Source organism: Grampus griseus (assembly GCF_964374135.1).
Source record: "Grampus griseus genome assembly, chromosome: 14".
NCBI classification, from domain to species: Eukaryota; Metazoa; Chordata; class Mammalia; order Artiodactyla; family Delphinidae; genus Grampus; species Grampus griseus.
The window spans coordinates 179,796-247,875 of NC_139008.1; the positions used below are offsets into that span (position 1 = coordinate 179,796).

General features: G+C 61.5%; 1 protein-coding gene across 5 annotated transcripts; it reads right to left on the bottom strand.

Moving 5' to 3' along the window:
* Positions 1 to 24,475: 24,475 nt before the first annotated feature.
* On the bottom strand, positions 24,476 to 44,806 carry PDGFA (platelet derived growth factor subunit A). 5 transcript variants are annotated; one of them, XM_082669545.1, is made up of 8 exons: positions 44,759 to 44,806; positions 43,531 to 43,660; positions 42,004 to 42,100; positions 37,243 to 37,347; positions 34,518 to 34,705; positions 28,869 to 28,995; positions 28,291 to 28,359; positions 24,476 to 26,462 (listed from the first exon to the last, which is right to left on the bottom strand). In XM_082669545.1, exons 2-7 carry the CDS (start codon positions 43,591 to 43,593, stop codon positions 28,304 to 28,306), a joined length of 636 nt encoding a protein of 211 aa, XP_082525671.1. In that variant the 5' UTR covers positions 43,594 to 43,660; positions 44,759 to 44,806; the 3' UTR covers positions 24,476 to 26,462; positions 28,291 to 28,303. The 5 variants fall into 5 exon arrangements, with proteins under 5 accessions (XP_082525671.1, XP_082525669.1, XP_082525673.1 ...); XM_082669543.1 differs by lacking the exon at positions 44,759 to 44,806 and having other exon boundaries at positions 43,531 to 44,080; XM_082669544.1 differs by lacking the exons at positions 24,476 to 26,462; positions 44,759 to 44,806 and adding an exon at positions 27,535 to 27,712 and having other exon boundaries at positions 43,531 to 44,080.
* Between the last annotated feature and the right edge of the window lie 23,274 nt (positions 44,807 to 68,080).

Genomic DNA, 68,080 nt, shown 5'->3' on the forward strand with positions numbered 1-68,080 from the left:
ACCGAAAACAGAGAGGTCAGCATTGTTCCCAGGTCACGTGACTGGTGAGGAAATGCCAGGATCAGGACTCTGAATCCCCACGTCAGGCCCCACTTATTTAAGTCACACTTTTATTTCAGTGTCAGTGTTGTTTCTCTTGTGAGTTGGTTGTGGAGGCCAGGACCCAGGCCCACATGGGGTCTCCGCATGGTGTCTTGGTTTCCACCATCACGGCAGGTGTTTCTGGGAGGCCTGACAGACACAACTAGAGTAAGACGATGCTTGCCCTGCACCTTCAGCCCCAGAGGCGAGCCGTCCTCAGGCTCTTGGGTGAAGAAGAAAGGTGGGGGGTCGACGTGCCCCCTCCCAATATCCACCCCCAAACCCCGGCACCCTCGGACAGTGGCCCTGACGTCGCGCTCCGCCCCATCTCCTGAGCCCCTGGTGGCAGATCTTGGGTTCCCAGTGGCCCCGCCACCAACTGGCGAGCGGGATTCTGAGGCAGGTCGGGGAGCCTAGCTGCAACTCATCCCCAGACCCCCAGATCTGAGCTAATCGCTGGGCCACACAGACGCTCAGTGGTGCAGAAGGACGCCTTGGACCTCGGGGACTCAGACCAGGAGCCACTGCGGCTTCCTTCCACCCAAGCCACGGCCAGCCTCTCCTCGCAGCTTCCGGGCCGCAGGGTCCAGGAGAAGCCGCTGCCCTGGGCCGAGCCTCAGAGCCGCACCGGAGGGGCTCGTGGGGCATCGAGGCGCCTGGCATCCCGCCAGCTGGGGCTGCAGGAGGAGGCCATGGGCCGTGCCCTCCACCTGGGGCCCCTGGCCAGAGGCTCTGTCGGTCTCAGATTCAGCTCTGGGGCCCTCAGCACCCGCTGAAATGGGAATTCAGAGGTGGAGCCTCCGGGCGGTGTTGGCCCTGCCTTGAGCTCTGGACATGCCTCCTCCTGCCCTGAGCGGGTCCTGAGCCCTGGCCCACCACTGCCCACGATCAACTACCTCTGACGCTGGTTTCCATACCAATAAAGTAGGAATACTATGCATGCTAACTCAGAGCAAAGCTGGCATGAAGTGTCCCGAACGCGCCCTTCCTGAGGTCAGCCGCTCCCTCTTGGACGCGCTGTGCTGGGCTCCAGGGGTCAGAGGCGAGGGCAGCCCCTCTCTGAGCCTCAGTTTCCCTGTCTCTAGGGGGATTTGCATGAGGAAGTGCCAACCCTCCTTCTGGCATTCCTGGCCCCGGTCTCCACCCCCAGGCCGGCACAGTGGACGTACGGATGGACGGACAGGGCTGGCTTCCTGCTCCAGGGTCTGGGCCGGGCTCCCAGGAAGGGGCCTGTTCCATGGGCTTCCCCCCACACACCCACAGGGCTGCTGGCGGGACACCCCTGGCCGCCCGCCAGCTCCCCGGCATGCCTGTGGGTGACTCCTGGAGCCCGGCCAGACGCTGTCACACGTCCCAGGGGCCCCTCAGCATTCTCCGCCTTTGTTTCCGACGACGGGGTAGTGCAGGGGGGCGGTGCGGAGTCGCTCAGAATCCTGCACAGGATGTCAGGCATCCGGGGGTGGGAGCTGGCAGTGGGCGGGGCATGCTGACACCCCACTTCCAGGAAGGTGAGGCCATGCGGCGGGGTCCCACCGGAGATGCACAAGACGGCGGGACGTTCTCAGGCTCAGGCTCACGTGTGGCGCAGAGGCCGGGGTCAAGGACCGGGGTGAGGGGGGGAACAGGACAGTGCCAGCCCTCGGGGGCACATGGGGGGTCCAGGGGCCTCTGCCTGCCCGAGGGGCTGCAGGAGGCTCCCTCCCACTGGCGAGATGAGGTGGGAGAGGCACTCACCAGCGTGGGGTCGGACCCTGCAGCAGGCCATCCGGGCCGCAGGCCTGGCCCCACCAGTCTCCCTGCACACAGCCCTCGGCAGCACCCCCCCCCCCCCGCCGCCGGGTTAAGAGCGACAGCAACTGTGCCCTATTTATATCGTCGGCCCCACGATCCACAGGCTGCAGTCAGCGGGCCCGGCCAGGGCTTCCACCACGATCAGCTTACATTTAAAATAAATGTTTCCTTAGCTCGTATCCGATCTCCAGTGGCAAATTTCGGGAAGCGGTGAGACAGGTCCAAACTCTGAGCAAGGCCTCCCGGCCAGGCACCAGGGACAGGGGCCTGGCCAGGGCCGTCCCCAGAGGGTGGCCACCTGATGCTGCGTGGCCACTTGGCGTCCTGCAGGTCTGCGAGCCTCAGCTCCCCACCTGCCCTCAAGTGGGGGTCTTCATGGAGCTCTGCCTGCCCTGCAACGGCTCTGGAGGGCCCGGAAGAAACACACGTGTACACACGGGGCTGTGTTCAGGGGTCAAGGGGGTTACACTTAACATCACAAGTCGCAGCTCTTTCCAAAGACGCCCCCCACCTCCTTGCTCTGAGGCGGGGGCTCTGAATGGGAGGGATTTTCAGAATCCGGGGAGCACGAAGTGCAGCCCCCTTGTCCATGGTGGCCGCAGCCAGCACTCCTGTCCCTCTGGGACCCAGGCCTCTCCCTCCAGGTGCCACCACATTGCCCTGGAAGGTGGATGAGAGAGGGGACGGGGGAGGTCGGGGGCAGCTGAGATGTGTGGCTCCCTCCCTGGGCCACTCGGACCTGCCCCTTTGGGCAAAGATCCTGGAGGTGGGCCAGGAAGACTCAGCCCTGGCCTGGACTCCCAGCAAAGCCCCCAGAAGCCCACAGCCCCCAACGATAAAAGCCTCCTAAGAAGGTTGCTTCTCTCGGTCACCCCCCACCCCCATGAGAAATTCTTCTTTGAAGCCAACTGAGAGCCCCTGGGCTGCTTGGGAGGAAGGGGTGGGAACCTGGTACGCAGCGCAGGGCCGGAGTGGGCATGAAGAGAAGAGCCCTAGCGTGAGAGACGGGGGGCGTCCCGGGGACGAGGGGTCCAAGCTGACGACCCCGGAGGGGCCAGGGCGAGTCCAGCCCAGGAACGTCGGGGCCTGGGAGAGAGAGGAGGGGACCTACCCGCACCCCACCCTTGCTTCCCACACGCCTGACCCACGAGACCCGAGCTGCTTCCACAGCTGCCTCATAACCACTGGCCTCACCAGCCTCCAAGGGCAAGCCAAGCCCCCAGCCACACGCAGCCCCTATGCCCACAACACCCTCAGGAGGGGCAGCAGCTCCCCCAGGAGATGAGGGTCTGGCGGGAGGAGGCTGCTCTGTCCTCCTTTGCGGGGTGCCTGTCTCAGGGCGGGAATGCTAGGCAAAGGAATTGGGGAGGGGGGCCCTCCCAGCCTGGATCACAGTCGCTGGGCCCTTCTCTCCTGTCCTCCTTCTGGGGGGTGTAAGCGCCCATCCGGTGCTGGGCATAGCCTTCCATCACTGGGACCCCCACGTCCCTCCCGGGTGGGTGTGCCATTCTGCCCACTTGACGGAGGAGAAAACTGAGGCTCCGGGAGCTGAAGTAGAGCCCGTGGGTGGTGGAGCAGACCCAGGCCTGCTGACTTCGGAGGCCGTGTCTGACCACGCCGGGCTGCAGAGAGGACGGTGATTGATGGCGAGAACAGCGGCCACGTTGGTTGAAGGCTGAGTCCACGCAGCCCCCGCAGCCCAAGAAAGGGAAAACTCGCTCCTGATCCCAAGGCCGTCTCTCAGGCAACTGAAACCACAAGGGCTACGTTTCCAAGCCCAGCAAACACTGGGTGCCAACTGTGTGCTCCACCTAGTGCTGCGGCGTGGTGGAGCCACCGTCCCGTGTGGGAGACAGAGAAGTGCGCGGGGCCGCCCCCGGTACAGGGGGCTGGACTGTGAGGCCGTAGGAGAGCGGGGGGGGCGCGGCATCTGTGGGCTGGGGGCTGTCGGCACAGCTTGATCTCGGAGCTGCCGCCAAAGCTGGGTCCTGAAGACTGGATAGAAGCTCTCCACTGGGGAGAAGCCTTCCAGGTGGAGAAGAGTGTGTGCGAAAGTGTGACTCGTGCCAGAGCGTGCTAAGTGCCAAGTGCACTGGGGCCAAAGAGGTTGGTGGGGCCGACGCCCCAGGTGGAGGGAGCTGAGAGGGAGCCCCAGCGAGCGGCAGAGGCAGGACCTGGTTCAGCTCCCGGCCCCTCCGCCACCCTGCGGCCCCTCCGCCATCCTGCGACCCCTCCACCACCCTGAGGCCCCTCCGTCTATTCCCAACCCTCCTCCTAGATGGCCTCTGGCTAGGAACCGGAGGGGGCACGGGGAGGGCACCCACCCCAGGGGGCAAGAGCTCCTCTGGCCAAGACACCAGTCACTTCCTGCCTCTGGGCCCAGATCTCCGGCGGGAGGGGCGGGGGGGGGGGGGTGCGGCACCAAGGGGGCGGCATTCCAGCTGGCATTCCAACTCCTCCTCCACAATTAGTCCATTTCCTGCCCTGGCTGCAAATTTCAGCCATTTCCTTCTTGGGCCACCTCCGGCCTCTGCCGCTGCCTGGCCCTGCGCTGACCCTGGCAGGGGACAGGACGGTCCTTGTCCTGCCAGCTCCAACTTTGGAACCAGCCTTGCCCTCAATCAAGCATCCTGCCAATAGGCCCCTGGAAGCTTGGAGGGCAGCCGACCCAGAGTGGTGGGGAGACTGGGGTCCAATCCTGGCTGTGCAACCCCCAGCCATGTGCCGAAGCTCAGTGGCACACACGCGGCGCCTACTGCATGCCCAAAGAGGGCTGGCGCTGGAGACCCTGTAAGGCAGGAGGCAGAGCCAGAGGCAGGGTGTGGGCACCGCTACCTGCCAAGGATGAGCTTCTACCTGGGAACCTTGAAAGCACAGCCTCTCTGCTCAAGGAGGGGGCTCAGCAGAAAGGGGCCCCCAGGGTGCAGATGGCCCAGGGTCCAGTGCTTGGATACCCAGCACCCCGCACCTCAGCAGACAGACCCGAGCGGCTCCCGGGAGAGGCTGGCAGGGCTTGTTCCAGAAAGTCAGCAGAGCGCACAGAAAGTTGTTTGTTCATAGACACCCTCCCCAAGTTTGCAGAATGTCGCCCTATGAGAGCAGGGTCCCTGACACGAGGCAGGGGCTTCCTAGCCCCCCATGCTTCCCCGGGGAAGCAGGCGCAGGAAAGCAGGTTCTGGTGAAGAGGCCGGAATGTACGCCTCCGAGGTGACTGTAAGAGCCCCAGTCTGTAGCCCACAGCACCCTAGGGTGTCTAGGGCTTGTTCAGGAGTCTGGGGGCCTCCCTCAATAAGCGATCCTTGCCGGATGTCTCTTCGGCCTAAACTGGCTGGGATCCAGGCTGGCACTGGACGGGAAGCCAGGCGCCTGGGGAAGAGGCTCCACAGCTCTGGGGCTCACGGCCACTCCGTCAACGGTGGTAGCTGCACGTGGTGCCCACCCCACCTGGAGACCCCCTCCTGCCAGCTCCCAGCCCCCAGCCCCCAGCCCCCGGGCTGTGTCTGCCCAGAAGGAACCTTCCCTAATAGGTTCATATCTCTTTGTCCCCAGAAGCAGGCACCCAGCTGTACCCCTGGGGTGGGGGTGAAAGACCCCCACTTCCCACTCTCAGCACGACAAGGCCTGGGAGCTGCCCAGAGGCTGGAGAGCTCGGTGCCCATGAGAAACCCCAGCAGGGGCCTCCTCCCCCGATTAAGGCCCAAGTCCTGGGCTGGAACTCTACCAGCCAACTGCAGTTTCCAAAGTGTGTTCTCCCAGGACTCTGGGGAAAGCCCAGCCAGGCCCCTGTCCGGGAACCATCCCATCTGGGCCAGCACAGGGGGACCCACGCATCTCCTGGGGTTGGCCTCACGCTGGAGTTTGAATGACGCGCCCAGAAAAGGCACGGCTGCATCTTTAACACAGAGAAGCTACTGCTCTTCCCTGGGTGTCTATGGGATTTGAAACCCCTGACCACCAAAGAGCGACCTCGTCCAGTGGTTTGACCTTGCCCGAGCTTGTCCTCATGGTGTGAGGAAGATTCGACAAGATGCCCAGAGCGGACGGGAGAGCCCAGGTCACCCAGCGGTTCTGGCCCAGCAGCGCCCGAGCCAGGCCCGAGCCAGGCCCACGGGGGCTTCAGGAAGGGCAGAGAGCACCCTGCAGCCCCGGCCCCTGGGGGTGGACCCGGCCCTTGGGGACAGACCCCGCCCCCAGGGCAGCCCCGCTGCAGGGACCTGGGAGAACACTGGGGACAACGTGGGGCCCAGTGCACAGCAAGGGCGTGTGCATCTGGCCGCAGGGCTGGGCTCCCTCCAGCACAAGCTGCAAACCCAGACAAGCGGGAAGATTTTCCATGCTGGGGCCCAGGGGCCGGCCAGCCTGCCGTTAATAAAAGTCACAGGCGCAGCCAGGACGGCCTGGAGACTGGACGGCCCTGCAACACGTGCTAAGTTCGTGATATAACGGCGGAGGATCCTGCAATATTTTTCAATAAGTCTTTCCATTTGGAGGTTTTAATATGTCATGGGAGGCTCCTCCCCAGCCCCACCCCAAACCCCCCAACCCAGAATCCTGAGAAAATCGCCTTCCACGGTTTCCCATAAAGCAGGTGCAGAGCAGCCGGGGCCGGGGCGGGGGAGGGGGCGGGGCGACCAGGGATAGAGGCCCTTGTGGGTGCAGCGCCAGCGGGCGGGCAGGTGGCGCCCGCTCCCCCAGGACCCCAGCTCCAGGAGAGGGCATCCCCCCCACCCCCCAGGCAGAGGCCAAACCCAAACCAAATCCAGCTCGATGAGCGCCGTCCACTCCCGCGAGATGTGGCCATTAAGGCAGATGCTTCAGGCAAACTTTTAAAAGCCCACTTCTGAGTTAAATACTGGCCAAATTCGGCCCCAAGGTCAGAGCAAACCATGCTAATTTGTTGGAGCCCCTCCCAGCCGAGACAGCCCACCTTGCAGCCCATCTGCCCTGGGAAACCTCAGCGTGGGGTTGCTCGTGGGCCGGTGCAGGGGGACCAGGAAACATCCTCTTCAGAAACCCACACCAGCCACCAAGCCCCACGGCGCGACCATCCAAGGTCAGGCCCTCGGGGAGGGGCGTCCCCCGTGGCTGCCCAGACCTTGGCAGGCGGGACTGGCCGTTTGCCTCCGTCCCTGTGATGGGCCTCCCCCGCCCCCCGACTGGCGGCTGTGACCAGCAGCTGGTTTAACTCGAGGCGGAAAGGACACAAGTGCGTATGGAATGCATACAAGGTGGCAGGCTGGTCACACCCCAGGCCCTTTACATGCACCCTGAGGGCAGCAGCGGCTGGCCCTGTGACAGGTGAGGGCGCGGCAGCCTGGGGTCATTACGGGATTTGCCGAGGCCCCGCAGGGGTGCTCAGAACAGAACTCCCCTGTGGGCGGCTGTCTGGGCCCTGCCTGCTCTGCTACTCCTGCGGAGCTGATGGGGGTCACTGGCCTGGGGCTGGTCCACCTCGAAGCCCAGCTGTGCGGGGGAGGCCAGCAGATGGAGCTCCACCAAGGACTGGCCAGTGCACACCTGCCGGCGGGCCTCCAAGGCGAGGCCAGGCAGGCCTGCTCTCTCCAGAGCCCTGAGCCCACCGACCATGCTGGGCCCCAGGCCCGGCGCCCCCCTCCCCAGTGCGTGCACAGCAGGAACAGGCCAGGGGGAAGGCTGGGGGGCCAGGGTCAGTGCTGGGCGCCGGCCTCCCCAGGGCCGCCGGGGCTGTGGGTCGGTAGCAAACACAACTCGCCTCTAATAAAACAAATCATCGGAGGCTGGGAAGCCACAAGAGGAAACAGCTGTGCGCTGCTGGCTGTGAACACGTGTCTCCACGCCCATCTCTAGGCCGCCCGCTCTGCTTCCAGAATGCTGGACTCCTGGCCATTTCCTGAGAGCAGATATCTGCGGGCTTTTGGAGGCCGTGGAAAGTGTGTGAGAGAAATCGGACCGGGAGACCCCCGCCGGGGGACCGTGGTCCTCACACGATCTGACCCAGAGCGGCCCTCAGAGTCACAGACGCGGAGGAGGCCAGAGGGACAAGGCCTGTGAACAAAGGCAGGCAAGCCTGCTCGCGTCGGCTGAGCACGACGGTCCCAAACCGGGTCAAACCCAAATGTGCGTCAAGGCGATGCATAAACAGACTTGGGCACAGTGGAGCCGCACATGACCTGGCACAGGGGTGGGCGGGGGTCACGAGCACGTGGTGACGACATCTCAAACCAGGAGGGCCCTGGAAGGTTCTGCCTCCGTGACGTCCAGGAGAGGAAAGCTGATCTACAGGGACGGGAGTCAGAGCAGGGCTCCCCGCAGGCGGGGATTGGTCCTAGGGGCTGCGAAAGTGTTCTGGGTGTTGGGAGACGCCGTGGGGCAGATCTGGGAGGCAGTCACCCAGGGGTGCTTGTGTAAGTCAGAGCTGTACACACAATTCACGGATTTGCCATGTGTCGATCACACCTCAATCAACTGCTGTGAAAGACAGGTAAACGCTTGAGGGATGTCCCTCCCGCACCCTGGCCCCTTCAACTGAGCTTGAATCCCGTAAAACAGGGGTCCCTGGCCCCCGGGCCACGGACCAGTGGCAGCCCGCGGCCTGTTAGGAACCGGGCCGCTCAGCAGGAGGTGAGCGGCGGGCGAGTGGGCGAAGCTTCGTCTGCGGCTCCCCGTCGCTCTCATCACCGCCTGAGCCGTCCCCCCGCCCCACCCCCATCCGTGGAAAAACTGTCTTCCACGAGACCAGTCCCTGGTGCCAAAAAGTTCAGGGGCCGCTGCTGTAAGACAGGAGACAGACGCACGTCTGGGAGTGGATGTGCCTTCTCTCCGTCCTGTGGGGCTGGGCGGCCGTCCCTGCAGGCCAAGTGGGAGTGGGGGCCTAATGGTGGCTCTAAACATGGAGACACACCCAGATCTGACCCTAGGCTTTCCAGCCTTGTGATGCGAGAGAAAAAATGTAGGAGGCCCAGCAGACCAGGCAGGTCCCCGGGACCTCACTGACACTGAAAACAAGGAAAGTCTGGGGCAACACCACGACCTTAGCCTGTGTCCTCCTCACCACCGCCTCCATCTCCGTCACCACTGCCCGTCCACCAGGACCACCGCCACTGCTGCCACCACCACCTCCATTACCTCATCCCCTCCAACATCACCAGCCGTCAGCAACCCTACCGCCATCACATCCATCATCACTGCCTGTACCACCACCTTCATCAGCACCATCGCTCCATCACCAGCTCCTCCACCACCACCAAAACCCCATCATCACCTCCATCACCTCCATCATCACCATTAATACCCCCTCTGAGCCCATCTGCTTTATTACTAAGATACAGGTGAATGTTCTAGTATCTGAGTCCCCAGGCAAGTGGCGACCCTACACTCCAACGTGGGTCTTCAGACTCTGACTGCAGAGCCCTTGCCCCTCTGCTCTCGGCCCCACAGCCAAGACTCGTCCCCAGATGATGTGTGTCCACCGAAAGACCAACTAAAAATCATTCTGAGATCATGTTTTCAAAGCCCTACGTAATCCTCATGTATCTAGAGGCTCTTCGTTCTTCCTGACGAACCCAAAGGTGTCACCTTTAAGGTAATCGCGTGACGTGTGCGACGCATCCTGGGTCTCTCGGAGCCCGCACCACGGCACTCCTGCTCCCAGGACCCCGGACTCGCAATTACATAACCCTTGCTGGAAGTCTGAGCTGACGGACCGCCCTGCCGAAGAATGACTACCACCAATAAAACATTTTATTGCCCAGTCAGGACTGCTGCTAGAGTCTATATTTAAAGCAATTCTGTTAACCCTGGGAAGCGAATGCTCACTTGGCTCTGGGGCAGCTCGCAAAGCAAAGACAGTGGTTTCGGCAAACCCCTAGAGTCTTGTAAATTCAAGAAAGAAAAACTGGAAAGCCAGGGCACTTGGGCAGAGCTCTCGAGGACGCCCTGCTCTGGGTGCTCCCCCGCCCTGGAGCCAGACGAAGTCGGGAAGGCCGGGCTGGGACAGCTCTGACTGGCAGAGAGAAGACAGGAATATGAGCCCCATACGGTACAAGTGCCACAAAACAGTCCCCCAGACGCCCCCAACCCACGGAGCCCCTTGGCCAAGCTCAGGGCACAGGCAGGCCCTCCGTGGGCCTGTCCCACTGGGCAGGACTCTCCCTGGGGCTGGGCGGCCGCACCAGTCACATGTTGCCACTTACATGGAAACAAATCAAAGTGACACTTTAGACACTTAGTCCCTTGGTCACACAGGCCACGTTTCAGGTGGCCACGGACACACATGTTCAGTGGCTGCCATATTGGGCCCTGTCACATGGGTGAGCACGTCCGTCATGGTGGAAAGTTCTTGTGGGCAGAGCTAGGCTCGCGGTGAGAAGGCAGGACCCCGTGGGTCCAGAGCTGAGGGTCCGGACGCTGCGTCGGCTGTTTCCTCCTGGAGGCTCTGGGGAGGTCTGGTCCAGGCCTCTCTCCAGCTTCTGGCGGTGCCGGCACCCGTGACGCCCCTTGTCGTGTAGAGCAGCCCCGACCTCCACCACCATCACCACAGGGTCCCTTGCCCCAGGCCTGTGTCCGCGTTTCCCTCTTCTTGTGAGGACACCAGCCATCGATTCCAGGCCACCCCACGCCAGTATGGCCTTGACTTAACTAATGACATCTGCAAGGTCCTTATTTCCGAATAAGGCCACAGGCACTGGTCCCAAGTGGACGTGAATTCTGGGGGGACATTCCTCAACCCAGCGTGCCCCTCAGCCCGCCAGACTGCAGCTCCCTCTGCTTCGGGCCACCATCTGTGCAGTTCTACAGAGTAGCCATCTGTCTCCACCTCCAGGTCATAAGCGCCGAGGTCAGCACCTGACCTGTCACCCCTGCACACCCAGAGCCTGGCCCGTGGTGGGGCTCAACGAATACTTGCTCATGAATGAATGAGTGACAGAGGGGACACATGGGCTGATTCCAGATCTCTGAATGTCCTAGGTCACACCATCCACCCCAAGCAGAAAAGGTGCAGATCCAGGGAGGTTACCTGGGTTCAAAGGCCTGGCTCTGCTGGGTGACCCGGTCAGAGCCCTGTGTCTATGATGGGGGAGGGGAGGCTCCCTTCCAGGTTGGCCAGGGGGCCAGGTGAGTTGATGGGCAGGGTCTCCAGTACGGCCCTGGGCAAGGGGTGTGTGTCAGAGGAGGGCAGTCGGGGCCTCGTCCAGCGTCCCTGGGGGACCCCTTCCACAGAGGCTTTTGCCCAGCAAGGTGGGTGCTTCTGCCGCCCCCTCCGTCCCAGAGTCACCAGGGGCTAGGTTTGGAAGGGAGCTGATGGAGGAGGTGCTAGCTGCCCAGGAAGCTCCCGGAAGGCGGCTGCCGGGAGCAGGTGGTGGCCCTCCTCGCATGGCCCGCCCAGGCCAGGGGGAAGGAGGCAGAGGGCCAGGGGCAAACTCTGTCCTGGCAGCTCCCCAGGGGCTCCTGGGCAGCTCGAGTTTCTAAGGAGCGTAAACTGTCTTATAAACTAAGATAGCAACTCTGATGACTGAAGACATAAAAATAGCTCTGCTTACTCAGTCCCTTCTCGGGGTTCTGTGGGAAAGAGTCCGGCAGCCGGAGGGCTGACCCCAGGGCCTTGTGCTCACCCAGAGCTTGCACAGCTCATGGAGAAAGCGTGGGAGGAACTCCAGGAGCTGGGCGCCATGCAGCTGGAGAGCGGCTGGGCGGCCCACCCCCTGCACTGTCCCTTGGTGACGAGGAGGGGTTACCACTCCAAGGGCACTGGCTGGCCTGGGGGCTCAGGTCTGGCCACAGCTCCTCTGGCCCCTCATTCTGTCACTTCCTCTCCTAAAACTGCCTTTTCCCAGCCTCTCCTCTGCCCAAGGAGCAATCCTTTGACCCGCTTTTAATGTTAAGAAGGGAAATCTTAATACACAAGTACACACATGTCCTAAACCAGTTAGGATGTTCTGGCTGCAAGTACCAAAGAAGCAACTTGAAGTGGCTTTAAAATATATGATGTCACGTGACAGGAAGTTTGAGTTGGTGCATAAAGCTTATGTGGCATCACAGGACTTGAGGTCCCTCCTCTTCTCTGCTCTGCCATCCTCACTTGGCCCTACTCCTCAGAATTGGCTCTCATGGTTGCAAGATGACTGCCATAGCTCCAGACATCACATCCTTATCCACCAACCTCTAAAGACACACTTGCCTTGTGCCCTTTTTTTTGTTTTGTTTTTGCGGTACGGGGGCCTCTCACTGTTGTGGCCTCTCCCATTGCAGAGCACAGGCTCCGGACGCGCAGGCTCAGCGGCCATGGCTCACGGGCCCAGCGGCTCCGCGGCATGTGGGATCTTCCCGGCCCGGGGCACGAACCCGTGTCTCCTGCATCGGCAGGCAGACTCCCAACAACTGCGCCACCAGGGAAGCCCCTTGTGCCCGTTTTTTAAGAGCCAAGAAGATGTTCCCAGGAAACCTCAGCAGTATTCTCTAAAGTCCCATTGCCAAAATTATTACAGGAAGTTTGTCTTTTTTCTTTATGTAAAGTGAACATTTATTCCTTCTGTAATAAGAAAAAAATTAACTCATTTTTCTAAAGAAACTCTCTTTTCAGTAGAGCACAGGCTCTGGACCCCAAACTGTGGGTTCCGTCCTTCCAGGGCAACCCCAGGGTGTGCAGGGAAAATCTGGGACAAGGTGGGTTTTCTCCAGGGCCTGACACGGGAAGAGCCTGCTTCTCACTCTCCTAAGCCCTACTGGGATGTTCTGGTCGGTGGGCAGCAGCCTGCGTGCTCATTCAGGGACCCAGGCTCCAAGTGACCAGGGCATTGCCTCCCTCAGTCCCTCAGATGTCCCTCCACTCAGTGGCAGACAGGGACAGGAGGGCGAATGGGGGTGGAAGGGCAAGCCCACACAGCATCAGTCTTCCTCCTCAAGCTGCCACAGCCCAGCCCACCACCGACACTGGGTCTCAGGTCCTCCTAACACACCCGTGACCCCATACCACTCGGCGGCAGACCACCACGCACAGTGGTTGTTTCCCACAGAAGCAGGAGTGTTCAGGGCTCAGACCCCAAGGCCTCCGATGGCAGCAGGAAGCATTTTAAGCCTCACCCTGGCTCTTCCAGGAGAATGACACCAACTCGCTGGGGTTTGTAAGAAAAAGGACACCAGTGACTGTGTCCGTGGAGTCTTGTCTGCTCTGGCCAGCTCACAGGGGTCACTGCTGCCCTCCGAGGAGCTGGTCTCGGCGGGGGTGCCTGCCTTCCCCCAGCTGGCCTGAGCACTGTCCCCCCGGTGCCGAGCAAACCCTCCCCTTTGGTAAAGCATTTTGCATGATGGGGGGGAAAGACTGAAGCACTGTTGTTGTTTTTACTAAAACACAAAATTAATTAATTCAGCTGTTTCTCCTGACCTCGAAATGTCGGAGGAGCAGAGCAAGCTATGAGAGATGAATTATTCATATCTTTGGAATCCGTTCTCCCAAACCTGTGCAAAAATAAATTGGGTTTTCCTCCTAAGATGGGGCTGTTTCACCTGAGGGCCTGTGAGTTTGAGAAATGAGACTTTACAGGCAGAGACCACAGACTCCCACCGTGGTCAGGACATCAGGCAAGGGCAGCCACGTGGACAGCCTGGCAGCGGACACAGAGGACATGGGAAGTTATGCCCCAAGGGTGTCCTGTCCTGGGCAGAGAGAGATGGGGACAAGGGGACACATCCAGGCGGAGGATCCAGGTCCCGAGGTGTTGACCTGCTCTGGCCTCACCACCCCCCCACTTCCCACTTCTCTCGTCTGTAAATGAGTCTGCTCGGCACCAGCGTTCTGTGACTCTGACCCAGACCTGCCTGGTGGGTTTCCTTCAATTCATCTGGCTCAGCGTCTGGATCCCCTCCCCAAGGCGGGAAGCCTTTGCTGGCCTTCTGAGTCACACAGGTCCTCCCAGGTGGACATCACCCTTGGGGCTGTGGGAAGGACCAGGGTGTCCAAGAGTTTTTACAACGTTGGCGGGGGGAGCATTTGGTCCTGTCGGTATCTCTTATTTAGCTCTTCTGATGGCTAATGGGGTCGAACACCTTTCTCTGGGCTTATTTGCCACCCATACGTCCTCCTTGGTGAGGCGACCGGGGGTGTCTGGACAGCTCCCATGTGTCTGGACCGGGCTCTGAAAGCCTTTCCAGAGGGGCGCACTGACCAGGGGCCGGGCGACCACACAGGGGCGTGCGAAGCGGCCTGGCCCAGTGTGGGCGGGCAGCTTTCTCTCTCACCATGGCCAGGAGCTCTGTCCCAGGCCTCCACCTGGTCCTGACCTGGAGGTCCCCAAGCCCGATTCCTCACTTCTTTTTTTAAATTAATTAATTTATTTATTTATTTTATTTTTCTGGCTGCGTTGGGTCTTCGTTGCTGCGCGCAGGCTTCCTCTAGTTGAGGCGAGCGGGGGCTACTCTTCATTGCGGTGCGCGGGCTTCTCATTGCGGTGGCTTCTCTTGTTGCGGAGCACGGGCTCTAGAGCGCAGGCTCTGTAGTTGTGGTGCCCGGGCTTAGCTGCTCCGCGGCATGTGGGATCTTCCTGGACCAGGGCTGGAACCCGTGTCCCCTGCATCGGCAGGGAGATTCTTAACCACTGCGCCACCAGGGAAGCCCCGCAATTCCTCGCTTCTTGATAAGGGTGACAACCGCACGGCTGTGTGCCCGACGCTCAGCTCGCAGGGCAGGGCATGACCAGAGCTGACTCCCCCCCACCAGCGCCGCCTCCAACCCTGTGAGCTGGAGGGTCTGGAGGCTCTGGGAGCGGGCCTGTGCCCTTTCTGTGTGTGGGGTGCCCCCACCCAAGCGGCCCCAGCAGAGAAGCCGACACCAGGTACCATTTTCCGAGGATGCCAGGGTTTCTTTGTCTCCAGAAAGCCAGCCCTGCGGCCCGTCAGCTGCCAGGGGAGAGGGCAGGGCACCTGGGGGCCGAGGCAAGTGCTGGGAGCAGGACGGGCCCCCCAGCCAGCAGGGCAGCAAGGCTGGCTGGACGCCCCTTCCCCTCCTAGAAAGTAGAGGCCTTGATACGAGTGAGCTGGGAGCAGCCCTGGGGCCCAGCCCAGGGACCTTGTGAGCCCCACTAGGAGGGGTCCCCCAGAAGCCTCTGCCCCCCACGTCTCCTGGGCCTTCCGTTTCTGCTGTTTGTGGAGCACCTTCGGATGCCCACGTAAAAGGGCTGTCCAGGGCTGGGCTCAGTGGGAAGCCTGCTGCGGCTCCTGGCTTGGTTCAAAGCAGGGAGGCCCCGGGCCGTGGGCTCTAGGCTTCCAACACGCCCAGCCCTGGACACGGAGGGGCGCGGGGCAGATGATCCGGCCGCGGTTCCCTCCCTCTAGACCTGGGAAGCACCGATTTGGGAGCACTGTCAGCCAGGTGACCCGAGGAGCCTGGAGAGGCACCAGACTGCTGGGGGGGAGGCGGGAGCCGAGGACCCAAGTCACCTTCTCGAATTCTCTTGCTTTGCTCCGTGCTTTTGGAATAACCTCTTCCGGAAGGTAGCAAGCCTCGCTGCAGTAAAGCCGTTGCCTTTAGGAGCGCCTCCTTCAATGAATTTACAGCGGAATGGGAAGGGATCTTCGCATTCATTTTCCACCCTGCCTGCCGTGGGTCCTGGGCGCACTGCAGCATTTTGAGGCTGGTCTTCCACTAATGAATGGTAGTGGGTAGACAACAATATATGACCGAGGACTTCGGGCGGCCGACCGAGGGCTGACCTGGGAGCCGGGACCACCAGGAACGCTGGCCCAGAGGTGGGCTGAGGCAGTGGTGGGCATCCAGAGCCTGCCCCGTGGCCCTGGCAAGACTGGGGCCGGTGGGGCTCCTGACCCTCCAGGTCGCCCCTTCCTCCCACGTCGGCCTGCATCCTGCGAAGCCCCAGGCTGTGAGTGGCAGGCGCCGTCCCCTCGGAGCCCTGGACCCACCCACACACCAGGCCGGACCGTTCTCTGCTCTGACCCCTGGCTGCAGGCCAGTCCCAGGCACTGCGGAGGGAGGCGGGGGGCAGGGGGTGCCAGGCACTCAGCCCCTACCCCGAGGTCACTGCCTTTAGCAGGAAAGAGGCCGCAGGCCCAGCCGAGGACAAGACGGCCGGGCCCAGGACGGAGCCCAGGGGCAGGAATGTCAGGCTGGCTGACGCTGGGAGGAGCCTGCGAAGAAAGTGTCTCCTCTCCGCAGCCACCTTCCTTCTGTCCTCAGACACGGGTGGCTTCCCAGAGACCCACCCCGGCCACAGTGTCCCGAGAGCCTGCGTGGAGCTGCGCCACGTCCAGGCTAAGCCTCTCACACCCTGGACCAGGAGGGAGGCAGCGCCCGGCAGAGGCCCAGCCTCCAGGAGAAGCAGGAAGGCCCAGGAGCGTCTGGCCTCACCACAGCAGCGTCTCTGAAGAATGGCTTTGCCTAACTTTTGTTCTAATGTTTGGAAACCAAAGGCTCACCTCCCCTAATCTCTCCATATTAGCAGAGCTTGGTAACAGGTGTTCTGGGGCATGCGGGACAGAGGAGGGGCCAAGGGACGGTGGGTAGCCCCCCCCCACTCAGTCCCCAGACTGAGACAGGGCTGCCCACAGCAGGCCCTTCTGCCTGGGACCCTCCTCCCCCTGCCTCACCCACGGCCCCTGCTCTCCACCCTGGGTGCCCTTAGCAGCCCTCCCCAAGTTCCGGGGAGAAAGGAGACCCTGAGTGTTCAAACACCACCTGGCTCAGGCTCAGATTCTGATGCCTCCACTTACGGGATCTGAGGCCAGTTCCATACAGAACCCTTCTGCAAAATAGAGGTTGTTGTGGCCCCAGTCCCGGGGGTGGCTGTGAGCGTTAAAATATAAAGCACCCCACACAGCTTCAGGACCCAACCGCACAGCCAGCGCTGCCTTCTCCTCCAAGCCCCCACTGCAGCCTATAATTGTGTGTGTGTGTGTGTGTGAGAGAGAGTAATGCCAGGCCTGACTCTGCCCCTAATGGTCAGTTCCACGAAGGCAAAGAGCCCTGGTGCCCAGCATGGCGACAGGCCCTGGTAGGAGCTCAAGAACTATCCGTTGGGTGGGTGGGTGGATGGGTGTGTGTAGGTGGGTGGTGTTTGGAAGAATGAATGGGTAGATGAGGACGGAAGGATTAATCGCTGGATGAGAGACCTGCGGAACCAGACAGGCAGCTCCACTCTGATGTCTCACTGAGGTTCCCTCAAGGGACACCCAGCCCACGCCTGACAAGAGGAACCGTCTCCCCGCTGGCACACACCCGCGCTTTCCCCCTCGCTGTGGAATTTGGGCTGGCCTGAGAGCACAGGTGCATAGAAAGCACAGGTGCATAGAAGGGCTGCAGAGCGAGCGTCTGAGGGCAGCCTTCCCATCCCGTGCCCACTGGTCAGGCGAGGAAGACGAGGCACGTATGTCACCTCGCAGGTGGCTGGGAGGGCCTGGCGCCTGGGGTCGGGGAGGCCTGCCATTAGGCCTCAGGCAGCCCTGGGCTGTGTTTGCTCAGGATGGAGGGTGAGCTGGCTGCTCTGTGCAAGGCTTCCTCCCTCACCCCTCAGGTCCCCCCAGACCCTCCCCCAGTGCCCCCCAGACTGCCCAGCGGCTGGCGCGGGATGGAGTCACTGTTTGCTGTTTTGTGAGAAATCCATTTACTGTCTTCATTGCTTGGGAAGTATAATCTCGAGCCTGCAGCTTCCTAAGGCGTTGCCATGGAGATGAATTTTCTGTCATAAATAAAAGTATTCTGGGGTCAGGAGATCTCAAGCATAACTAGGACAGATTTTGAGGGGGAAAATGCCAGAATTTTTCAAACACGCGAGATGCCGATTGGGCTGCTTTTTTCCGGAGGGTGTTTCTCAGGCTGCTGTGAATTTGGACAGGAGCCCAGCCACCTCGGAAAGCGGGTCTGTCCCCCCACTGTCCCCTCCTCCCCCTGGCAGTGCTGGGGCCCCCAGCCACCAGGTGTTCTCAGGGGAGGCCTGGGGCCCTGGAGATGGTTGGATCCCAGGGGTCCTGCAGCCACAGGGGGAACCTGTGCTGTGCTTCCTCAGACAGGTCACTTTCCCTCTCCGGCCCTGGACCCAGCTGGCTCACCCTGGGGTCTCAGCACACTCCTCACACCCTCTCTAAGGAGCCGGAGCGGGAGAGGGTGTGACTTCCGAGGAGCCCCTGACCAGTCCCCACATGCAGCCCGTGGAAGTTAGCTTTAGGGATTTCCTTTGTTCAGGGTCACCGCAGGTCGGTCAGGGGGGAGCAAAGTATGCAGGCCGAGGGGCCCCTGGACACCACCCAGGCCGACAGGCAGGCCTGGAGCCGAGGGCTGTTTGCCCAACCGCCCGCCACCAGCACTAGGTAAACAGAGTCCTCTGCCCCCAGGGCCCTCCCAAGGTGGCTGCAATCCCAGTGCAGCCCCAGGCACTGACGGGCTCCAAAAAAATGAAGGGGGGCGGAGGGGGGAGAGAAGAGGGGGAGGGAGGAAGGAGGGGGGAGGGGAGGGCCTGCTCTGGCAGGTGATGTCTTTGCAGTTTGCTCCCCGTCCCCATTTCCCCATCTAGGAGGCTCTACTTCACTGAGAAAACCTGGCCTGGGAGACCCTTAAGATGCCCAGGGGGACGCCCTGAGAAAGCCCTCCTTAACCTACAAATACTCTGCAAACACAGCCCCATCAGCACAGGACAATCCCCCAGGGGGCCCTCCAGGGCTGGGGCTCAGGCCCAGAGAGGGAACGCCTTACTCAGGGTCAAGCGGCCAGGCCTGTGCCTGCCCCCGGTACAGCCTCCCCACACCTGCTCTCAGCCTGGGGCTCTCTGCCTCGTGATGAACTGTGACACTATTTATTCAAGCCCCTCGACAAAGGCAAAAGTTTCAACCTAGAAGGCAGAGCTGCTGGGATGCACAACACCGTCTAGGCCGGCTGGGGTGCTTCCCCGCTGAGGCCGAATGGGGGCCGTCCTGGGGCAATGATGGGTCATGGAACGTCTCACCACTGCTGGACGCACAGCCTGGCGCCTCCTTTCTCTGCAGGAGGGTCTGTCTCTATGTGCTTGTGCGGCCCCCATGGCCTCCGTGAGAAGGGTGCTGGACTGCCCACACGCTGCTGGGGGGATTGCAAGATGTGACGGACCTTTAAATGTGTGCTTCCACTTCTAGAAAGATTTTGCACCCAGGAGCCAGAGCCTGCAGGGAGCAGACCACAGAAGGACCCGTGAGACGGCGGTCTCAGCCAGCCAGGTGGACTCCTGGGAAGCCAGCAGAAATCATGGGGTTTTTGTTGTTTTGTTGTTGTTGTTGTTGTTTTGCGGTACGCGGGCCTCTCACTGCTGTGGCCTCTCCCGTTGCGGAGCACAGGCTCCGGACGCACAGGCTCAGCGGCCATGGCTCACGGGCCCAGCCGCTCTGCGGCATGTGGGATCTTCCCGGACCGGGGCACGAACCCGCGTCCCCTGCATCGGCAGGCGGACTCTCAACCACTGCGCCACCAGGGAAGCCCAGAAGTCATGGTTTTGAAGACTATTTAGTAACCTGGGGAGGTGCTCTTCTCATGAGCAGAGAGAAAGCATAGATAGAAGTACATACAAGGAGTATTCAAGGGAAACTAGAAAACACTTTGAGGTGAATGGAAATGAAAACACACACACACCAAAACTTTGGAGATGCAGCTAATGCAGTGCTTAAAGGGAAATTTACAACTGCAGACCCCTATGTTACAGAAAAAGAGAGAGACCTCAAATCAATAACTTCATCTTCCATAAGAAGCTGGGACCACAGCAAAGTCAACCCGAACAAGCAGAGGAATGAAACCATCAAGACTAGAGGGAATAAAACTGAGGTTATTAACAGAGGCAAAAATTGTGTCTGTGAAAAGATCAACAAAACTGATGTAACTTCAGCTACACTGACCAGGAAAAGAAGACTTAAATTACTAAACTCAGAAATGAAAAAAGGGAACATTACTACTCACCTTACAGAAATAAAAAGAATGATAAGGGAACGCGCTAGACAATTGTGTGCTAAGAATTAGATAACCTAGATGAAATGGAAAAATTACCAAAACTGACTCAAAAAGAAATGACTCCAAGGAAAATGGAGGTCTATAACAAGGAAAGAGGTTGGATTCATGATCAAAATCTTTCTACAAGAGAAGGCCAGGCCCAGACGGATTCACTAGTGAATTCTACCAAATATTTTTAAAAAGAATTAACACCAGTGCTTCACAAACTCTTCCAAAAAATATAAGAGGAAGGAACCCACTCTCATAGAGTCATTATTTTTATGTGTTGATACTAAAACCAAAGACATTACAAGAAAACACAGACCACTATCTTTATGTAGAGACGTAAAAATCTTCAACAAAATATTAGCAAACCAAATCCAACAACGTATAAAAATAATGATTATACCCCATGACCAGGTGGATTTATCCCAGGAATGCAAGTCTGGTTCAACATACCAAAATCAGTCAACGTTTTACATATATATATGCACTATATTAATAGGATAAAGAAAAACATATGATCATCTCAACTGATGTGGAAAAAGCATCACCCAGAAAAAATCCAACACCCTTTCATGATAAACACTAAGCAAACTAGAAACAGAAGGGAACTTCCTCACCCTGGACGGAACCCACGGCTTGCACCACATTTAATGGAGAAAAACTTAAAACCTTCCCCCTAAGATCAGGAGCAAGATAACAATGTCTGCTCCCCCCACTTCTCCCCACTGTACCGGAGCTTCTCACCAGGGCAATCCAGCAAGAAAAGGAAATAAAACATCCAGATTAAGAAGCAAGCAGTCAGCTACTCCTGTTTGAAGGTGACACGATCTTGTACATAGAAAATGCCAAGACCCACACAAACATTAGGGCTAGAAACAAAGCAGCGAGGCTGCAGGATCGACACATAAAAACCAACTGCGGGGGCTTCCCTGGTGGCGCAGTGGTCGAGAGTCCGCCTGCCGATGCAGGGCACGCGGGTTCGTGCCCCGGTCCGGGAGGATCCCACATGCCGCGGAGCGGCTGGGCCCGTGAGCCATGGCCGCTGAGCCTGCGCGTCCGGAGCCTGTGCTCCGCAACGGGAGAGGCCACAGCAGTGAGAGGCCCGCGTACCGCAAAAAAAAAAAAAAACAACTGCATATTGATCAATACTCACCAGCAATGAACAATCCAAAATTAAGTTAAGAAAACAACTCCGCTGACAGCAGCGCCAAACAGAGAGGGGCCCTGTGTGAGGTCACTGACCTCCCTCTCTGACACCTCAGGGCGCTGCCCCGGTGTACACTCTGCTGGGACAGAAATGAATGAATGAGCGAATGAACAAATGAACGAAGGAACCTCTAGAGACCCAGCAGCCACAGCCACTGCCCTTGGCATCTAAAATTCGGGGTTTGGTTTTTCCGCCCGTCCACCCACCCCGGAGGCAGTCTGGGTGGGTGACCCGGCCTCCTGATGCCAGCTGTGCTGCGGGGGGGGGGGACAGGGCGGAGGGCCACGGACTGGCAGAGGAAGGGACGGTGGCTCTGGGGTCAGGGAGAGTTCGCAGGCGGGCTGTGGTGCTGAGCTGAGCCTCTGTCCTGACAAGGCGGCAGGCCTCCCGCTCCAGGGGGCAGCGCCCCTCTGGGAACACAGGTCCTGGCAAGCCTGCAGCTGCCTCTTTCTCTCCAGAAATGTAGCTGTAGGGAAGGCCCACAACCTCTCCATGAGCATCCAAGGACACCTGGGGCCTGGCGGGGTCTGGGGGCTGTGACGGGGATACCCACCCACCCTTCCTGAGGGCCTGCAGGACGGAACACGGACTGGGAAGGACCTGGGGGCAGCGAGACAGAAAGAAAGGGCCAGTGTCCCAGCACCTGTGCCTAGCCAGCCCCGAGAGAGGCCCCCCACTCAAGACACCCAAGGAAGGCGCCAGGCACCCCGAGCTGCCACAGGATGACACCCACCAGGCCCGCGCACAGCCCGTGAGCCCAGCAATCTCAGAGGCGCAGCAGGAAGAGCCGGGAGGGGGCTCCGAGCCAGCCTCTCTGCCGGGCGCCCCGCTGGGCCTCCACAGCCTGCAGAGGGCATGGCCACCCGGAGCCTGGAAGTGCGGAGGAGGACTGACCGCCAGGCGGGGGCTCGGCGGGGGCCTGCCCGCTGCACACTCTGGGTTCCTCGTCCCCAGACGGTCAGGATGAGGGCCCAGGGTCCCCAGGTGAGGGTGATGGGGGCCAGGCCCCTTGGGAGAGCTATCTGGCAGCGGCTCCCCCTCCAAGCCTGGGCCCTGCAGTGTGTCCCCCGCCTAGAGAAGAGTTTCCATCTGTCCTTACGCCCTACACACCAGAGCCACAGGGGACTTCCAGGCAGGGCAGCACCTGGTGGAGCCCCACGGTGGCCGGCCTGGCAGAGACAGGTGCCTGCGAGGGCCGCAGGGCCCGGGGGGGGCTGGGGGTGCTTCACCACCAGAGTGCGCCGGGCAGGGGCCTCAGCCGGCGCGCACAGGGCCGGCGTCTGGTGCGCAGTCCTCCCAGGCGGCCGCCCCCGCTCGGCAGGCCGGAGGCCAGTGAACGCTCCACATTTCTGGCAGCTGAAGGGCCCGGCCGGAACAGTCGCTGCTTTATTCTGCAGAAGCCACAGGCTTTGCATCCCCGGCCCCGAAGGGGCTGGGGGTGGATTCCAGCCGGCCATGGGGCTGTGGGGGCCGCGGGGTGACGGCCAGCTCCTGCCCGCTGCTGACATCCCCAAGGCCGGGCTGGGACCTGGCCTCCACCCCAGGGGTGACCCAGGGCTCCTCCCTCAGTGTAGCCGTGACTGACCTGAGGTCCAGGGCCCCAAGGACATAGGGATGGGCTCTGAGCAAACAGCCTACTGCCCACTTTAGGGGCGCTCAGGGGCCCAGAAAAGACTCAGACCCCAGCCCTGCCTCCCAGGGTCCCAGGCTGGTGAGGAGAAAGACCCAGGAAGGAGCCGTGAGCAGAGCAGGTGGCCTGAGGCCTGGAGGGGGCTCAGCCCTACAGGGCGGTAGGGAAGCCTCCTGGCCCGTCATCTGCTCTGCAGGCTCTGCTCAGGTGAAGCTCTGTCTCACGGCCTCGCAGCAGGTGGGTGAGGAAGGAGGCTCTCAGCCCCTCCCGTTAGGGAAGGACCAGGAGGAGGCCCGGTGGGCTGAAGGGGGCTCTCAGCCCCTCCCGTTAGGGAAGCACCAGGAGGGGGCCCAGTGGGCTGCTCCCCTGGCCTGAGGACCAGCTCCTCCCTTGCCCCTCCTCCGTGTAGAGGGCTCCACGGCTCCTTCTGGAGGGTCTGCTCTGGGCCAAGCCCTTCCCTTCACCGCAGAGACCAGTACGGCCGTCCAGCCAAGAGTGGGGAAGTGACCTGCCAAGGTCACATGGCAAGGTCGCCCAAGATCACCTGGTGAGACACCGAGGGTCACACTGCCAGGTGGTCCCAGGCAGGCAAGAGCCCAGCAGAGCCTGTTCCCACACCCCACCTCCAGCTGCCCGCCACGAGTGCCCGGGAAGGGTCTGAAGACAGACCTCTTGATAAATAGCCCTCCCCAGCCTGGGGGCGCTCAGGGCATTCACTCTGCTTCCCAGGCCAGGGGCCCCACGGGATGACGGCTGTCCACCGAGCCCCAGAAACACTGGCTCCTCCTTCACCTGGGCTGCCCCGCCCAGTCTGCGCCCCAAGACTCAGGAGCAATTTGTACCCCACGGAATGAACAGAGTGGCGAGGCCTGGGTGGGGGGTCATGAGGCCTGCAGAGGGCACAGAGGAGAGGCCGGGGGTACTTCCCAGCCAGGCAGGGCCCAAGGCCCCCCAGGCTTCATACTTCACTCTCAGAGAGGACGGGGGTGGGGAAGGGTGGGGTGCCGCTTCTTCGGAGGGCAGGGGGCTGGGGTGGCACAGAGGTGGGAGCGCTACAAAGTGCGGGTGACAGGTGGCCGCGGAGGGTCTGGGACACGTCCCCGAGTTGCGGGCACAGCCCTGCACTCGTGGTTTTGTTGGGGCTGCCACAGACAGCCCTGTGTCCACAGCATCCTCCCAGCTCTCCAACTCAGCCCCACGCAGGCATCCCCCGACCTCCTGCCCACCTCTGGCAAGGCCACAGGAGGGACCTTGCAGGAGGCCAGGCATCGTGTGCACAGCCTGGGCAGACAGCTCTGACAGGCCCCCCAGATGAAGTCCAACTCCCCGCTGCACAATTTCACTCCTGGATTCCCCCTCCAATAAGCTTTCTGCCCCCCAGCCCTTCTTGGGCTCTGCTTTGGGGGCCCAGGTTAAGGCTCCACCCAGCACCCCACTGTATAGCCACATCTTTGAATGGCGCCTCGATTCCTTAGGGGAACCTCTCCTCCCCACTATCTAGTGCTTCCAGTGGAATTCCACCCACACACACATGGGACAAGGGAGCCGAACCAGCCGAGGGGGCCACCTGAACCCCTCAGTGGTTGATGGGGCGCAGGTAGGCTCGCCTGGGGCCCTCAGGAGTCCTCGGACTGGATGGGCGCCAGGCAGCCACCAGAGCTGAGGCCGCAGGGCCTTCTGCCATCATCTGGGAATGGGGAGCTGGCCCGAGACCCTCCGTTCTGTGTGACACAGTGACAGCCCCCCCACCAACATCCTCCAGCACCACCGCCAAGGCCCTCCTCCCCGTCTGGGACATCCCTCCTCCCCAAAAGCACACGAGGCCTTTCTGCGCCATCGCTTTAATGGACAGACCATCCATCAGATGGCTTTGCACAAAGAAAGAAAAACCGAGCAGTGTTCTCAGCATCTCACGGGACGTAAATGCACAGATCACGTTTATACATGTAGCATCAGACACGTATCCGCAGCACAGCGTCGAGCACGGCGCAGCCCCAGGGCGCCAGCCACGGGGCTGGAGGCAGCGGGCACCCCTCACAGCACCTGCACAGGGGGCGCTCCCCTGTGGGGGGCCGGGGCCACGCCACCTGCGCCCACCCCCACCCCCACGCGCTCTCGCTGAAAGGCGTCACGCTGCAGCCGAGACCACACCCTGCAGATGCGCTGAAGACGCTCCTTTACAGAATCTCCACGAACAGCTGAACCCCGGGGACACTATCACCAGAGATGATCCCACGGCAACAAAGGGATCCTGACGGTCTCAGGAGCCCTGAGGCAATGAGGACAGGAGCAGTAGGCCGCGGGCGACGTAAGGCTGACCGTGTCCACTGGTACACGCGCAGACACCGCGGTCAACGCGCTCTGTGGGGTCAGGTCTTCCTCGTCCACTCGGCGTCTGAGGGGATGCACGGCTCCGCCTCCGTGAGGCCACGTGCGCCAGCAGGACAGCTCCTTTGGCCGGTTCCCGTCGCTTCTGGAATCCCACGGGCAGGCCTGGGATCACCGGCCAGCCCAGGACGCTGTCATCTCCCAGTCATCACCCGGGAGCTCCAGCACCCGGGCCCCGGGCCATGGGCCACGTGACAGACAGGGCATGGACTCGGCTACGCAACTAGAAAAACGTGGCCACAAATGCTTTTCACATGTATGCATTTTGTTGGTGGGTTTGTTTTTTCCTTTTGGTCCAAAAAAAAACATGGCAGGCTCTCAGGTATATAAAACTGGTAATATTAGACAAAAATACAAACCTCACCTTTACAAAAACACAAAATCCAAAACAACACACACACACAATTCCTGTTGAATACACGTAAAGCGTAACATCTTACGAAAAATAAAGAGTTTAGGTTCTGTCCAAACACCAGCGGCAGCAGCAGGGAGCAACCCTGGGCAGCCACTCCGGAAAGCCACATCCCCAGGTCTGGCCGCAGCAGGTGGGAGGGACTCAGGGCAAGAGGCCTGGGGACGGCATGTGATTGGTTCACGCAGTTCTCTCGAAATGGCTTAAATTAAAAAGTGAGTAAAATGGGGCAAGGAAGAAACACGTGAAGGCAGAAACATTTAGGAAATGATGCATAGGTGGGTATACCATGTTTATTTTAATACATCTCATTTGTTTGCATCCTGCTAGGAAAGGTACCGTCCCACCGTCCTGACTGTTACTGCAGCCTGGTGTTATCGGTGTAAATGTCATCCAAGAGATAATTAAAAAAAAAAAAAAAAGCTAGGCAAAGAGTAGAAAGGAAAGCTTAATAATCACTTTATGGTGTAAAAAAAAATCCACTTAAGGCTCTCAGGAAGGTTTCTGTATAGACTTAAACACTACAGCAAGGAGATGTGGTTTCCGAGACATTCCTGGCTCCTGCGTGCCCCTGCAGAGCCCGGCGGCATCCGATCGCAGCCTTCAGAAAGCAGGCTCTGTGTCCTTGGCCAAAGCACCTGTGACCACCCTGGAAAGAGATCCAGTCTGCCGAGACGTCTGTCACTTCCATCCCTCGGGGCGTCCCTCCATTCCAGCAAATGTTTAGATATTTTTGTGAGTGAGTTTTGTTTGTCATGTTTCGTGGTTTTGTTTGCTCTCTTTTTTTTGACAAGGAAGCTTCTTATTGTTTCACCGAGTGCTACAATACTTGCTTTGATGTCACATAAACAACGTATACTGTCTCTTTGTTCTCCAGAGTGTGCATGGAGACAGTTTTCACGGAGGAGAACAAAGACCACGCTGGCAATAAGCACCGTACATAGTAGGTTCAGGAATGTAACACGCCATGTACATCCGTGTCCCGGAAAAGGGCTGCTGGCTGATCCTCACCTCACATCTGCAGGCAGAGGGGAGAGACAGACGCTGAGAGGCCACGAGCACACACACCGCTGAGTGACGTCGATTGTGTGAAACATTTAAGCCAATCAGGGGTGTGCGCACACGCGCGCACACACACACACACACACACACGCCTCGTGGCAAGTCGTAGGATTCAGAGCTTTTATTAAAATTTTCAAATCAAATATGCCTCATTACCCTTTCTGTAACATCCTGACCAGAACTGGGACTAGGCTCTTGGGATCTCACAGTACACAGCTTCATAGCAAACCCCATTCTCCCATTGTACAGATAGGGAAAACTGAGGCCCAGAAAGGTTCTTATGCCTGTCTCCTCACCTTCTTCTTTCTTCCAGCCTACAGCTTGATGTGATTTCTGGAGATCCTGCAGCCATCTTGGGCCATGAGGCAACCCTGAGGATGGATGCCACCAGCAAGACAGAGGGGTCTCTGTGACCAGGCAGAGCTACACTGAGCTGAGCTAAGAGCAGCTCTTCCCCACCCTACGTCGCCTGTCTGTTGCTCATCCCAACACTTGTACCACCACATGCCCACAGCCTGAACGCTAGCAGGGAGGCAGGGACGCCTGCCCCTCCCTTTGGGGTATCAATCATCAGCTAGCCCATGGAGGCTAAGCCCAGTGGTCATAAACTTGGCAGCACAGGCAGGTATAAAACCAGCCCCTGCACCACACCCGGGGGACCCAAAAGCCAAGGCTGAGCAGTCGTTTTGGGGCTGCTTCAAGATCTGTCCACGTGGGCCTTTCCTCCCCAGAGGATCCTCCTGAAGGGACGTGACCTACGGGCCTCAGAAACTCCTGACCTGGCAGCGTTCTGCAGTCACACATCACTCAGCTGGAGCCTGGGCTCCCGGGCACCTGTCTCCAAGAATTCCTCTCACAACTATTTGTTTTGGATGCCATGGGCTCCCACATGCCCAGAAGCAAGGACCAGGCTCTGCAGAGCCAGACAGGCCAACACGAAGGACCAGGAAGGCTTAAAACTGCCTCCTCCATGGTTGCCCACAGCCACTTTCTCCTGGGAAGCCCCTCTGAAAGACCACCTTTCCCAGGCCCCCTTACAGCAGAGGGGTGGCCAATGAGATCAAAGCAAAAGTCACTGGGTCCTTTCACCATTGTCCCCAGTCCCCACCATAATCTTTCTTCCAGGCCTGGAGTGTAACGTGATTTCTGGAGCTTTGGCAGCCATCTCGGGTCATGAGGCAACTCTGAGGATGGACACCACTAGTCCTGGAAAGAAGTGGGTCCCTGAGACTGCCATACATGCTCTGGTCTCCCTACCTTATCTCAACCTTTGTTTCTGGCATGTTATTAGCAGCCAAACACAACTGCCAACACAGTAGCAAACAGCCCTGTACGTTTACAAAGCATTTTCAGACAGGATCTACTCAGCCTTCAACAATCTTCATCTGTAATCCCTCTAAGCCTCAGTTTTTTCATCTGTCAAAGGAGGTGGGTAACCTGTCCGAGGTGATCCCAGCGAGTAAACGTCAGAGCTACCCCACTGCTGCTCAGGGAACCCAGATCACTCCGCTTGTGTGATGCCTTTGCCTCCCCAATCAACAAGGACCAAAGCCAGAGCAGGGGCCCCGGAGCAGGAGGGAGCCATGGGCCAGGTGTCCCGAGCAGCGGGAGGGGAGGGGTTGGGGATGGGAATGCGGAGACCCGCAGCCCAGCCAGACAGCAGAAGCTCGCGGACGGATCAAGGCCAATCAGGGCGCGTCCTCGCCTTCGGGGTGATTCGCCGAGTGATCAGTCGCTGCGCCTCCCACCCCAGGACTGCGGCATGGCCGGCGGCCGGCTCCTACCTGGTGGACCGCGTTAGGTGGGTTTTAACCTTTTTCTTTTCCGTTTTTTACCTGACTCCCTACGCCTTCCTGTTGACAGAAGGGCAGGGAGGGTGAGAGGGCCTAAGGGAGGGCTGTGGGGTGGAAACTGAAGCCGTAAATACCTGGGGTGTTTGTCTTTCTGTAAAACAACTCGATGGCGCTGGCACGGAGACACTTCCTGGTCCCCTCAAGCTGGCCCAACACGGCGGTCATGACGCCGGGCTGCTCTGGGCAAAGTCTGCCCCGGGGGAGGCCAGGACCCTGACTGGCAACGCCGCGGCCAGCGCCCACCACCCGCCGGGGACAGGGCCCTTCCTCGGCCGCATCTCACCCGCTCCCCCCACCAGCTGGGCGGGTGACTGGACCCGCACAGTGGCCAGACCTCCCTCCCTCCCCAGCAGGTCCCAGGCCACAAGGGCAGCTTAGTAAACGGGCCTTGGCTACAGCCCCCGATCCCGCCTCCCCCACCCACCCACCCACCCACCGAGCCCGCCGGACGCGGCCGCAGAAGCCAGGCTCCGGACCCTCCGCTGCAGCAGCAGGACGGCGCCCCTTACCCGCCTCCTCTTCCCGGTGGCCGGGGCTCGGGCTGGCGCTCGCGCACGTGCATTCCAGGTGCTCCTCCAGCCGCACCTGCACCTCTTTTAACTTTGGCTTCTTCCTGACGTACTCCACCTTGGCCACCTGCCGAGACAGCGGCCTGCTATGGACAAGCGCACGCAGCCCTGGGGGTGGGGAGGTGCCGGGCCCCACCCGGGGTGCAAGCAGCCCGACTGCTGACCTCTGGGCTCCTCCCAGTGGGAAAAGCAGGGTTTTCGGGGAGGAAACAGCAAGCTCTGGTGCGGCATTTGCGGTTTGGTCCCACTTTTTGTTTAATATTTATTTATTTATTTGGCTGCGCCCGCGTCTTAGCTACAGCACGCAGGATCTTTTAGTTGCAGCATGTGAACTCTTAGTTGCGGCACGTGGGATCTAGTTCCCTGACCAGGGATCGAACCCAGGTCCCCTGCATTGGGAGCCTAGAGTCTTGGCTACGGGACCACCAGGGAAGTCCCTGGTCCTATTTTAACTTAAAATAAACCTAAAGGGCTCACACACGCCAGGAGAAGGCCCGAAGGGATGCACTCAAGGTGGGAGCTCTGGGTGAAGGAAGGTGTTTGCGCCCACGTTTTAGGGACATCTGGGACAATGTGTACTTGCCTATCAGCAGCTGAGGAGCAGGGCTACTGCTCGTGGTCTGCGGCTCGGGTGTCGCCCTCCCTCCTGTCCCCCCGAGGCCCGCGGAGGAGCGCGCAGCCCTCTGGGCTCACAGGGAGGCTGTCGGTCTGGACGCACATTCTGGCCTGCCATAGACTCCAGACGAGAACCCCTCGGCCACCTGACGTGGGGCCGGGCCCAGCCCTGCAGCCTTGCCCGGGTCCCAGTTCCCGGGATGGCCCTCAGGGACACCCACTCCACCCCTCGCCGTTCTCCCGGGGAGACAGGCAGGAAGGGAGCAGAGCCCACCCAGCATTCACCCTGGGCACGTGGAGGCCCTGGGGGAGCCTGGCTCGTGGTCCAGAGCTGGCCAACGTGAACGGGACCCCGGGCCACGAGCAGAAGCCCCCAGCCCAGGGACAGTCCTTCACAAAGGGCCTGGAGGCCAGAAGATGGGGGACCCCCGTCCAGGCCCGGCATGGCCACGTGGCTACACCTTCTGGGCACCTCCCCGGTTTCCTCTGCGGGGAAGGTACGAGGACCCAGGGCCCCAGGCACGGGGGCGGGCTTGCCACCCACCAGACAGACCGGCCATGGGACCCGTGCACGGTCCAGCGGCGCTGTCCCCCGTGGGCCCCTTGGTGAAGGGCACATGACACCAGCTGCTCAAGTCTTTAGAGAAAAGTCTTATTTTTCTTATCAAAGAAAAACAAACAGGAATTTTCGGTGGCACCTGCTTCTGGGCGTGCAAGGGTTCCAGGCCGGTCAGGCACCTCTGTCTGGCCAGGAAATGGCTACATTTTCTCCCCCAAGAACACGCTGTGAGCATTAAATTCTCAAAAGCGTCCTGCACAATAGCCAAGGCCACAGATCAAGACGCTGACACCCTTGGGACCCCATCCCACTGCCTCGGGCCCCAGACCCATACTGGAGCCTACTGGGGCCCCACATCCCCCCCCTCCTTCCCGCTGTTTGTCTTGGGAGCCTGGGCTGCACCTGAAAAACCTGACATTCAGATTTCCCACCACGGAGCTGCTGTGTCACGAACACCCCACCCGCATGTTCCCGGAGCAGACCCACAGGAGACGCCATCCAACAATGCCGTCACCCTTCCAAGCAGGGCCTTGAGTTCCTGCCGCTCACTGGCCCCCCGAGCTGGGCTGCTATGAGGCAGGACGCCCCCAGGAGGGCCAGGGAGAGCCATGCCCTGCAGGGGACCCCCCAGATTATCAGAGTGCCACCCAGAATAAACACCAGTATCTGCTGAACCCCACGTGCCAGGCCTACCCTGAGAGGGCACAGCAGCGGCTCGCTTTACAGACAGGGAAACTGGGGCAGCATGAACAGGGCTTGTTTCCCCAGAAGGAGGCCTGGACTTGGAACCGGCAGAGGCCCTGGGCTCACCGCTTAGCCGGGGGGACACCCTGAGTCTACTGGGTGAGGGCTCTGGGGCTCCACGGCCGACTCCTGGGGTCACGGCCGACAGACCTCGACCTGGCTCACAGGCGGTGGTCCTCCTCCAGGCCCGGCTTAGGGGCCACAATGGCACAGAGAAAGCGACCCAGCTCCAGGGCCTAGAAGCATGCCCACCTTCCAAGGCGCTGGCCTCCCTGACCGCTAGGGCTCCCCCCGGGCAAGGGTAGGGCATCCCTACCCACCAGAGGGGAGGGACTCTGGGGCCCTTTACCTGAGACTCACTGCCACTGCCACTGCTTTCCCCCCAAAGCCCCAAACTAGCTCCCCAAACAGCAATGGCTCATGGGGCCCCAGCTGGGACCTCCCACCCAAAGCGACCCCCCAGTCCAATACTGGGTGCAGAGACCCATTACTGGACATCCCAGGTGGACACGCCAGACCCACTTTCCAGAAGCCTGAGGTCTAGCAAAGCAGAGCTGCAGACGACCACCCTGGGCATGACCACAGAGCTGGGTCCAGGCTTCTGGAGGCCTGGCCCACGGGCTGCCCTGAAAGCAAATGGAGCCCGACACCTCCACCGTGTGAGAGGCTGGAGGCCCGCCCGCAGGTGGGGACATGGCTGCTCAGAGCTGCTCCTTCACCCCGAGCCACTGCCAGCCCGGCCCGGGGTCTGCACTGCGGGGAAGACCCCAAGCGCTGACCACGCTGAGCAGAGGGCAGGGAAGTCGGCCCCCGGGACCCCTGCCCACCTGGCAACGCTGGAGGGTCTGCAGGCGTGCCGGGGCCCGCTCCAGATGCCACCCCGAGGGCAGGCCCTGGAGGGCCAAGGCCACCAGCGAGCTGTGGGCACAAAACGCCTCACGGAGGTCACGGTGGGGAGCTGGGGGGCGTGTCCTGACCCAGGGCCTGGGGGCTGCCTTCAGCTGAGGACACCTTGCGCCGTTCGGCCACCTGGGCCTCAGGAGGGCAACCACTCCCGACCTCACCGTTATCTCCCTCCAATAAGGGGCGCCTCTGACCGTGCACGACCCGGAGGGCGTCATCCCTACCGACCCCCAGCAGTCATCACACCGCACCCAGCCTGGGGTTCCCAGGGGCCCCCTCCCTGCTCGGCCTCAACCCCGAACGGAACAGGAAAGGCTCCTGGACAGGCTGGGGGGCCAGGCCAGCCCCCACAAGGGGCCTCCTTTTCCCACTGGTCTCTGTCTCCTCTCTGCCAGAACCCCCCGTGTCTGGGGCTGGATGTTTTCCTGCCAACCTTCGGATGGGTGGGCAGGGAGGGGATGCCTTCCCTGAAGAAGGAGACGGAGGAAGGGGACCGGGTCTGAGGGGGACAGGGCCTCCGACGTGGAGCCAGGCTGCCTGGCCCCTGGCTGCAGGACTGAGCCCTCTGGGCAGACGGAGGCCCATGGGGGAGCCCCGGGCCTGTGCCCAAGCGGAGGTGGACCACCCATCCTCACCCACTGTGCCGCTAGGATCCCCGAGGAGCTCTGCACACCTACCCGCCCTCAGGGTGGACCAGGGCAGAGAGGTGGGGTTAATGCCCATCCCAGGACCGGACACGCCCTGGTCCTCACACTGCGGGAAGCCGGGGTGGGAGCACTGGGGGATCCCCAAAGGCTGGAGCCCCCGAGCAGAGAGCCCCACTCCCTTCCCGCTCCCCTGTGCCTCCAAGCCCCTGTCTCATGCCCTAAGGACAGGCCCCAAAGCCCACCTGCAGGACAGTCTAATCTTGGGCACCCCACCCCCATGCCCAAGAGAGAAAGACCTCAGTTACCCAGCTTCTTGGGGCTCATAAGACCCCTCCAACACGCCACAAGCGAGGACCCCCAGACCCAAGGAAGCAGAGGCGGGCTGGCCGGGCTGGCGGCAGAGACCCCACAGGCAGGGCGGTTAGACCTCAGTTTCCTCCTTTAACTGAGGAAGAGGAATCAGCGGGGGCAGTGGGGATGCAGTGCTGGGCTGGGGGCCCTACCGCCCGAGTCTGGAGCCCTGAGGCGGAAGCCGGCGCCCCAGGCAAGCACTCCAGGGGCAACTCAGCCCCAAGGGGAGCGTCTGCCTGAGACCGTGGGGCAGCAGGCGCGGAATTTGCTTACTCAACACCCAAAGCACGCAGAGGACCAAGTCCCCAAGGTCAAGTGAAGTCCCAGTTACAAGTCTAAAGTGCTTCTCACGTGCCGGCTACAAAGTCCTTAACCCCGCACCTCACTCGGGGGCCAGCGGCCGGCTTGACAGGCCTAGACTCACTGACTCACAGGGGATCTGAAATCATCCCTAGTGGAGAAATGAATTCTACTGCACCCCACAAGCGAAGGCCTCCTTCCGGGAAAGATGGACCCCCTGCCACTGGAGGCCCAGCTGAGAGGGGGCGGGGCTGCTCCTCGTGGAAGGCGCCAAGTCCACGCCCCCAGGGTCACGTGGGATCATGACCCACCCAGAGCCAGCTTCCGGCAGGCGGGGGGGGGGGGGGGCAGCCCCTCCTCTAGACAGGAACCCCCCCAGAATTCTCCAGCCTCAGCCACACTTCGGAGAAGCCAGAAGACAGTCTAGAAGCCTCCCTCCAACCTGCCCTTTGGAAAAGAGAAAGACTGACACCCAGAAGCAGGGACCCTTGCCTCCAAATAGCAAGGCCAGCTGCCCCCATGGGAGTTCCACAGTCCCAGAGCCTGAGTCCCAGCGCCTCAGACCCATTCCACACGAGAGGCAAGTGCAGCCGGAGGGGAGCAGGCCAAGGCCGGGAAAGGCTTCCAGCCACCGGGCCAAAAGCCAGGCCCCAGTCTGGCTGCCCAGTGACCCGAGGAAGCAGAATCTTCCCCAGGACTCAGCGGAGGAGCTCCTGGACGTGTCATGTGAGCCTGACCTCTGTGCATGCCCCCGGTGCTGCCCTCAGAGGTCATCACAGCCAGCCCCCTGCCTGGGAGAGGGCTTCATGGCAAGCACTGGCCATGTGCTGGCTCCCAGGGGCCCCAGGAGGGCGGCGAGGACATCCAACCCAAGCCATGGGGCCTGTGGGTCTCCAAGTAAGAGTACACCCCCCGCAACAGGGGTGCGGCCTGACACCCAGCACCTCAGCACCCCCAGAAGGACCCTTCTGGCTAGCACTCCACTGACACACACGTCCAGTGGAACGGGGGCGCCCTCCCAGATTTCAGACAGGGACGGAGGTCCAGCATGGCAGGCAGAGCGCCTAGCCCCTCGCCTGAGCCCACCCGACCCCCAGCCTCCCCCCCACCAGGTCCCACCCCAGCGCTCCCTTCCTGTCTCCAGCAGGGTGAGGCCCTGAGGGGCCCACCAGCCCCTTGCCGTGCACCATAGCCCACACTGAAGTGCTCGTGAGGCCTCTCCAGGGCCTGGAGGAGACGTCAGGCAGCTCCCAGCTAAGTCGCCGGACACCTCGCGAGACCCGTTAGTGAGGCAAACAACTGCGACACGAGATCCAAACTTGCTTCGCGTGACCGACCATGACCCAAGCCCCGGCTCCACCCCCGGCCTCGGTGCGCCTGTCAGAGAAACGGGAGCGTCCTCCGGCTCAGCAGCATGCCGGCCGCCCGGCTGGGTGGGGCTACCCCTGGGCCGGGGCACGCCGAGCTCACCTTGACACTCCGGTGGTGGACGCGGGACGGTTGGCACTTGACACTGCTGGTGTTGCAGCAGCCGGTACAGCGCTTCACCTCCACGCACGGGGGCCAGATCAGAAAGTTGGCAGACGTGGGGTCCACCTGGCTCCGAGGTATCTCATAAATGACCGTCCTGGTCTTGCAGACTGCGGGGATGGCTTCCTCTGCAGAGGCAAGAGCCCGGTGAATGTTCTGGAAGCCCCAGGGCTGCGGCAGCTCCCAGGGGCCCAGGCAGGAGCATCCCCATGGCCCACAGCTTCCTCCAACAGGGCCTGTCACACAGCCCCCGGTCCAGCAGAGGCAGAAAGACCCCAGCCCCCAACGGGTGCACCTGACTGGCCCAGAGATGAGCAGGGGCTTGAGGGCCAGGAGGGGAGACCCTGGGGAAGGGGGCTGTGGGGAGCCCACCCTGGGGGCGGAGGGCTGAAAATCCCCCAACACCCCGGGGGCTCACACAACCCCTGCAGCCAGCACAGAGCAGGGACAGCCGCCTTCACCCCAGTGCCAGGGGGCAGGGGGGCGGGGGGGGCGGTGTCTCAGATGCCCCCACCTCCTGAGGGCCCCCTCCTCCTGCATGTGCATCCTCAGTGGCCTCTAGGGACAAGCCACCAAATCAAGAGGGCTGGGTGCTGGGGGTCTGGCCGACCCAGTGGGGGAAGGGGCTCCACTCAGCGCCCACCGGCTACAGGGGCCTGGGGAGTCCAGCCAGGCAGGGCCAGAGGTGGAGCCAGGGACAGGGACCTTCAGTCTAGCCCTAGCTCTGCTCACAGGCACCCCTTTCATCTGCAGCAGAACAGGCACCCATCGAGGATCCTGCAGCCCGAGCAGAGCACCTGGCCGTGGAGATGGGAACACACGTTCACAACGGCCCTAGCAGAGCACCTGGCCGTGGAGCTGGGAACACACGTTCACAACGGCCCTACCAGAGCACCTGGCCTTGGAGATGGGAACACACGTTCACAACAGCCCTAGCAGAGCACCTGGCCGTGGAGATGGGAACACACGTTCACAACAGCCCTAGCAGAGCACCTGGCCTCGGAGATGGGAACACACGTTCACAACAGCCCTACCGGAGCACCTGGCCGTGGAGATGGGAACACACGTTCACAACAGCCCTACCAGAGCACCTGGCCGTGGAGATGGGAACACACGTTCACAATAGCCCTAGCAGAGCACCTGGCCGTGGAGCTGGGAATACACGTTCACAACGGCCCTACCAGAGCACCTGGCCGTGGAGATGGGAACACACGTTCACAACAGCCCTACCAGAGCACCTGGCCTCGGAGCTGGGAACACACGTTCACAACAGCCCTAGCAGAGCACCTGGCCGTGGAGCTGGGAATACACGTTCACAATAGCCCTAGCAGAGCACCTGGCCTCGGAGATGGGAACACACGTTCACAACAGCCCTAGCAGAGCACCTGGCCGTGGAGATGGGAACACACGTTCACAACAGCCCTACCAGAGCACCTGGCCGTGGAGAAGGGAACACACGTTCACAACAGCCCTAGCAGAGCACCTGGCCGTGGAGATGGGAACACACGTTCACAACAGCCCTAGCAGAGCACCTGGCTGTGGAGAAGGGAACACACGTTCACAACAGCCCTACCAGAGCACCTGGCCTTGGAGATGGAAATACACGTTCACAACAGCCCTACCAGAGCACCTGGCCTTGGAGATGGAAATACACGTTCACAACAGCCCTACCAGAGCACCTGGCCTTGGAGATGGGAACACACGTTCACAACAGCCCTAGCAGAGCACCTGGCCGTGGAGATGGGAACACACGTTCACAACAGCCCTACCGGAGCACCTGGCCGTGGAGATGGGAACACACGTTCACAACAGCCCTACCAGAGCACCTGGCCGTGGAGCTGGGAACACACGTTCACAACAGCCCTAGCAGAGCACCTGGCCGTGGAGATGGGAACACACGTTCACAACGGCAAACGCCACCCGGGGAGGGCCTGCTGGCCTCAGCTAGGGATCATTTACCCACACACCACGCCCAGAAGTAAAAGCTATAAAATCCATATTCTTGGAGGAAATAAAGCTCGGACAGAGGGAGTCACATGCCCAAGGTCACACGGGGGATGGGCAGCAGTCGGGACCCACAGGTGGCAAGGGAGTCGGTGGTCACACGCCCTCCAGCTGCGCCCCTGGGGCAAGATCTTCCCTCAAGGCTGAGCCTGAGGCCCCAGGAGACCCCCACCAGCTAATCACTCCTAAAGGGACCAGGCAGACCCGGGGTTGCTCTGCGAAAGGGAACAAACCCTGCATGGGGGCCGGGGGGCCAGGTCTGAGTGGGCTTGGGGCCCTGGGAAGGGCCCACCAGGCCCAGCACGGCTGTACCCACTGCTCTGCGGCGCAGCTGGGAGCACAGTGTGCTGCACGTTACGAGCTGGAAATTAAACACGACCCGTCTTCCAGCGAGGCTGTCTGCAGCGCAGGCCCCAACAAGACCGGGCACTTCAGGAATTTATGACGGCTCCCCCCTCCTGGAAACTCTCGGCCCAGGCCAGGCCTGCAGCAATGAGCAGGGAGGAGGGACGCGCACGGGACCCTGAGCAGGCTGTGCCTTTGTCTTACAGAGAAGAGAAGGGACGGATCCCCCGAGGCCACGGTTGGGGGAATGGGGGAGAGGGCAGGCCCCAGAGCCCCTCCCGCAGCCCCCCACCGGCCCAGCAGTCCTGGGGCTCACCGATGCTCCTTTTCCTCCGAATGGGCACAGGCCGCTTCTCCAGCGCATGCTTGGCGCCATGGCCCCCGTGGGCTCTCAGGCTGGTCTCCAGAGGCTCCTCGGCCCCTGCAGGTAGAAACAGGAGCTAGCGACCGGCCGCCCACACCTGCGCACCCAGGGTCTGTCCAGCAGCACGTCCCTCCCCAAACCAGACGGGGTCCCTCCACACCCACAAGGGGGCTTCAAGATGTGCACAGGATGAGATTCCCAACTGCCAGCAACGTCCCACCCAGCCCCACGCAGCTGACACGAGGTCCCCGACACACGTCACCACGAAGCCGAAGCCGCAGGCCAGTGGGGAAGGGGCTGCAGCCGGCCTGCCCCACGGCTCCTCCTCAAGGAAGCGCAGGTGAGGGCTGAACCAGGTAAGGAGGCACCCGAGGCCAGCCCTCCCTGCCCAAGGGACCAGAGCCGACAGGCCTGCTGCTGCCAGCTGGACAGGGGACCTTGGACAGCGGGCTGGACAGCGGGCTGGACCGAGGACCAGCAGGGGCTGCTGCCGCGACTTGTGCACTGCACGTGTCTCCTCCCCCACTGCCCTCACTTAAACCAACCCTCGATGAGCATCCTGGCCGTCGAGGGGCGTCGGAAGCAAGGCCAGACTGGGCCTCAGCCAGACCCCACTGGTCCCTGAACTTAGCCCACTGCGAGGAGGAGGAGGACACGAGAACCGGGAGTGGGGAGTCAGGAGTCTGGGTGCCTGTCGGGGGGACACAGCTTTCAGGAAGGAAAATGCTTTGCCATCCAAGTATCTAAGGCCTGCAGAGCAGCGGCCTCAGAGCCAAGGTCACAGCTGGGCCTAGTCCCCCGGACTGGCCACAGTCCCCTCGGTACGCACACCACCACCCTCTCTGTCCCCAAGGCCCCCAGAAAGGGGGTGCAAGAGACACAGTCCTGCCACCTGCCATCTGGCCTGACCCAGCCCAAGGACAGCACCTGCACCTGGATGAAGTGGGTCCCACTTGACCTCCCCACCCTGGCCTCCAGACCCACTGGGGGATCGTCCCACTTCTCCTTTCTGTCACTGCCTCCCCCATAGATACCCAGGGGCAACAGGTCCCGAGAAGGTGCACCCCAATAGTCAGCAGCTGCACAAAGATTCCCCCTCTTGCCACCCCCCCACCCCAAGAAGCTCCAGTGGTATCCTGGCCACCAGCTCAGACCAGAGGCCCACTCCTCGGTGCCCGGCCCACCTAGGCCTTGGTGACTGTCCACACACCCACAAGTCTGGAACCTGCACTCATCGGAAATGGAGCACAAACGGGGCAAACGCGGTGGGAATGCAGAAGACATGCCTGCCTTGAATGCCGGCGTCCAGGAGAACCCAGCTCTTCCCTCAAAATGACTCAATGTTCCACTGCCACTAATTTTTTTTGAGACCCAAAATAAGATCAGAACAGAACTACTCATGCAGTAAGAATTTCCCATCAACCAACTGTTACAAGAAACATTTTTTCATGAAAAAGTGACATTATGAGTCATGTCCTGGTGGTGGCCATCTTGCCATCGCCAAACCCAGAAGCAGCTGGTCCATCCTGAGCTTCTAAGAGAAAATGGAACGGCAGCAACCCGGGCTGCCCCCCGCGCCTCACTCTAGCCAGGCGACAGCCGCCTGCTGGGATGTCAAGGCACCCCGTGTGCAGTAGGTGTGCCGCTTCTTCACCGCGGAGGAAACTGAGGCCTGAGACGCGGAAGGACAAGCAAGGCCAGCGGCCAGCAGGAGACCCCAGGGGCCCGTGGCCAGACCCAGACCGCCTTCCGCCCAGGCCTCTCGCCCCCCAAAATGAGCAGAGAAGACACAGCCTCCTCCCAGTCCATCGACTGTCCTGAAACCTGAACCAGGGACTCGATCTCAGTCAGGAGTAGAAAGAGCTCCCGGTCAGACAAGCTCAGCCACTGCCCCATCGAGATGGGTGGTCTGGAAGCCCAGCTCGGACCCGCTGACGCGGAGGCAGCCCTCTGATTTACGCAGGTCGAGATGCAACTAGTGGGGACTCCCAAGCCCACGCGTGAATCATGCCGTAAAACTGCTCTCAGAACAGTTAATCAACGGCTTTCCCTTTTGCCTGTTATGCACACACGTCCAAAGGATGGGGAGCCGTCCTCCAGCCATCAGTCCTGGAGGAGCGTTAATGGCCGAGACGGGATATTTATGTATCGGTTACTCAATGACCACGGGCGCTGGGCCAGGCTGCTCAGAGAACAAAGCTCCCAGCTCCCGCCACAGCTCCGCTGAATGGCCTGCTCTCAGCAAACCCGACACACAGGCCACAAACTTCACGCTACTGGCCATTAGAAGACCACATGCTGGTCTCTCCACCCAAAGGCCACACGTGAAAAACCAACTGCCCGGTCCTCGTGCACGCTTGCAACTCGCAGGCGCTGGCACAGGAATCCACCGCCTCGGGGCCTCCAGCGCAGCTCCTCACCTGTAAAATGGGAACAAGGTCCGGCTACAGGGAGGAGGCCACGCCCCACCTGCCAATCACACAGCCCAGCCCACTTGGGAGGAGCCACTCTGTTAAAGGAGCCTCTTTCCTGCTTCCTGGGCATCAGCCTGGAAGAGCCCCCTTCAGAGTTTCAAAGAAGAGTAAGGACACCCAGAACAACGGGTCTCCTCCGCACCCAGCCCCCTCCTCACTGACCCCAGACCGGCCTCTGACCGGACCTGGTGGGGAGTGCTGGGCCTGGAGGGCAGCTTAATCCTCCAAGAAATGACCCCACAGCTGTTTGCAACCTTTCTTTCCTAGCAGCCAGCTCCGTTTCTACTCTTCACGTTGAACGGAAACAGAAGTCGGGGAGGAGACACCCCCCGCCAACCCCCCAAAACAAGCTACAGAAGCAAACAGCTCAGGTCAGAGCTTCCATATCCGTGAAAGGGGGGCTGACCAGGATGGAGGAGACCCGCTTTGGGGTGTGCATCACAAAGGGTCCCAGAGGGGCATGGCTGCTGAGCAAGGGAGACCCTGAGGCCCCTCCAATGTTCTCACCCCCGACGTTTCCCAGGCACTAGGAGTCCCACTCTAAGACCCCAGATCTTCTGACGGGCCGGGGGTGGGGGGTGGGGGGGAGGTGATCCACTCTCTCCACCCCCTGGGGCAGGAGGGAGCCGGGCTCCCGGGGGCTTTTATAAGGGGGCAATTTGAAGCCAGCCCGGAGAACCGGCTGGTGCACCCTTACGTTTTCTGTTTGGACCCTCCAAGGAGGCGGTGGACCCAGAAGCCCCCAGGTCAAGAACGCTATCAGCGTGACCCCAGAGCTGCAATGCTAAAAGCATTCATGGGTGGGGGGTGGGGGAGAGGCGGGGCTGCGGAGACCAGAATAAGAATGGCCCCAGCAGAAAGTGAATGGCCCATTTCTCAATGGCAACCCAAAGCTGGTCCTGCAAGGAGGCCCAGCCTTTCCCAGGCCTCTCTTCTGCCAGCCAGAAAAAAACCTCTCTGGGAGCCAGTCTCCCCACTTTCCCCAGTCCATCAGGGAGCAGCAGAACGCAGGCAAGTGTTCTCCTCGGCTCACCAAAGCCAAATCCTTCCCCCCAGGGTTACACATCAAGGGGCCAGATCAAAATCCCCCCCTGGCCCAACTCTGATCTCCAAGTGAAATTCTACCCCCTTCCTGATAAGGATCACCCAAAGGATTTCCTGGGTCAAGAAACTACAGAAACCGTCGCCCTCGCTGGAAAATGGTTTTGGCATGAAATGAAAATAGTTCAGGCCTCTCCACCACCATAATTAGGTACAAATTTCCAAACGACTAGACCATGTGATTTTACTTAATTCCCCCGCCGCCCCCCTTTTTCAGAGTAGTTTGCAGTGAGAGAAAAATCTTCATTTCACGTAAAATTCTTCCAACCGACTCCTACTGGCTTCAGCGGCTCCATCTGACAAGTTCACTGGGGAACTCTTTTAATCCCGTCAACAGTAAGCTCTCCGATTTGAGCATCTCCCCAGCTAACTCACACTGGAGCTCCTGCCACAAAAACGTGGGCCAGAATCCTTGTCCTCTAGGAAGGGCCTCCCTCTGGTCCACACCCAAGCGCAACCACCCAACATCATCGGGCTCCCGGCCCAGCCAACCTGGGCCCCTCACCACCTTTGCCCACCTGGGGCCAGTACACTGCCACTGCCACTCAAAGGAGCTTCAGGGTCCTCTTGTCGAAGAAACTGTTTTCTAAAGTGGCTCAGCTCCAGAGCCTGTGGGGGAGCCCCAAAATAGTCCCCAAACAGCAGATGTGTCCAAGGCGCGCCTTTTTATTGGCTCAAGAAAACAGAAAGACAAGAGCCTCCTACAACCACAAAGGCCCAGCCCCACGTCAGGAGCGGGGCAAGTTCGCGGGGATGACAGAGGGGCCCAGCCGGGGGGCACCGGTGCACGCCTACCCGCCCGGGGCCTGGGCCGCACACCTGGCCGGGGCGCCGGCGCCCTCTATGCGGCTGAACTTTCTGTGACACACTGGGCATTTTCCTTAAGTGCAAAAACAATCCCTGGGCGAGCGAGCAGCCCTCGGCCGCCGCCGGGAGAAAGTGGTGATTGGAAGAGAAACTCCTGACTCATCCGCCTGGGCTTTTATGGCCCGGGATTGGATTCTGACCTTTCGGTGCGCTCCTGCTCGGCGCCTGGCCCGGCCCGGACGCGGGAGGCGGCGCGGGGCGCACATACCGCCTGCCCGCCTGCCCGCCGCCCGCGCCCTCCCAGCGCGCCGAGGGAAGGGGCGCGATTTACCTACGGAGTCTATCTCCAGGAGTCGCTGGAGGTCCCGGATGCTGTGTATCTGACTGTGCGCCAGCCTCTCAATGACCTCGCGGGGGATCTCGGCTTCCTGCAAGCAGAGCAACACGGTCAGCGCCCCGGGCCGCCCAGAGCGCCTGGTCCCCGGACCGAGGTTGCCCCGCCCCAGCGCGCGCGGGCGCCTCGCACGCAGGCCGCCCGACCCCCAGCCCGGGCCCTGGAGCCTGAGGCCGGGGTGCGGCTGGGTGAGACCCCCATTTCTCCGTCCCCAGCCATGTCTGCCCTTGCAAAAAGAAAGCGCTCCCCACCATTAAATTAAAAAAAAAAACAAACCACTCGGCCCCTCCGCCCCGGGGTGTCGGTTACAAGAGGTCTGGGGCAGAGAGGGGCCCAGGGAGTTACTGATCTAACAGTGAAATCAACATCTAGGAAGATCAAGTTGAAATGCGTCACGGATGGGCGACGAAAGTCACGGCAGCCCTAACACTTTAATCCACCCTGGGGCTTAAATTTCACACCCAGAATCCCGAGCCGAACCTGCGGGGGAGAGGGTCTCTCGTCAGCACACACGCGCACGCACACACACACACACACTCGCCCCACCCCGGGCTCCGGCCCAGCCGCGGCCCTAGCGCCGACTAAGACGCCCCAAATCCAGCCGCGGCTGGGAGGGGCTGCCAGGGAACTTAAGGGTTAATATCTACCTCTCACAGCTCCGGGTCCCAGCCCAGACCACCCCCACCACTCGGCCTCCCCGCCCCCCCAACCCACCCCCCGCCAACCCCGCTCCTTCCTGCTTTTTAAAGCGAGTCGCGGGTAGCTGGGGGGTCTCAAGCACTAAGTTCCCACGACGGGGCGTAGAAAGTCATTCATCACAGCAGAGCTCCCGGGGATTCGGAATTCGAGATTGGGGGCTGAGGGTGGGGACGCGGGCGGTGGGAGGGCGAGGGCGCCTGGCCCGGCCCCGGCTCGCCTCGCTCAGCCACCTGTAAGCAGGCCCCGGGCGGGCGGGACTGCGCTGGCCCAGCCGCCCCTCCGGGCATGGGGACCGGGAACCTGGGTCTGCGGCTCCGCGCTGCCCACCCTGCCTGCCGGGGGCTCCCGCCGCAACCGCCCCTACCTGTTTGTCGGCGGCTCTTCTACCTTTCCTGACTCCGCTGGCTCACACACACACCCCCTTCCGCGCTCCCCGCACCCCGATGCTGCATTGTCCGCCGCGCCCCGGATTTCCCTCCTCGGAAAGGAGCCCGCGCCCCCCGAAGTTTCTCCCCACTCGTCCACCCAGCCGCCACTCCGTCCCTCCACGGCAGAGCGACGCAACACGCTGGAAACTCACCAGACACACTTAGGCATGGCAGAAAATAGAACCCAGTTGGGAAAATTTAAAAATCGACCACGCTAGCAGAAATCAAAATGCGCTCTGCAGAGCCCCAGAGCCCGGGCTCCTCGGCCCGCGAGCGGCCGCAGGGGGCGTGCGCAGGGGGAGTCGGAGAGAGGACGGGGCGCGGGGGTGGCACCCACCTCGGCCAGGGCACTGGCGAGGTATCCGCAGCCGAGGAGCAGCAAACAAGCCCAGGTCCTCATCGCGTCCCGAGGCGCTGGCGGCTCGGCGGGGTGGCGAGGCCGCGGGGCGGGCGCTCCAGCCGGGCTCCTGTGGCGGCGAGATTCAGTACCATCCCTCAGGGAGCGCGGCCCGGAGGAGGGTGGCGCGGAGAGCAGGGAGCCGACGGAGCGCGCCAGGCGCGAGCAGCGAGTGCGGAGAGGCAGGCAGCGCCACCGAGGAGGAGGAGCAGGGAGTGCGCGCTCGCCGCGCCCGCCGCGCCGGGAGCCTCCTGGGCCGCCGGGTAGGGGGTGGGGACGGAAGGGGCGGAGGGCGGGGGCTGGGCCTCTTCCTTGGTGCGTTCCCGGTGCTGGCCGCCGCCGCGCTCGCTCCCCGGCGCTGGCTCTAGGAGCGACCAGGCCGGTAATTCTGCATATTTGCGGGCGTCAGCCCCGAAAGGGACCCCGGAGCGAGGCTGGAGCCGCTGCCGCCGCACCACCCATCACCTGTCTGGACACCCGGCCAGGCCCGGCGCGGGCTCGCGCTCTCCCTGCGGGCTGCGGGCGGCCCTGCGCGCCCGCCGCCGGCCCCGCGCTCGCCTCCGGCCTCCTCTAGCCGCCGCCGCCCGGCCGGGCACGGCACGGCCCAGCACGGCGCGGCCCGGCGGCCTGCGTGCGCCCCTCAGCGGCGCGCCCTCGGCTCCGGCGCCGCGCTCCGCCCTCCGCCGGCCCGAGCCGGGCAGAGCCCGCGGCCGCTCCGCCTGGCAGCCGCCGCCCGCCCGGGGCCTCGCCGCGCGGGCCTGAGGGCGGGCGCAAGGCCGAGCCGCCGCCGCCGCCGCCGCCGCCGCCGCCGCCGGCGGCGGCAGGAGAGGAGGAGGGGCGCGGGCAGGCCCGGCTCGCCGGAGTTGTGCGGGCTCCGCAGGGCGTGCGTGTGGAGCCGGCCGGCGGCGGGGAGGGGGTTATAGCGCCGCCGCCGCCGCGCCCCTCCCCCGCCCCCTCCCCCTCGCCTCCCCCGGATTCCGGGCCCGCGACCCGCACCTCGGAAGCGTGCGGGGGCCGCACGGGCCGGGCAGGGCCCGGCCGCCGCCGCCGCCGCCGCAGTGAGCACACACGCGCTCACGCAGGCAGTAAAATCCATCAAGGCCCCGCTCCCGGCCCCGAGCACAGCCGCCGGGGCTCCCCGCGCACCCCCTCCCTCGAGCTTGCCCACCCTCCAGTGCCAGCTGCAATCCTGCAGCACCGGACGGGGAGGGGAGGAGGCCGCCGCAGAAGTGCCGCCGTCGCCGGCTCGCCTCTCTCGGGCCCCAGCGGCGGCAGAGGGCAGCGCCCAGAACTGCTACGCCAAAAAGGGCAAAAGCGAGCCGGCCCCCGCCTCCCGCCCCCCGCCCCGGCGCTCCGGCTTCTTTCCACGGTTTGGATCATGGGCCCCTGCCTCCCCCTCTCCATAAAAGGAGGGGGAGTGAGTCTCTGGTGAGAGGTGGGGCGGGTTTAGGGGTGCGTCTGGGGCACTCACCTGGCGGCTGCCACGCGCCCCCGCCCAGAATCCGATGACTGGGGCGTCTGACTGTGGAGCCTCCACCCACAGTCCACGAGGGGAGAGCGCCCAGGTCGGAGGAGGGGGCTGCAGCGTGCCTCGTCCCCACCCTGGGACCCCTCATCCTCCAAGTCCCTGCTGCCTCGTGGAAAGCCGGGCGGCGGCCTGAGCCGGGAACTCGAGGGGTTGGAAGGCAAGGAAAAGAAAAGAGCCGCTCATGAGGCACCCGGGAGCCTGAGCCTCCCGCGCCGGGATCTGCTGGGCGCACAGAGCGCCACCTCCGGCCGCGGCGCCGCACAGAGCGATGCGGGGGAGAGACGCGAGGGAGGCCGAGGCCTGAACTGGGCCGGACGGCTCCCCCGCCACCAAAGGGCGATGCGCCGGGCTGGGTAGATTCCGCCTGCCTAGACCTGGAGGGATCGCACCCCGGCGGCGGGTCCCTCGAGGGGGCGGACGAGCCCCGGTATCGCCTAGAGGGGTGACGTGCCAAGCGACCCCGAACCTAGACGGCGAGGCCGTTAGAGGCGAGGAGACTGCGGAGCGGTGGGCGGCCAAAGGAGAATTCCGCCTGCCCTAGCCCTCCACCCCCACGCCCCCATCCTGTGGATTAGGCCCTTGCCCGCCGCGGCCGCCCTCCCGCCAAAGGCAGTAAAGGCTCAGCCCCGCAGGCGGTCTTTCATCCTCGGCTCGGCCGGCTCTGGCATTTCAAAGGCGGAGTCCAGTGGGCGCTTGGGGGGCGCTCGCCTTCCCCCGAATTCCTGGGGGGAGGGGTGGGCCCCTCCTGCGATTCCCAGTGGGCCGGGGCTACCAGCGCTCTTCCACTGGCCTCCACACACCTGCAGCCCCCCAACGCACCTGCCTCGTCTACCGTAGCCCCACCTGCGACCTCCCCCGTCAAGCGCGCTTTCAGGGGTCAGGATGAAGGATGACCGAGGCAGAACTAGGGAAACCTTGGAACCGTTTAAAAGCGCGTTAGAGCCAGCCCTTGTCCACCCAGGTGGACCTCCATTGCTTCGGAGGGAGACCACTGGACGGTTTCTGGACGGCCGCCAAAAGCACACTGCCAGGACTCAGGCTGCACCCCAAGCAGAGCCCTCCGTGGCTCACTCATCCTGATTGCTGACTGCAGCACGTCTGGTTGAGCCTCGGATTCCTCGCAGGCAGAGGGGACCCGAGGACACTTCTTTGGGGTGAAAGGACTCGGTTTGATAGTGGGTGTGGGAATGAAAGAGGAAAGGTCACCTTGTATTGCAGGGGGGGTGGGGGCAGGGGCCCTTCCGGCTCTAACCTCTGTACAGAGGCTCGCTGGTTCCTGGGTGTCCCGCCACCTTTGAGCAAACCTCGAAGGGTGATTCCCTCTGTGCCCCATCCCGGCCTGGCAATTCAGGGGCTCTCAGTTCGAGTTTGGGGCGGAGGGGAGGAGATCTGGGAACGCGGAAACGGGGGTGGGGGGCGCCTTCTACGGGAGCTCCAACCAAAGCTAGGCGGGGAGAGGAGCAGGCCTGGGTGCATCCACCACCGGGACTGGAGATCTGCGGGGGGGCGGCGCAGGCATCCTTCTAATCGCTGGCCGCTATTAAAAATAAAACCGCGGCGCGTCGTCATAGCGACCACGACAACAGCGGCTGCGCGAGGGTGGCACAAACTTGTGCAGCCGCGCGACAGCCGTTTTGGGGGGAGACTCGGGGCACGACGCGCGTTGGCGCACCAAGGCCTGCCCTGGGGTGGGACAGGGACCCCCAACCCAGCCCGCCCCACCCTCCCCCCGGGTCCTCGGAAGAAACTGGCAGAAAGAGATCCCTAGAAGCTGTTTCCTAGACCTTGGACTGTCTTGACCAAGAGGTCACCAACTTGGATGAGAACCCACGCACGCGTGGACTCCCCAGCCCTGGCACCTCTCCCCGACACCCCTCCCCGTTTCAGACTCTGGCGTCCTCATCTCTGGAGAAGGGGGCTAAGTGGGAAGGCGGTTTCGGATGCTCGGCGGGAGAGGGGACCTCACTCCGGAGGCCGGGCGCGTGGGGGCTCCAGCACCTGCCCCTGTCGGCGATCCTTGCAGCTCAGGCGGGGTCACATGCTCCTTTCTGTCCGGGAATCGAGTTTCACTTCCAGCCGCTATTAGGCGGTTCGCACGGTTCACTGCAAACATTTGATAAAGAGGCTAAATATACATTGGAGTCGGAGGAGGCGTGGGCGGCTGTGCTGAGCGCGTGGGCGCGGCGCTGCAGGCTCCGCGGGGCATCCCCGCCCAGGGCGGGAGGCCGGCTCAGACCCCCGGCCAGTTCCCCGCCCCGCGTGCGCCCCCCCCACGCGTGCGCCCCCCCTCCCCGCCCCCGCCCCCCCCCGCCCCCGCCCCCCCCCACACACACACTTCGGACCCCACACCCGGGACACGTGACCCGGGCAGGCTGAGGGCGCCCCCAGGCCAGCCAGAGGGCCCCTGGCGGAAGAAGGGGGCGCTGCGGGGAGCTCCGCGGGTCGGGGTGGGGAGGTGCCGGTGGGCGGTGAAGGCGCACCTGGCTGCCCGGGATGTCCGGTCGCCCCCGGAGCCGGTGCTTCCGGACTATCTCGGGCGTCCCCGGCGCGCCCCGACGTGCCGCGGACCTATAATTAAGGTGAGTCAGGTGCTCCGAATAGGCGCAAAGGGGGCCTCCCGGCGCAGCTGGGGTAACTGTCTGGCCGTCTGCCCCTCGCTGGGTTCCCTCCGGCGCCGCCCATGGCCCCCGCACCCTGGGAGGAGAGGGAAGGGCCTTGGCCGTTCCTCAGAGGTGGTGGGCGGGGGGCTTCAGTAAGGACCTGTCAGCCAGCCCAGCACTTGGTGGTACGCAGCCAGCATTTCACCCTACAAGCCCCCCTCACCCCACTCCCGCTCTGCCCTGTGCAGTGCCTGCCTGGGACCTGGCACCAGTCGGCGCTCCATTATTGCTCTCATCATTTTCTTCACAGTGGGAGTCATGACTGATGTCTACTGGGCGCCTCGGTCCCCGAGTGACCCCTGGGAGTGGAGAGCTGCCCCACCTCCCATTTGACAGATACCAGGCAGTCAGGCATTTGCCCACAGCCGCAGGACGCTGTCTGAGGCGGTCGCTCCTGGGCCGTGGCAGCTCTGGACGGGCTCTTCCTGTGCTCCAGAGGGGACCCTCGGGCCGGCTTGTCCTGCACTTCTCAGACAGGCATGCCGGATGATGTGGCCACCTGACAGTGAAGGCATCAGGACTGGAGCCCACGTCCACCTGCTCCCCAGTCCCAAGGTGCTCTAGCTGCCCTCTGCCCCTTGACCTTGGCCTTGGGGTGGTTTGTCCCCGCACTGCCTTGAGTCTGTTCTCTCATCTGAAAAGTGGGGGCCGATAACCTTACCATGCCCGGCTGCCCCCCGCCATTGAGCCTCCTGCCCACGAAGGCAGCAGCCTTGCGCACACGCGCAGGGCCCGGTGCCCTGAGGCAAGGGCACGGCCGTCCAGCTGCTCTCGTCTGGGTGGTGCAGGGGGGCCCGCGGGGCGTTCAGACCCAGGCCTCTGCCGGGTGCCAGAGCAGACTTCAGAGCAATCTGTAATGACGAAACAGCGCATTTCCCTTTATCTGGGCAAGGATTTCTTGGTTCAGGGCAATTAATCCAGGAGCAGCCTCAGCTGAGTGGGCACCGCTCCTTGAAGATCAAAAGTGCCGGGCGGGTGTTAATTAAGTCATCATCTCAGGCCGCCCCAGGCCCAGGCTCGGGATCAGGCCTTTCCAGTCCAGCCTCCCCAGAAAGGGAGATGAGGCAGCCAGCAGCCCAGGAGGGCACTCTCAATGCTGATTTTAACTCTCTATTAGACATTTTTATTTTCCTTTTTCAATACACAGACAGCAATGGAGTTTCAAATAGCACATGAGCCCGCAGTCGTTTTGTGGCTGTTTTGTGAATAAAGACCTAAGGGAAGGAGCACTGGGGGGGCTTCAGGAACCGACGCCAGATCTGGACTGTCCAGGACAGGAGCCACTAGCCACGCAAGGCCATCGGGCATTTGAAACATGGCCGGTCTGAGCTGTGATGTGCTGTCGTTAGTGTAAAACACACCCAGCGTCCAGGACTTGGTGTGAAAGTGAAGAGCGTAAAATCTCTCGTCAATAATTTTGACATTAATTACCTGTTAAAATGATAAGATTTTGACATATTGAGTTCAGTAAACTGTATGATTGCAATTAATTTCACCCGTTTGTTTTTCCTTTGTTTAATGTGTTTACTAGAAAATTTTAAATTCCGTTTGTGGCTTTAATGACGTTTCTACTGGACAAGGCTGGTCTAGACACCCGGAGCTCATATCTACTTGGTGGAGCTAAGCAGGTGAGTGTGGGTGTAGGGGGCGGCGGGGGCGGGGGGCGCATGTCCTGCCCTGAAAATCCTGAAGGACCTGGAGAGCAGCAGAGCTGGGGGTCTGCTCTGCCCACCCCCGTTGCCTCATCTGCCGTATGACCTTGAGCAAACTCTTTAGCACCTCGGAGCCTCAGCTGCCTCCTCTGGGTAGCAGCCAACTCACAGGGCCACTTGAGGAAATATTCACTCGTTCACGCAACAGATATTCTGTGCCAGGCACTGGGCGCGGCACAGGGATGCAGCGCTAACACGATGCCCTCATGGAACACACAGTCTCTTCAGGGAGCAATAAACAAGTGACAAGTAAGTGTACACTCTTCCAGGTCAGGAATCTGGGGTTGTCAGGAAGGCCTGTTTGAAAAGGAGCCAGTGCGGGGCTTCCCTGGTGGCGCAGTGGTTAAGAATCCACCTGCCAATGCAGGGGACGTGGGTTCAAGCCCTGGTCCGGGAAGATCCCACATGCCCCGGAGCAGCTAAGCCCGCGCGCCACAACTACTGAAGCCCACGCACCCTAGAGCTTGCGTGCCACAACTACTGAGGCCACACACCGCAACTACTGAAGCCCACACACCTAGAGCCCATGCTCTGCAACAAGAGAAGCCACTGCAATGAGAAGCCCACACACCTCAATGGGCTTTATTTAATTAAAAATAAATAAATAAAAAGAGCTATTTCATTTAAAAAAAAAAGAAAGAAAGAAAGAAAAGGAGCCAGTGATGAGAAGATCAGGATGGAGCATTCTAAGCAGAGGTCACAGCATCCCGTGCAAAGGCCCTGAGGCAGGAACCGGCTTGGTTTGTCGAGGACCAACAAGAGGGGGTGGTAGGAGGGCATGGGCTGGGACAGACAGGTGGGCAGTGAGCAGGTCACACAGGCCTTAAGACCAAGTTAGGGATGTGGATTTGTTCTAGGGGGACAGAGGCCACTGGAAGGCTGTGGGCGGGGACACAACATGTAGGGACATAAACAGAAGCTCTACTGACCACCGGCCACCTGCCAGCCTGCCAGGCCAAAGCAGCTAACCGCTCCCCCCACCACCACCAACTCTCAGGGTCTTTAGGACTCATGACCAATTCCAAGGGTTCACGTCTGGCTGATCACCTGGCTTGAACCCATAGCTAACCCACATCTCCTTCCCTGGGGGCCACCTGCAGGCCCTGTCCCTCTGTCCTGACTGTGGATGGGGTGGGAGGGGCATACATTCCCCCTTGGCCTTCAGATTTGACAGGGCTCGCCCCCCCCCGGCCCCCCCCCAGCCCCGCAGGCAGAGGTCGGAGCCTGGGGCTCACGGCAAGTCGGGGGACACGCCTCATTGGCTTTCCAGGCCTCCTGGAGGAAAGATGGTGAGATGGTGTTCTCCAGAGAGACGGGCTCACTGGATGGCAAAGGCTTCCTACGTCGGGGCAGCCAGCACCTCCCTGGAGCAGAAGGCACAGGTCAGACCAGGGCTGGTGGATCCGCACACAGGTGACCTCGGCTCACAGGGAGCAAGGAATCAAAGTGGCCTGTAGAGGCGGGGCTGAGGGGTGAGCAGAGAAACTTCCAGAGTGAAGAAGACCAGGGGCTGTGAGTGTGAGAAGGAAGGTGCAATACTATAGAGCTGGGATAATCAGAGCAGCGTGGCTCTCAGACCAAAGGGCCCAGAAAAGGCTGTTCTAGAGGAATCGAAAGGGTTATTTATTAAATGCCACTGGGGCAGTTTAGAGAAACTGCCTGACTAAACCCTCACTTCCCCTCGCCACTAAATACATTTCAATGGATTGAGAAGATAAGTTGTTAAACAAACGCTTTGGAACAAACTCAACCACGTGTGTCTTGGTGGAGGTCCACGCCCTCCCCTGCAGCGTTCTCACCAACACCGTTGCCTTGAGGAGGGGGAGACACACCCAGGTTCAGAGAGGGTCCAGCAGACACCTGCTCCTGACGCTTCAGAAATATCACTGTCAGGAAGAGAACACGGGGAGTGAGTTGTTGGGGCCGACGGGGGTTGAAAAGGCAGGACGGTCAGCTCAGCTCCCGGTCCTGGACTGGCTCCTCCTTCCAGACCAGCAAGCAGCTCTCAGGACATAACTGGGTCCACCAGAGAAATATACGTTATTGTATCCAAGTCAAACTACTAGGTGTGGTGATGGTGTCACAGTAATGCAGGAGGACTTCCTTGTCCTTGGGAGACCTGTGGTACCTGGCGTGAAGAGCCAGGATGTTGCAGCTTGTTTTCACATGGTTCAGGGAGTGGGGAGTGGAAGTGACAGATGATGGATGGATGGATGGATGGGTGGATGGATGGATGGATGGATGGATGGGTGGATAGATGGATGGATGGGTGGATGGATGGATAGATGCATATGTGTATACATACATACATGGAAGATACATAGATACCTAGTGGGGAGATGGGTGGTAGATGGCAGATAGATGGCAGGTGGATGGATGGCAGAGCCCAGGTGGGGAGAGCAAGTGGGTGCTTAACTCAGGTGAAGTTGTACTATTGTACACTTGTACACTCATTGTACTATTGTTACCACTTTTCTATAAGATTGAAATTTTTCAAAATGAAAGTTATGAAAAACTGCTAATTCGTATTTTCTAGTTTTCCCATAGTTGATCAGACTTCTAGAAGGCAGGGAACTTTCAGAGCTCTAGAAGACATAGAACAAATCACATTTGCTATGGGTCACTTTTTTTTTTTTTTTTTTGCGGTACGCGGGCCTCTCACTGTTGTGGCCTCTCCCGTTGCGGAGCACAAGCTCCGGACGCGCAGGCTCAGCGGCCATGGCTTACGGGCCCAGCCGCTCCGGGGCACGTGGGATCTTCCCAGACCGGGGCACGAACGCGTGTCCCCTGCATCTGCAGACGGACTCTTAACCACTGCGCCACCAGGGAAGCCCTATGTGTCACATTTTTAAAGTTCAAAAATGACTGTCAGATTTGACAGCACAGAAGTTGAAAACAGGTAAAACATTTAAAAACCTGAACAAAGGGAATCCTTCAGTTGCGTGTTATAATCATGTTTCCACTGTCCCTGTGTATTTTCATCTGCACAGAACAAGTGTATCAGGAAATCTTTAAATCACATCATCTGCCGGGGTCTTTGCTCATGTTCTCTCGTCAGAAGACCGGGGAAGATGCACAAAAGCAACACATGGGGACAAATTCATGGAGACACTCTACTGCCGGCCAACAATGAAAACGCAGCCCAGGGTCCGCTGTTTCCCATGGCGGGGGGACACCGAGCGGGAGGGGAGGGGCCGTGGGAGCTGCTTTCCCAGCGGCTGCTGGCCGCGGTCAGAGCTGGCGGCCACTTGGATCAGGAGCCGTGAAAGTGGCCATGGTCCCTGACCCCATAATCCCACGTCTGGGCACCTAGCCTAAGAAAATGACCCACATACAGAACGGCCACAGACTAAAGGGTTCAGGGCAGTGCAACTTGAAAAAGCAAAAGTTGGAAACAACCTAAAACCCCAGGTGTGAACAGACTGTGTTTTCTTAACCCTTCCCCTCTGATTAGAAATGGCATCCTTCCTTCAGGTGGCGGCTGTGAGGATGGTTTCCTGCCACGTGGAAGCTCCGATGATGTGTCCTGTACTCTCACCCCTGTTTTCTCCTGCCGGGTTTTGAGCGCCCTGATTTTCTTTCTTTCTTTCTTCTTTTTAACATCTTTATTGGAGTATAACTGCTTTACAATGGTGTGTTTCTGCTGTATAACAAAGTGAATCAGCCATATGTATACATATATCCCCTCCCTCTTGCGTCTCCCTCCCTCCCACCCTCCCTATCCCAACCCTCTAGGTGGTCACAAAGCACTGAGCTGATCTCCCTGTGCTCTGCGGCTGCTTCCTGCTAGCTATCTGTTTTACATTTGGTAGTGTATGGATGTCCATGCCACTCTCTCATTTCATCCCAGCTTACCCTTCCCCCTCCCCGTGTCCTCAAGTCCATTCTCTACGTCTGCATCTTTATTCCTGTCTTACCCCTAGGTCCTTCAGAACTTTTTTTGTTTTTTTAGATTCCATATATATGTGTTAGCATACCGTATTTGTTTTTCTCTTTCTGACTTACTTCACTCTGTACAACAGTCTCTAGGTCCATCCACCTCACTAAAAATAACTCAATTTCGTTTCTTTTTATGGGTGAGTAATATTCCATTGTATATATGTGCCACATCTTCTTTATCCATTCATCTGTTGATGGACACTTAGGTTGCTTCCATGTCTTGGCTATTGTAAATAGAGCTGCAATGAACATTGTGGTACATGACTCTTTTGGAATTATGGTTTTCTCAGGGTATATGCCCAGTAGTGGGATTCCTGGAGCCCTGATTTTCTAAGCGTTAGCAGAGATGCAGCATGGTCCATGAGGTTGGTGGGGGGCGGGGCTGCTTGTCTGGCTGTTTTTAATCCAGCGTCCAGGCCTGCGATGACTAATATTCTGTCTAAAAACTCAGTGGCTTCTATTTGAAAAGAGACATGTGGGAATCAGAAGCCATGGCTCTGGGCTGGGGGCTGGCAAGTCCCCACCCTACCTGGGCCTCAAGTTGCCTCTGAACTGACAGCATTGCCAGGTGGCCCTCCTCCTCCAGGAAGCCCTCCCCTCATCCAAACTGCCAGCCCTGGACAGCCATCCAAGGGCCAGCTGAGCCTGGCTTCAGCCTCTTGCTGACCCTGTGACGGGGCAAATCATATCACAGCTCCAAGCCTCAGTTTCCCCATCGGGGAAAACAGGACGATGATACTTCGGTTCTAGAGCTGTTGTGGAAAGAAAATGCAGAAGTGATGTAAAGACCCCCAAGAGCATCGTGGCCTCTTCTCCTGTGGCCGTGCCGTCAGCCTGGCCACATTCCCACCGGCCTGGCGCGGGAGGGAAGGGCTGCCTTGCGGCAGCGCCCTTGGCCTGGTGGGCTGGCCTCTGGGGGAGGGACGGGGATGGTCTGGGCCGGGGTGGCTCAACGAGTCCTCCTGGGGGCAGGTGTCCTCTGGCTGGGGCAGCCAGGATATCCCCATCCCTGCCCTCCGGGGCCAAGTGAGGTCTGGGGCAAAGGACTTTCCTATAAAAGAGGCTTCCACACGCAGGCCTGGCCCACTGGGCACGCCCCAGGGGAAGCAACTGGGGGAGTGGAAGGCGGCTTCCCTGAGGCCGGGAGGCCTGGGGAGGAGAGGGGAGGCCAAAATGTGGGGGGAGGGGAGGAGGGGACGGGGAGAGAGGGCACAGGGAGGGCAGCAGGAGAGAAGGAGGGAGGGGGGAGGGGGAAATAGGGTAGCAAGGAAGGAGGCAGTGAGAACGGAGGAAGCCCCCCCCAAGTCTTGTGCACTATTTGTGGCTGCGAGAAGACGCTCCTCCGTCAGCCTGAACAGGACAGACATGGCCAGTCGATGTCACGACTGTGACCCCTCCACTCAGGGGATACGTGCGTGGTGTGTGGGACGTGAAGATACCACCCCTCTCAGCTGCCACACCGGGACCCAGCCGCACACAGCTTCCCTTGCACACGTAGGGCTCCGGATCACAGACGAGGCCCGTAAACGGCCTCGTGCAAAAACAGGGCGATCAGACCCTGGCCCGGCGACTCAGAAGGGAGGGGGTGGGTGAGGAGACCCCCTTTGTCCTTGTCAGGGAAGTCCTGGGTCAGGGGCCCAACAGGAGGCCCTCCCCCCACTCCCTGTCATTTCCCGGAATGTGAGTTTCCAGACAGGAAGAGAAGTCACAGCCAGCCCCCCGCTTCCAATTCTGTAGATCAGAACTCTTATGACAAGAACCCAACGCAAAATGCCCAAGGAGATAGAAGGTGGCCTGCTGGGCCAGGAGCGAGCAGCTTCAGGTGTGGCTGGATCAAGAGGCTCATCTCCCACTTTCTCCGCAGTGGAAGGCAGCACCCACTGAACCCTCCCAGCCCCACAATTCTCAGGGCTTCATCTCACTGGCCCCGTCTGGGACGCTGACTGTAGCCAGGGGTGTGGACACATGCTCCCACTGGCCAGGCTGGACCAAGTACCCAGGACTCCTTGGGTCGCCCTTAGCCCCCAGGTAGATGAGACCACACACCCCCCGCCTGCCCCCAGCCTCCCTGGGAGGCGTTGCCCTGCCCCGGCTGGGCGACCTCTGAACCCGGCCCCCTGGAGCACCCTGGGAGGGGTGCTGGAATTTGGGGCTCACACCTCTGCTCGGAGCGATGCGGACCACCTCCTTCCACCTTTGGACACGTGGCTGCCCTTTTGAGGGGAGGTGGCTGGGGCCTGGCCTGTGGCGGCTGGAGGAGGCCTCTTTGTCTGTAGCTGTTTTTCTCAACAAGAGAGAGCAAAGTACGCCACGTGGTCTGATCCTCGTCCTGCTGTGACCTGAGGGCACCCCTGGGGTGTGGAGGAGGCCCTGTAGCCTCTCGACACCTCCATGCGCCCCCCGCCGTGGGGCCTCGGGGGCAGTTACATCCTAGGCAGGACAGAGCCCAGGCCCAGGGCCCGGGGAGCGAGTCCTGGGTTCGAGGACAGCTCCACCCCTGTCGGCTGTGCGACGTGTGGCAAGTGCTTGCCCCCTCTGAGCCTTGTTGGCCTCAAAGGCAGAGTGGGTAATACAGCAGAAGTAGATTCGAGATGTTAAGGGTGATGCCGGAGACGTGTTGAGCACAGAGCTGGGCGTGTGGCCGAACGCAGCCGGTGTCCCACCGCCAGTGACGGAAAGGGCTGCACAGGGTGCCGTTTGCAGAGACGCCATGCTTGGTATACAGCAGATGCTCGGTGAGCAGCACTGCCCCGACAGCCCTGCAACAGGAGCCCTGGGCGGGGCAGCCACGGGCAGCAGGGCCACACCTGTTGGGTTTGGGGACAGCGGTAGCCCCGAAGGATCCCTCTGCACCCGGGACACCAGCACCCACTTCCCCAGGCCGGTCCTGGGGGCAGTGTCCTCCCTAGAGGCCCAGTCTCGACCTCTGCACACTGGCGGGTCCAGGGCCTTTCCTGTCGCCCCCGGCTTGGGCAGCACCCCCCAGCCTCACGGGCTGCCACGCTGCCTCCACGCTGACCCTTCCACAGTGGGATCTCCAGCCCAGAGCCCCCTCCTGAACCTCAGGGCCCTTCAGTCCAGCACCTCCTCCTCTTGGGAGCCCCACAGATGAGTCAACCTTGACCCAACCAAGACAAACCCCCAGACCCACCTCTGGGTTCCCGGGGATACCATGCCCCCCGCTGCGGGGACCAGGCGTCTCAGAGCCGACCGGGAGCTCTCTCTTGCACGGATCGTCTGAGCTGGTTGGAAACCTCGTCGACTCAGCCCTCAAAATGTCTCTGAAACCTGACCAGTCCCCAGTCCATGCCACTGAGCTGGCCCCAGCCCCACCCCTGCCCTTTATCCTGTGCACCCTCCCACCTCCTCCAGCGCCCCCAGTCTGCACAGCTAATTAGTGATCCTTTCAGACGTGAATCCGCCCAGGTCATTTCTGCTCCAAAGTTACCCTAATACGCTCCAGGACGGAGAAGCCCACCAGGAGATGCTTAAACAGTGCCCACCCTCATGTAGAATTAAGTGCTGGTCGGGCTCCAGGGTGAGCCCAGCCCCTGGTGATGAGGACACAGCTCTGCCACAGACAACAGCTTATAAATAAGTCTGTCCTCCCCGCCAGGTTCCCTCTGGCAAAGCTGATGTGGGCAGAGGGAGGTGCACGCCATGGAGAGAGGCAGCCTTTGGAGCCCAGAAACGCTTTCCATCCGCAGACCTGGGGGTCTGTCCCGGCCCGGCCCTGCTCTGTCTCCTGAGAGATCCCTGGACTCAGGACCACCCGCTTTCCAAAGGCAGCCTGGCCTCCTGATCCCGCACAGCTCTTCCACACACCTCGGGGAGCCGCATGGCCTTCGGACACGAGACCAGGCCGCTGGGCCCGACGTGGCCAAGGAGAGGCCTCCAGATGTCACCGAGTGTCTGACAAGGACCCCGGAACTCCAGCACGGCTGCAGGGTCCTGTGTGAGGGCAGCTCAGCACCGAGGGACCCAGCCCGAATCCGGGCCCCGATTCTTCTGAGTGTGTTTGGTGTGTAAGTCAGGTCACCCCCGGGCCTCAGTTTCCCGGGAGGATAACATCTGCTGTAGCTCCCTATTCCCACGGAGCAAGTGACCCCAAGACCGAGAGAGTGAAAGCACGGCCCAGGGAGGGGAGCTCACCCTCCCGTAGGTCTGGGTCTCAGAGCAGCTCGGCTGGTGGTTCTGTCTGTCGGCCTGACGGGAAGTGGGGGCTCCTCCGTGGCTGGGGGCCGGAGGCCTCAGTTCTTCTTCCTCCAGAGCGAGCGGCGCCCCGACGGCCTGTCCTGGGAAATCCCCACCGTCGTTTCTACAACATCCACTGGTGACTCCGACCAGCCCTACTCCACCTGGAATCAGGGATCACCAGGGCCCCCCTTGACTCAGAGGTGCCCACTGGCACCGGCACGTGGGGGGACTCCAGCACCGGGCACCCCCTTGGCCTCTCAGAAGCAGTTCAGGGTCCTACAAACCACACAGCCTGAGAAGTGGGCGCCCTGCCTCTTCCACACCCAGGGGAAGGAGTGACCAGGGGCCTGGCCAAGGCAGCCAGGATGGCTTTTCAGAAGCTTCCCCCCAAGACCCCCGCCCACTCAGCTCTGATCCCCTGGTCGCCCGTTGCCACCTCTGGGTTTGAGGCAGGAGCAGCCCACACACCTGTCCTACCTGCCGCCCGGCCCGTGGGTAGAGGGCTAACCCACCTGCAGGAGGAGACAGGGTGTCAGCACCGACACCAAAGGGTGTGGCAGAAATGAGCTGGGTCACGGGAGGCCCTAAAATAGCCAGTGCTCGTCAAGCTCCAGACAGCAACGCCCAGCCCCGAGGAAACCACGGAGGCCAGTGGGCGAGAGTGGACACCCCAGGCAGGCCCTCCCAGGCAGGCCCTCCCTTAGGCGCTCAGCCGGTGTGAGGACCAGCCTGGGCACGGCCTGCAGCTCCCGGCCAGCCCAGGTCTGTCAGGAGGAGAAGCAGCCAGGCTCCCCAGTGGCTCCTCTTGATCCTGGGAGCCAGGGATGAATCCAAGAAGGCTTCAAGGAGGAGGTGGCATTCGAGCAGAGCCTTGAAGGATGGCAGCCAGTAGCAGGGCTCCCCAGGCCAGGAATTTTCCTCCAGCCTGGCCCCACCCATCTTATCTCTCTCTCAGGGGAGCTGGATCGCAGGGACCTTCCTGTGAAGGGCAGCTCCGCCAGCCCCCCTCCCTGCCCTGCACTGCAGAGCTGTGTGTCACCCGTCTGGAATGTACTTTCAATTCCTCTGCCTCCCCTCCCCCTCTGCCGCCTCCCCCCCTCCTCTGGCTTCCTCTCCTCACCCTGCCTCCCCCTCCGCTCCCCGTCCCCCCTCGCTGCCTTCTCCGGTCCCCCTTTCCCTCCCCCCCAACACCACCGCCCCCCATCACCTCCACCTGGCCCCAGAGACTGGGTCTGGGAATCTGCAGACTCCGCGCCACCCAGGAGTCTGGGCAGGGAGGGAGGGGGCACCTTCTCAGCCAGGGGAGGGGTTTCCCCATGGACCGCCCTCCCGGCCTGAAGGGAAGCGGCACCTCCCAGCATCCCCTCTTAGCCAGGGCCCAGCACAGGGCAGTCTCGCTCAGGTCTGACCGTGACGGGCTCAGCGTCAACCCGGCAGAGGACCCCACCTCCCCTGCACCTCCTGTCCTCTCCCTTCGCAGGTGTTCCAGCTTCAGGAAGCGACTGAGCAAGGGCTTTCCTGGTGGCCTCCCTGGAGGAGGGGCGCCTCTGCCTGTGGTGGGGATTTCCTGGGGCCACATTCTCACCCCTCACCTGGGCGGCCCCTCCGGCCTCCAGCTCCGGCTGCTTCCATGGTCTCCCTCCCCTGGCCGTGGCCCCAACACGGGGCTGGACGGGGTGTGGCCCCCAGGTGCTGGGAGCAGGACAGAGTCCACATGCGCCAGCCTCCTTCCTCCTGTGCAGCCCTGCATGCAGCCGTGCCCTTCCACCTGCTTCCCCAGGAACCCCTCCTTCCCCACGCCCCTCCCCCGCTGCTCCCAGAGTGGGTTCTGTGTTTCTGCTTCTGAGGAGCTGTCCTGGGGTGGCCAGAGCCCAGCCAGAGAACATGCCCATCAGAACTCTGGGCAGGGCCCGTCTGCCCATTGGCCGCTGGGACCCCGGCCCCAACAGCGAGCATTTGCAGAGTTGTGGGAATGACCTGTGTGTCTTTTCAGTGGAACGTGCCAGGCCCCCCTCGGCCCCACGCACTCCCAGATTCTCAGGCTGGACGTGGGAGTGGACGGGTCCGTGGCCCCTGCTGTGCCCTGGAGGCCCAGACAAAGATAGGCCTGGTTCACCCAGGCCTCCCAGCGCAGCACCTGGACGGCAGGGAGGAGGGCCCAGGGGCCCAGGAGGTCACCGCATGCCGCGCTGCACCGCCCCGCCCGGCCTCCGTGCGCGGCTGGGCATGTACCCCGCATGGTGGTGAGGGGACGCCTGAGGAGGGGCCCGGCCGGCTCTCCTGGGTGGGGGCCAGACCAGAACAGGAGGGTTGGTGACCAGCGGCAGTGGAGATGGAGGGGCCGTGAGTCCGGCCCCCCAGCCCAGCCTGACCCCTCCAGGCCTTACCCGGCCCCCTAGCCAGTCCCCGGCAGGTCGACTCTCGCCACTGGGCGGCCGTCCGTACTTCGCTTCTCTGACCTCGTTTCCCCGCCTGGGAACGGCCCCGCGGGGCTGCTGGGCAGGCCCAGGGCAGCGGACCTGAGGGGCTCAGTGGGGCCAGGCACAGCCCCGTCCTCCACACAGCCCAGCTGCTCTGTTCGGGTGGCCACTCTGTGTCAAGGTGTTGCCTGCTCAAGGCCGGATCCCCCTGAAATCAAGGGCACTTCTGGGTTGTCACTGGGCCCCCAGCGCCAGTGGGGCGAGAGCAGGACAGTGGGAAAGGGGAGGGGCCCACCCCGGAAACCCTCTGAGCCCTGGCCAGGCCCCGGGGGCGCTCACTGAGGGCTGAGTGAATCAGTGAGTGCAGCGAGCAGTGAAGGCACCAGCCTCCCCTCCTGGTGGCCTCCTGTGAGGCGGGTTCTGCTGGGTCCACTGGGCCCCTCAGCCCGGGTCCGAAGGCGCCCCTGCCAGGACGCAGAAACAGACACATACACCCAAGGGTCCCAGAAGGGCCTGGGGCCCCAGTGCTAGAGCACCCGCTCCCCGTGGGTGGTGATCACTCCCTCCTGCTCCATGCTGAAAGGAGGGGGCCCAGACACAGGGTCCCCCGCCCTCGCACCTGCCCCCCGGGTCGCGGGGACAGTGTGTGGTCCAGGCCACCCTTGGCCAGGACCAGAGCTGCTGACCCCATCCCCCTCCCGGCACCGAGGATGCTTCGGGGCTCCCAGAGTTCACACCCTATGTCCTGAGCACGACCGTGTGGGGTCGGACACGCTAACTGAGGGTCCCGCACAGGAAGGTGTCAACGCCCACGGGCGGGGCATTCCATTCCGGAAGGTTCTGGGCCTCCCAGAGCTCTGTCCTGGAGTCTGAAGCCCTGAAGCTCCCTCCTGCCCCCCAGGCGGCTGGGGCATCAGGGCCACAGAAGCTCGAGACCTGCCCCCTACTCACGCCGGTGGTCCTGGACTCACACCCGCCTCGAAGGCCCGAGACTCCCGCTTTGAGTCTTTTCACGCCACAGCATCCTCTGGCCGGGCCGCTGCGTGCCAGGCCCCGGGCAGGTGGGGGCAGCGAGGGGTGGGAGCACAGCAGAAGAATCGGGCTCTGAGGAGGAACTGGGGGTCCAGGACGAGGGCGGATGCAACGGGACGGGTGAGTCAGGGTGGGGCGCATCTGGGGCTGGGCTCTGTGGCGGTAGAGGGGGAGCGGGAGCCAGCAGGAGGCCGGCGGCAAGATGAGCACAGGGCCTGGACCTTGCGGGTGGCCACGGAGCTGGAGACAAGTGAGGCAGCGGCAGCCGCCCCCCGGGGCCAGAGGGCATGACCTCTCGAGCTCAGAGGGGGCTGGCCAGGCTCTGGCCACTGCCCCCCTCCCAACCAGCCCTCCGGCCAAAGCCCCAGGGTGCGGCCACGGCCTTGGACAGCATCCGGCCACCCTCACCCCTCCAGGAAGAACGCCTGGTGTGGGAACTCCACGGACACTGGCTAACTTGGAGCATTTACGCCGGGATTATCTAAATTAGTGACGTTTTCCTGTCATGGTTTATTTAGTCTACAGAAAAAACGAAGCAGGAGTTCCTAGAAGTTCCCACGTATGCCCACTCGCTCGGGGCTTTTCCTTCTGAAGCATGAAAAGTCAGCTGAAGTGTGTTTGGAAACAACGATAATCCTACCAAGAGCAAAACTACGAGTTTTCTTCGGACTCGGGCAGCTTGGAGGGCTGCGTGGGGGTCTGGGGGGCGCGGCGGGTGGGGGCGTGCTCCAACCTGGGCTCTGGCCCCCGGCTCCGCCTCTGGCTGTCAGTATTCGCGCCCATCTAAGGTTCCTGGAACTCCCGAGTGAGCAATTCAGCTCATTCCGATCCTTGCAAGGGCTTTTGTTTGGGTTTAGAGGTAATCACACGTTCATTCAACAGACGTTTGTGTGCCTGATGTGTGCGTGGGGCTGGGGACGCCGTGGACCAGGACCACGGCGAGAGACACACCTCCTGGAGGAGCTGGCCTGCCCCCACAGCGGGACCCTGGAACGGTAGGAGGGGTCTCCATCCCCAGGACGTAGAGGCACAAGGTACAGCAACAAGTGCTCGGCCGACCCTGACCAAAGCCCGTTCAGGTCAGGACCGAGCTGCGGAAGGCAGGAGACAGCAGAGAGTTCCAAAAAGACTGCAAATCCTCTGACGCTTCTCCCATCCAGAGGTGGGGTCCATGTCCCCTCCCTGAGTCCAGGGGGCCGGTGGAGGTGACACTGCGTAACTCAGAACACCATGTCCCAGGAGGCGGTGGCCGGCTCCTGCTGGAGGAGCCGCTCCCGGAGGCTTCAGGGCTGTGTGGGCGCCTGACCGCCGAGGCCACCACGCTGCGCGGAAGCCCAGCCACCTGCGAGTGCCTCGGGTTCCGCTCGAGGGCCCAGCGTGCGTCCGGGGAATGGAGAGTGTCAGCCACCGAGTCGCCCCCATCGCTGGGGTCTTCGCAGCCGGGGTCCTGGCCCCAGGGAGCTGGGAGGAGCCCGACTCACCGGCCCGGCCCCAAATCTCCACCTGCAGAGGCCTGAGTGGGTCTCATGCTCCAGGCTTCCGGGTGACATGGCACAGCGATTGCAAACAGGGCCAAGGGCAAGCAGCGTGTGCTGGGGACATGTTTGTCACCTCCACAAAACTGGGGTCCCCTCATCCTCGAAGCCCGGCCCCAGGAGCAGGAGGAAAGATCGGGGGGACACACCACCGGCTGGCATATCGGGGAGGGGGCACTGCAGCTGCCTTGAAGGGCGGCCAGGGCGGGGGCGGAGGAGCCTGCCAGGCCACAGGCGGCCTGAGAGGGGAAGCCAGCCGGAGCCAGAGGATACCAATGCCGGGCGTGAGGACCACGCGTCCGGGTAAAGCCAGGGGCCTGGTTATCACCGTGAATGTGTGTGACATGGTTAGATAGTCTACGTAACAGCAGCTCCAAATCTGTGCGTGTTTTCTCGGCACCAGACCCCATGGTAAGTGCTTTACACATACGATCCCATCTCTCGGGCACAGCTGATCCCGGGAAACGAGTATTTCTACTTTATAGACGAGATGGCTGAGGCCCAGGGAAGTGAGGGAACTTCCCTGATACCACAGAGCTCATACGAAATAGGCCCAGCACGCCGTACGCTGGCCCTGGTGCGTCACGGCACAGGGGTCAGGGACTGTCCGACTGGTGGTCCAGTGCGTTTCTGAAATGCACCAGCCTGATTTATTTTTCCAACCGCCAGAAAAAGGAATGTTTGACCAGTGAGGTTTGTCAGGGGCTCACAGTCTAAACTGGAAGGGAGCTCTCCAGTGGAACGCCGCAGGGCTCTGTCCTAGAGGCAGACCCGATATCAAGCTAGAATGGGCCCCTGCTGGGACCAGCAGAGACAAACCCAACGACCTTCTACGTGGCTGAATAAAAGTCCCACATGTGGGATTCAAAATCCACTGTAAACATGTTAGGTCTACCTTTGTTAAGCAATACCCATGAAAAGGTTCCGAGGGCCTTGGTGGCCCCCAAGCACACCATGGGTGTTGGGTCTCCAGGCCCAGATCAAGAGACGAAGAAAGCCTTCCTGCTCGTGGAGTTCAAGTTAGAGCCAGACTAGATGACCCCTGGAAGAGGGGAGATGTTCAACCCAACGGGAGATGGGGCTGGAGCAGAGCAGTGAGTCACTGACTTCCTAAATTGGTCACAACCCAGGAGGCGAGAGAGGTCCAGAGGGGAGAGAGAGGTCAGCGCGGTTGGTGGCATCAGGACAGTCTTCCTGGCAGGATGTGGGACAAGCCACACTCGGATGGGAAAAGGCAGACCCCAGGGACCCATCTGGTCTGAGCCCCTGTGGCCCGCAAGACCCCCAAGTCACCCGCTCCAGCCCCGGCCCTGCCTGAGCCCCACCCGAGTCCACTCAGCTCAGGGAGGGACTTGGGGACCACTACATTCTTCCAGATATACTGTGGGCTGCATTCCTAGGCTACTTCAGAGAGGGATGGGTGGGGCCCAGAGATGTCGAGGGACTTGCCCAAGGCCACACAGCAAGTGGCAGAGCTCTGTGCAGGGACAGGGGCTGGGGTAGGGAAGGGAAGGGGCCGTTCAGGTGTTAAGGGCTTGCTGATGCCTGGGTGTCCCCTCTGCCCCCGCCTGTCCTGTCCTGGGAACGCCACCAGCTTAGGGAAGCTGCAGGATCACCCTGGCCACTCACTACCCAGGACCTTCCACAGCGTAAATCAGACTCGCCCCAGAGTCCCAAGCTCTCCAGCGGCTCCTCCCTGCCCTTCTAGTGGAATGCAGACCCCTCCCCACATCCCACCTGCCCGCCTTCCCCATGCTCCAGCTCCCTCACACACGCAGGCTCTTTCCCTTCTAATAGAAACACACAGAGGGATCGGGGTACCCCGTACCCAGTCTCCTCCAATGGTGACATCTTGCGGAACTCCAGTGCAAACCTCGACCAGGATCTGGACGTGGGTCCAGTGGACACGCAGGGCGTCCCATCAAGGCGAGGACCCTTGTGTCCCTCCCACCTCAACCTGAGCTCCGTTCCTGTGACTTTGTCACTTCAAGGCTGTCATGTACATGCCGTCATACAGCGGGTAATCCTTTGGGGTCGGCATTTCCTCTCGGCATAATTCCCCGGAGACCTGTACCAACAGCTGGCTCCTTTGCACACTGAGTCACATCCGTGGTGTGAGGGCCTCACCCTCAGGACGGCCTCACGGAGGACGTCTGGGTGTTTCCACTTCCGCGGACGAGGCCTCGTGAGGCTCCCTGTGCAGGTCTCTGTGTGAGTAGGTCTGCGATTCTCCGGGATAAGCGTCCAAGCTGCCCCGGCTGCGTCCTGTGGTAGCTGTATGTTGGGTTTTGGTTTTTGTTTTTGACGGAAGCCTCTGTTTGCCAGAGTGGCTGCACGGGTCTGTGTCCCCACCAGCCACATGTGAGCGACCCCCTTGCCCTGCTTCCTCGCCGGCACCGGCTGTGGTCGCCGTTTCTCACCTCAGCCTTTCCTACGGGCGTGGAGCGTCTCGTCCCCGGTGCTGCCGAGCGACCATCTTTCCTGTGCGTATCTGCTGTCTGCGCAAGTACGTGAGTGTCACTGCCGAGTTCCCAGAGCTGGTCACACATCCCGGTGGGAGGCCTCTGGGGGAAGGGCAGATCGACGATCATTTTTTCCCCTTTCATCTTCCTCACAGGATCCTTCGCCGGCAACGTTTTTCATTTTCAGGAATTCCAATTCGTCCAGTTCTCCTTTCATGCCTTGTGCTTTGGGTGTCAAGTCTCAGAACAATGGGCCCGGCCCCAGAGCCCAAGGATTTTCCTCCTCTGTGTTCTTCTAAACGTTTCATGATTTTATCTTTGTGGGTAAGTCTGTGAGCAATTTGGAATTCATTTTTGTAGAAGGTATGGGACTTTCATCAGTTTCTTATTTTTTGGCCTGTGGAAGCCAGAGCCTGCATTTCCCCAGATTTCCCTCCAGTAACCCAGAGTTTCTCCGCTTTTCTTTATTATTCAAATATTTCTTGGTGCCGGTCCTGGGGCCCACAGGTCGAGTGTGTAAGACCCACGCCTGCCCTCTGGGGCTCACTGTCAGGCCTCGACTGGCCACGCCCTGACCCTCCCAGAAGCTGCCTGGGGATCAGACGGGGGTGTCCATGTCAGGCCCCCCAGGGCAGCCGAGGGGAGCGAGCCACCCGAGGACTGTCTGCATGGACCCCATCCCGCCGTCCCCTTCCACACAGCGCCCCTGGCACCGCCCTGGGGGCCGCGATGGGGCAGGAACAATTGCCCGGCTTGTAGTCTCAGGCGGACACAAGCACGCTTTCACAAGCCCACAAGACTGGGTCTGTGCCGCCTGGCGCCAAAGGGAGCAGGCCCAGTGCCCAGCTGGGGAAGATGCTGCTCTGGCCACACCCCCAGTGGGCAGCAGGCAGAGGCTTCCCGCAGCCTCCAGCCTGGGTCCCCGTGCCCCAGCCGAGCAGGCAGCCGGGGCCAGACCTGCCCTCCAAGGAGGGGTGCCTGCCATGCCCCACCGCATCCCAGCCCAGGAAGACCCTGGGCTTCTGGGAGGGACCCCAAGTTCAAGCAGCACGGGGTGGGGGTGGGGTCGAGCACACACTCAAGGTTGGCAGAGTTCCGGTCCAATCCCAGCGGGGCCGCCGTATGAGTGTCCTGTGGCTGCCGTGTAAAACGCCCCAAACTCAGCGCCTCAGAGCAGGCCGACCTGCTACTCAGCCTTCCAGCCTGGAGGCCACAGGCCGACCTGCTACTCAGCCTTCCAGCCTGCAGGCCACAGGCCGACCTGCCACTCAGCCTTCCAGCCTGGAGGCCACAGGCCGACCTGCCACTCAGCCTTCCAGCCTGCAGGCCACAGGCCGACCTGCTACTCAGCCTTCCAGCCTCAGGCCACAGGCCGACCTGCCACTCAGCCTTCCAGCCTCAGGCCACAGGCCGACCTGCTACTCAGCCTTCCAGCCTCAGGCCACAGGCCGACCTGCTACTCAGCCTTCCAGCCTCAGGCCACAGGCCGACCTGCTACTCAGCCTTCCAGCCTGGAGGCCACAGGCCGACCTGCCACTCAGCCTTCCAGCCTGCAGGCCACAGGCCGACCTGCTACTCAGCCTTCCAGCCTGGAGGCCACAGGCCGACCTGCCACTCAGCCTTCCAGCCTGCAGGCCACAGGCCGACCTGCCACTCAGCCTTCCAGCCTCAGGCCACAGGCCGACCTGCTACTCAGCCTTCCAGCCTCAGGCCACAGGCCGACCTGCTACTCAGCCTTCCAGCCTGGAGGCCACAGGCCGACCTGCCACTCAGCCTTCCAGCCTGCAGGCCACAGGCCGACCTGCTACTCAGCCTTCCAGCCTGGAGGCCACAGGCCGACCTGCCACTCAGCCTTCCAGCCTGCAGGCCACAGGCCGACCTGCTACTCAGCCTTCCAGCCTGGAGGCCACAGGCCGACCTGCTACTCAGCCTTCCAGCCTGGAGGCCACAGGCCGACCTGCTACTTAGCCTTCCAGCCTCAGGCCACAGGCCGACCTGCCACTCAGCCTTCCAGCCTGCAGGCCACAGGCCGACCTGCCACTCAGCCTTCCAGCCTGCAGGCCACAGGCCGACCTGCTACTCAGCCTTCCAGCCTGGAGGCCACAGGCCGACCTGCCACTCAGCCTTCCAGCCTGCAGGCCACAGGCCGACCTGCCACTCAGCCTTCCAGCCTGCAGGCCACAGGCCGACCTGCTACTCAGCCTTCCAGCCTGGAGGCCACAGGCCGACCTGCCACTCAGCCTTCCAGCCTGCAGGCCACAGGCCAACCTGCCACTCAGCCTTCCAGCCTGGAGGCCACAGGCCGACCTGCTACCTAGCCTTCCAGCCTGCAGGCCACAGGCCGACCTGCCACTCAGCCTTCCAGCCTGCAGGCCACAGGCCGACCTGCTACTCAGCCTTCCAGCCTGCAGGCCACAAGTCCAAAGGCTCCCGTGAGCTGCTTCCTGCTGGGGTTCGGGAGGGTCCGTCTCTTCCTCCAGCTCCAAGCCGGTAGCTTCTGTCCCTCCTCCCCACGCCCTCTCTCTGGCCCTGGCCCTCCCACCTCCTTCCTCTTAGGGCCCTCGTGATGACACTGCCCCCCGCGCCGGCACGGGCAGCGTAGGGCTGGTGACACGAAAAGATGAATCTCACTTGATCTACTTGCATTTTGTACACGTGGCTCCTGTCGTATCACGTTTATATTTATACCGTGCAGTGCTTTGCAGTGTGCAGATTCGCTCTGATTATTCAGATGTTTTATCAAGAAAACTGAAGGACGTGTGCGTTGGCCTCCTGACTCTCCTGTGGCCTCGGCCCGCCCTGCGTCCTGGGCCACGCGGCCCGAGCCCTCGGGAGGAGCGGGGGTCCTAACGTGGCTGCTTTCTGTTTTCGGGAAGCACGTGGGGACAGCGGGGCCCCAGAGCAGGACAGCCAGCCCAGCCCGGGGGCGCCGGGGGGGCCGGGAGCGCTTCTGGGAGAGTGTGGAGCAGGGCCCTGTCCCAGCTCTTGGCATGCAGGGCCATCTC

Coding starts and splice junctions, on each gene's coding strand:
- PDGFA (XM_082669545.1), bottom strand. CDS start 43,593: ATGAGGACCTGGGCTTGTTTGCTGCTCCTCGGCTGCGGATACCTCGCC. Junction 42,101..43,530: donor TCGCCAGTGCCCTGGCCGAG/GTGGGTGCCACC, acceptor CTCTGCTTGCAG/GAAGCCGAGATCCCCCGCGA. Junction 34,706..37,242: donor TCGGAGGAAAAGGAGCATCG/GTGAGCCCCAGG, acceptor TTGCCTCTGCAG/AGGAAGCCATCCCCGCAGTC.